We start from the raw sequence: 56,608 nt of genomic DNA, 5'->3' as shown, positions 1-56,608 counted from the left end.
CCGGCCATTTTGGTGGTGCATGCTTGCCCCAGTTTGGTTTTGCCATGTGTTTTTATGGTGGAGTTGGATTCTGGACCACCATGAAGGGTTCTCATTCAAATGAGTGGATTTCTTTAGTCTTACCAGAAAATGTTTGGAATGGTCTTGCATTGTGGTTTTTAATTCTTGCAGTTTAGATGCAAGGAGTCTTTTGTGAATAATTGGTAAAGTGGAATTTTTTAAAATGGCTTGTGGCATTGGGGAGTTCCTAATGAAGCCCCTTGTGGAAAGAGGATGGATGGTTGTAGGAGATAAATGGCAGATCCCTGGAGGAATTAAAGGGGATGTGTTGCTTCTGCTGGTCGAAGCCAATGGTTTTGGGCTGTTGGGATGCTGAGCCATGGGTGTCCCCATAGAACCCCAAACTAGCCCATTGCCCCTTTGTCCTCCAGTGGTCCCCCAGTGGCTGGTGGCTCTTGTCTTGTTGTGATGCTTATGAATATGCAAGATGTTCTTGTGCTTTGAGGGGTTGGTTTTGGTCGTGGAAGACAACTGGTAGTCATAATCAGGTGGTCAGGGGATACTTGGATCACCTCCATTCCCATGGTGATACATCCTCTCAATTCCAGGATGTCGTGTTGGAGATGTCCATTGATTGATTTGCAGTTGTGCAGCTTGGCTATTGTGCAGCTTTAAAATTAATTTGTTGTGTTAAAATCTGTTAATGAGCATGAATGGGTTAAGAAAGTGCATTGGAAACGAGCAGTTTGGTGGTGTTGGACTGCCTTGGGTGCAGTGCCTTGGTGTAGCTGGTGGCAGTGCTGTGGCTGCTGCATTTGAGTTGTTGGGGGAACCACTAGGGAGGCGCTGTGGAGCTGCAGGGCAATCTCAGCTCTGTGGGCTTGGCTTGGGAGCTGCTGATGCTGCTGTCCCCCCCTGCCAGTGCAGCACTGGGGGGCAGAGGGAAGAGCTCTTGTCTGGGGGTTCTGCCTCCAAACTGGGGGGAAGCTGCCCCTTGGGTGGGGTGACCCCCAGGGTTGGGCTGCTGCTGCCTGCATGGCTGTGAGCTCCACTTCCATGCCTTCAAAATGGCTTGTAACAGCACCACTTCCTGTCCAGGGAGGAAGTAATTTTAGCCCAGGCACTGAAATATTTAACAAATCTTTAAAACAAAAGGCACAAATTCCATTTCTTTCTGGCTTCCAAAGGGTGCCTGAGCCACATGGGGTTAAGGTGCCCCTTGAGCTGGGGTAGTTGGAAGGAGCCAGGGCTGTGGGGTAGCAGGCACCCTTTAGGTGGAGGCTCTCTCTTTTTTTGGTAGAAATGAAGGGGTGGGTCTATGGTACATCACCTGAGTTGTGGGGTAAATGTAGAGAGTGTCAATCAAAGGCAGAGCTCAGAGCTGGGAAGGAGCTCTAGATGGCGGCTGTGCCTTAGAGAGAGCGCGCTCAGCTCCGTGCCTTCCCCAACACTTTACGCAACTTTCCCTAACTTTCAGGCAGCCTCAGGGGGCCCCCACAGCCCCTTGCCTCTCCTAGGCACTAATCGGGGGCCGAGCGGACCTTTTTCGGGCAGAAAAGCAGCTTTTGAGGGCTCCCTTTTCGTGCCTTGCTGGAAAGAAGAAGCCGTGGAGAGAGCCCAGGTCGTTGTTTTTCCAGCTTAGAAGCCATGGCGTACCTCCATTTTTGTGCGCTCTCCTAATGAGCTTTTTCCCCCGGACATTTTTGTACTAATTACCGCTTCTTTTGCTTTATCGGCAGCATATTTTTGGGATTAGAATATATATTTTTTTTTCATTTTCTGAAATTTGTATTTTATCGGTATAATTACAAATATTTTGGATCCGATGTTTTTCCACTACCCGAAACTAATATCGACTTGGTCCTGGCGGCGGTGCATGGATCAGGTAGGTGAGCAATTAATAATAATAATTTTTAGATTTCTGCCGTTTTTAATACTTTGATTTTCGACCGATTTGTGCTGTATTGGGATGACGCAATAAGATACAGAGATTATTTGCATCCAGTGTTACTTTGGGAAAGTTTGCAGGATGCTCCTCTCCTGTGTTTATTCTCGGATTTTTCTTGTAAAAATGGTTATTTGTTTTAAATCTCCGGTTTGCCGTGTTGATCAGTGCTGTGTATTGTTATAACAATATCATTGCAGCGTCAGGACTTTGTTCCTGATAATGAAAGCCAGTGAAACGAACTGGGACCTTACCTTTCTTTCAACTTTTGACAGTAAATACCTGGGCACAGGACTTCAAAGCAAACAGACACCCCTGACCCCCTTTTAATATTTAAGAATAAAAAGATGATGAGAAATAAGGACAAAAGCCAAGGAGAGGAGGGTTCAGTCCACAGCAATGCATCGAGGTATGACCTATCAACTTTCTTTTTTTTTTTTTTTTTTGTAAAACCTGTGAATACCCTGTTTACTTTGACAGCCTTGGGTTACTGTCAGTGCTTAATAGAAAACATTTTAGTGATTTTGCTTCCTTTTTAAGGAATGACCTTGAGATTGTTAGCATGCCACACCCTAATTTTTTTTGGTAGCAATTTCTGAAACTTGTGTTGTGACTTAAGGGCCCATGTCCTAGGCAAAAGGTACTGTACCTTTATTCAGGGCAGCCCTTGCCCCTGTATGATGTTTTTCCAGCTTTTGAATTTCAGTTTTTGGGTTTTTTGTGCTGTGAAAAATGACCTTGTCGGTTTAGCCATTGCTGCATTGCACCATTTTACATACAAGGCAAATTTTTCTTTGAAGAATCTCAGAAGTCTAAACTTTAACTGAGGGCCATACAGAAGCCTGGTGTAGTAGTAAATTATAGTAAATAGGCACAAGAAAAAGTTACATGAATGAAAAAAAGCTTATTTTAAAATATAAACTGGAAAGTGCCTGTTTGTCGGATACCTCTTACTTCAAATTTTATTTGGGCTTGTAGAACTTTGATTCTGTGGAGGTATTTTAGAATATTTTTATACAATTTAACCAGACTTTGTCCTGCTGGTGATGGCATTTTGTTTCATAAAATATACACTGGGATTGTTAACAAGAGGCACCAAATGATTTGCTTGTTTTGTTTAACGTATTTTTGCTCAGAGTATTTTTATTTACTTTTGTCAAGTAATGAGATTCTTTACAGATTTTTAGAAACTTAACCTTGATGTGGGAAAAGTATGAAATACTGAAAATGTTTGTTTGCTGGGAATGCAGAAGTACAATTACCAAATCGCTCATTTTATATTTAAAAGGTCGGCTCTTCCAAAAATTGGAAATTAAACTACATGCATTTTTGGTTTTGGTTTGTAAATATCACTGAGTTTTGCATTTTGTTAATTTCAGTTGAATCTTGGTCTGTTTCTTTTTCTCTGGTGTTGTCTTCCTGCATTTTTAACCGACATTAATAAAAAAGAACTCTGAACTGTCTGGTGTATCACATGTGCTCTATGTGATGTTCAGGTGTTTGAATAGTATTCTTGATGTCCAGTATTTAACCTTCCTTAAGCACATGAACTTGAAATAGTGTGGCTATATATATTATTAAATTATTGTAACCTTCTAATATAAACTTGGATGGTATTCTGGGTGTATTAAAAATGCAGTCAAATTTTAAATTCTAAAATAAATGTGGGTAAGATTGTTTAATTTGAAATTATTAATAACTAAATTAGCCTCAGGGATTGTTGAAGCACTTAAACAGAGCTTTTCTAACAATGCAGTTGAAAAACACATCAGATTTTCATACTGAGCTTTTTTTACTGTAAATGCTGCACACAAAATATTATGTAAAAAGTCACCATGTATAAAAATTATTTTGCAGATTATGTATTTTTTTTATGCTTTTTTGAAGTGGATATTATCAACAAGAGCAGCAATTGACATAATTTGTTGAGGAAATTGGAAGTATTTTACCAGTGTTGGAAAGGAATAGGAGCTAAAATCTGAGCCATGTAGCAGGAGTCCCACAGGGGGTTTTGTCCTTAGGGGTATGAGATTTGCATAGTGTCTCGTGTGCTTTTGGGGTTTTCATTGAAAAGTTATTTATCATAATTGATGATTTACATTTAACACCTGTTGTGTCAGGTTCCCCTTCTCCCCCTTCACATCTTTTTTTTCCTCTGAATAAACCTGCTGTGTGTGACACCAGCACACCTGAAGTGTGGGAACAATTGAGCACAGGATATTTGCAAGTGAACCCTGTTGAGCTTATTTGTGAGGTGTGAGTCAGCTCAATGTCATAAAATGGGCTTTACTTCCTGAGGTTGACCTGAAGTAGGGGAAATGATTTCTAGGAAGTAAAGCCACCACTTTGCTGTGTGGTAACCCCAAAATGCACCGGTGTCTGCGCTTCTCATGCTGCTGAGACCAGCTTGGGATCCATGGAAGTACCTGGACATGGAAGCTGCACGGTCCTGGTGGGAACCCTGGGTGGTGGAGGAGGTGGATGTGGCCGGTGCCATTCACCTGGGCTGGAGAAGGGTGTTAGAGTGGAAGAAAATACAATTCTTGCACACCACTGTAGTGCCCTAACTGAGGAATTGACTCCTCCTTTTCCAGTTCTAAGGGAATACAAAGGCCTGTGTGGAATAAACAGAAATGTCTGAGAATTGTCCCAAAGCAGATGATTTATTCTTGGAGAGAGTGATGGTGTTAACTCTTTACAGTTTGTAAGCTGAGGCTTGTACTCCTGCCTCTCCAGGTGCCCAGCAACACCTGTTCTTTGTGCTTGGACAGTAAGTCCAACTTGGAGCTGAGGGATTTTATGCAACTTTGCCCAAGGTAAAAGTTGCTCTGGGTCTGCTGCAGTTCCTGCTGACCCCCACCTGTATGCCTGAGATTTGCATCAGTAATTGAACACAATCTGCTGTATTTTCTAGCATCTTCTGTGCTGCATGTGTGAAAGGCAGGCAGCGTGAAGGTACCTCATCCATGGTCGGCCCCCATGGGAAGTGCCGAGGCCAGGGGCAGGCTGGGGCCCCCCTGAAGCCCAGAGTGAGTTTTGCAGGGATAGCAAGTAACAGGCATGGGATAGATACGTAGTTTTCCTTTCCCTTGGCCTGTATCTGTTGCAGTTGCTCTCCCACCTCAGAAATACCCCGCGTGGGAATGGTTTGAGCTGCAGACCCTGCAAGGCTGGGCCAGCCCTTGTGTCTGTATCCAGCTCTGGGCTTCTCTAGCATTAAAACATCTTTTTTGGGCGGAAAAATTGCTTGTAGTGGATTAGCTCCTGGGCCATTTTCTGTGCAGGGCTGGAGCTCCGAGGTCTGAAATGGCTGTTTTTGCTCAGCAGCCACCTCCCAGCGCAGGGCTTTGCGCAGCACAACACCCTCGCCTGACGTGGCAGCCATTTTATGGAGATGTCGGTGCACACGAACCGGCGTTTGGCCGAGGGGGGGGGAGAGGAGGGAAACGATCGCGTTAGGCACAAACTGCCCCCGGTGTGTGGCGCGGGGAGCAGGGGGCAGCCCGTTGTGGCCGGGGCAGCGGCGGGCCCGGGGCGGGCGGCTGAGGCGGGCGGCGTTGGCTGGCGCTGTCACAAAATGGCTGTTCTTTGTGCCGCACCGCTCGGGCGCCGCGGGAAGCGGCCGCGGGGTTCAAAGGCCGCCCTGCGCCGGCCGCGCCGCCATTGGCTGCGTGCGCCGCGCGGGCCCCCGGGAGCGGAGCGGGCCGGGAGCGGCGGCTGCCGCGGCCTCCCCCCGCTTCCGCTGCTCTGCCGGGCGTGGGCTCGCTCTGCTTCATTTTAACGGGCTTTCATTTTAATACTGCCGGCTATTTTCAGCAGGCACTTGAAAAGAAGCAGGGCTATTTTTTGCTGCGGATTTTTTCTTTTTTTTTTTTTTCTTTTTTTTTTAAACTTCAAAAGGAATTGTAGAATGCCATAGTATTCCCGGAACATCTGTCGTCTTTTTTTTTTTTTTTTTTTTTTTTTTTTTTTTGTCTTTTTTTTCCCTTTTATTTTTTAAAGAGATGTACAGCTTTCAATATCCTTAAATCACCAAAATTCACTGTTTGCTTTCAGTGTGTATTTTGCCACTGATTTTCTCTCAGCTGAGTAGAAACATTGAACGCATTTGTTAAAATGCCTCAAACTGTGGGTTTCAAGGTTTTATCCGGGTGACGAGTTATTTTTTAGCTGTTGTGGCCATTTGCATGTGCCGAGACTTTCAGTTTCATTTGCACCGCCGCATTCTTCAACAAGGATTTTTTTTCCTCTCTCCCTTTTTAAGCTTTAACCCTTTGTGAAACTGTCCAGAGCCTTTTTTGAAAGGGAAAAATGCTTGATCAGTGCGGGACACAAAAGGAATAATGTGCAAGGAATTCATATGAATCATGATGTAATCTGCAGCACAAAGGAGATTGTTCTTGTTTTGCTTTGTTACTTCTGTTTCACATTACCCTCGTGAAGGAAGTGTCTAATCTAATTACGCATGCACAATCCTGAGGCTTTCAACTCCTCTGTTCCCTGTTTTGTGATTGCTGCCAGAGATGGATACAGTATATACAGTGCTATAAAAAGAGCTCACCAACTGCAAGAGGCTACATTTAGCTGTAGTTCATTGTCTTCTGGATTGTTCTTTTTTTTTTTTTTTTAGTTAAACATCTTAAATTGCAGAGATTCTCTAAAATGCATGACTTTTGCTGAATAAAAATTGGAAAATGGGAATGAAGAGCTCACCTGGGTAATTGTGTGACCCAGTTTGTGTGGCACAGCCTGTGCTGGGGCTGGGGCGTTGCCATGGCCGGGTGCACGTGTGTGCAGGCATGTTCCGAACTCCAGCCAAGGCAGGGTGGTTCAGATGGCACACTGGAGCCTGTTCCCCTTTCTCTCGGGTTGATGTTTCACCTGCCGCACTCTGAGGGCAGAAGTTGCCCTTATCTGCACCTTCCCCACTTCCTGCAGCGCTGGTGCCAGCTGTGGCTCGGTGGTGGCGTTTCCCAGAACGCGGATCCTGGCTGTGCCTCGGGAGCAGCGCTGGGGCTGCCATAACCACATTTCTGTGTTCAAACAAACACTGCCACTGGCAGCCTTGACAGGGCTTGGAAGGAGGGCCAGGAAGGCCCCGATGTTTCATTTCAATCTCCCTAACTCGGTATAGGGATAATCCAATTCCTGTCTTGGGGTGTTTCACCCCACAGAGAGTTGCTCATAGCACTGGCAGGTTACTGAGCTGCCAGACTTGTCTCTGAGGAGTTTTTATACTGGGACATCTCTTAATTGAGATTTATCAGTGCTGGTGTTGAGGAGCAGGTGAAGTACCTGAGACAGCAAGCAGGAGTCTTAGGGACTGAACTGAAGCTTCCCATGCCACGGACTGGGTGCTTTTGAACTCGAGACAGCCCAAGTAAACCTGCTTTGGGTGGGTTTGGCAGCTTACATTGTTATTGCATTTCCTGATACATAACCTGGAGGTGTGTGTATCCACTTCATCTTGTTTCAGGTTGCACACGACGGTCCCAGCAGGAATTGCAATGTTAAATTAGGCTGCTAAGTTCTGGAGATGGAAAAGGCTTCTAAATCTCTCCTTGCCCCTAGCTGAAATCCAGCTCAGGAAGGAGCTGATAATGGCTGGAGAAAGCTTGTGTTCTGCTTTATCTCTCCTCTCCTTCAAGGAAAATAAATACAAACAGCACAGCACTGGGGGAGGGGAAGGCCTGGATTACCATAATTAGACAGAAGCAGCCTTCCAGCAAAGGATGTGCTGTTCTACTGACATGGTGTCTTACATCAATCTTTCTGGTGTGCTTTTATTAATAGACATGTGCTAAAATGCCACGTGAAGATGCTCTTTCAGTAGGTGCTGGTGTGTATGTAAAGCCCCTTTCACATCCTGTAGAGGAGAATTGAAATAAAAGAAAAAAAGCCCAGAGAAAAAGTTTACCCCTCGTGACTTGCAGAGAAGCTTTTGTAAGTCTGTCACACTGTTAATGCCTCATTTTCTTAGAGCAGGGAGTATCTTTTGGATATAATGAGACAAATGTTGCTGATTCTTTCCAAATGTGCAGCAGCTCATTTTACATTACAGCTTGTGTAGCACTGCTGCTAAATTACAATTTTCAGTCTTCATCTTCCTTTATATTTACCTGTGGGCTGAGATAACCTACTCTGTACTAGATGTGCTTTTCTTACCTTGACTGATAAGGGTTAAAAATTAAAAAGTTTTTAACAGTGATCTCAGATTCCTTTCTGGTATTGTGCTGGAAGTGCTGGCATGGCGTTTGATCTTGGCAGGGTTCAGTGCAGTGTGTGTGCCAAGCTCCGCAGACGGGATGGGACGCTTAACACTTCATTGCTCACCAACCTTTACCCCAGCTATGAACAAGGGTGTTGCAATGTCAAGAATCCACTGACTCCAGAACACTCGACTCCTTAGGAAAAAGCTGTGTTGCAACTATTTATGTTTCTTGCAAGTGTTATTGTTAGGTATAGATGACTTAATAGAATTGTTAATACGTTAATTATAGGAGTCGTTTGCATCTCTCTCATGGGGAGGAATCTCTGTACTTCACTGCAGAGTTGTCACCAGTAGAGATTTGAACGCAATGTGCTGCCTGTAAAACTTTAGGCTTACATCTCTTGTTTAAAAACAGCTTTTAAGAGTCACTAGGAATAACCCCCTCAGGCCAGGTCAGGCTCCCTTATTCTGAATTGCAGGTCACCTGGAACCATAAAGGAATTTCTGCACCGTCATGGTCCTAAATTTCCATATACACTCCATGTCTTTGATCTGAGAGGTTGTAAAGAAGTTTACAAATGTTAAGGGAGAAAAAGTACCCACTTTTTCAGTGTGCACACTCCTGCCCTCTCACGCATCCACATGTCCTTTGCCAATGGGCTGCACCAGTGTGCAGAGTCCCCCTTTGCTGCCGCTGGGCTCAGCCTGGCTGTCCCTGGCGGCCATGGCGCAGCGGGGCTGGAACGGGAAGGGCGGAGGGCACAGGGACAGCCCTGCCCGCTGTCTGAGGAAGGGCTGCACCCCCGGCTCCTGCTCCTCTCCTTGGCTGGGCGTGAGGAGGAGCTGGGAGCTGCCAGCAGCAGCCCGGGCTCCGCCCGCTGCTGTGGGATGTGGAGCCCGGAAACGCTTCGGAAATGCTTGGCTGCCTCCCGGCGAGGGAGAGATGGGCCCTTTCAAACCCTGGAAACTGCAATTGTTCTCTCCTTTCTGGGCAGGGAAAGGGAAGGATGCTGCCTTGGAGATTATCAATGGTGCTCCTTAATCAACCAGGCAGGTTTTGACTCCTTTTGTCCCTCTGCTGTTTTTTTTTTTTTTTTCTTTCTTTTTTTTCTCTGTCCCCACTAGACATCCCAAGCATTTTTAGCCTCTGGCTTAAAGATCAGAGGGCGAGAGAGCCAGCTCTCCCCGTCATGAATGAATTGCTCTTTTTGCTTGCTTATGCAAACACAGCATAGTGTCTTTCTAGTGGAGGAAAAAACCCCACCAGCTTTTGGAAAGTCTGTATCATTCAGGATAGCCCTTTGCTGAGCTGTTGCAGAGCAATGAGGGATATATTTAGCTCTGCCTTTGGCATTTGGGAGTCCTGTGCTGAGGTAAGTAGCAGTGGCCAGAATAGGCTGGAAGTTTGCAGACACAGGTGGATTCTCCATGAGAGCTTCTCACGTGCCTGTTTAAGGGGAGAAAAAAAAGTTGCTGATCATAAAAGGAGGTTAAGGAAATATTTTTATGCTGCTTTGAAGAACTTGTTGGTAATCTGGAAGGGCCAGCCCTATCACCATGGGAGTTTGTTGTGCCCATTTAAGGCTGGCCCAGATTTATACAAACCGTATTTTGAGTATTCAGAGTTTGAGACTCACTCCTAAACAGTATGAGGAGCCTGGTTGTGTTTAGAATATTCTAGTTTAAGTTCTTGCTTGAAGATCAATGGTTAAAAATACCATTCATAGGTATGGAGAGTAGAGGAGCAGGACTATTTTTCTTCCTTCCCTTCCCCCCATTTCTACTTTTCCCTGCAGGTAATAAACTGGGAAAAGCTCTTTCACCAAATGACCCATCTCAAGGCTTCTCACTCAGAAAATCTTTGCCTTGAGAGACAAGCAAGCACCAATCACTTTTTAGCAGACTTTCAGAATAAAATCAAGGGAACTGAAAAAGCTAGGAATGCATTTATTTATATTCAGTGTCACAATCTGTCCTTTGCTTGGCTCTCCTGCACACTCCATGTGCAGTGTCTGTATGGCTTTGTCTGTGATTACTGTGGTATTTGCTCAGTCCTCTGTGCTGAGCAAATACCACAGTATTATCTTCTCTTTATCTAGTGATCTGTAACTAGAACCCATCTTGTGTTCTTCTCCCTGGCTTGTTTAGCCTAAAGGTTAAATTTAGTTTAGTGCCTTTTTACAGTTACCCTGTGACTTGAGTGCACATATCAACATTGATGGTGCTTGTTTGTATTTGCAATATATGTAGCCATTTCATATATGTTTATATAGAAACATAGAATGGTTTGGGTTGGAAGGGAACTCAAAGATCATCTCATTCCAACCTCCCTGCCATAGGCAGGGACACCTTCCCCTAGACCAGGCTGCTCAACAGCCCCATCCAACCTGCCTCAAATGCTTCCAGGGAATGGGGCATTCACAGCCTGTCTGGGCAACCTACTCCAGTGCCTCAGCAAGCTTACAGCAAGGAATTTTTCCCTAATATTTAATCTAAACCTACTTCCTTTCAGCTTGAAGCCATTCCCATCTGTCCTGTCACTACATGTTCTTTTAAATAGTTTCTTTTCATAATAGGGAACATCACATTTATAGATCAGATATTAAAAGGAAATGTTTAACAGCAGCCAGTCCTCATCTCAGTCGATATGTTTGCCCTTTCTGTGGTTTGTCACCATGCTTCTGTGTCCCACAGTTTGTACAGGTCACTTTAGGAAGACAGATCTGTTTAAATAATTTTAAGTTGGTGGCTTGCACAGGCCTTGCTGCTCTATGCTTTGGAGTAAATCTCAGGTTGGTTCTGCTGGTGGATGGGAATGGCAGCTGGCAGCCTGAGCTGAAGAGCTGTGGGGGCTCAGGAGCCCCTCTTGGGTAGAGTTGGCTCTGCCAGACATCCTTGGGCTGACCCAGCAGCTCCTCCAACCCTGGGCTGCTCACCCTCTTCTCAGGATCGATGAGATTGGAAAAGACCTCTGAGATCACTGAGTCCAAGCTATTGTTACATTGTCCATCTGCAACTCACCTGCACTGCCAAGTGCAGTTTATTTCCACTGTTCCTGTTACTGTAAAGGCCTGGTCCTGCCTGGGCTTAAGCTGGCAGTGAGCTGCTGTTTCTCTGGGCTGTCCAGGTGTGGTATCAGGAAGCCCAGCAGGTCCAGCCAGTGCTGGGAACACGGTGAGCAGGCAGGGGCTGTGTCCCAGCCACGTGCTGGGGCGTTCTGGTGCCAGTGAGCTGCTGGTGTGCACCTGGGTGTCACTTACCCACAGCACTCTGACGCTGTGGCCAGCAATGCACAGGAGTTAAATATAACGGTTCCTGCTGTCATCCAGCCCCTGATGTTATCCAGCCATGGGATAATCTGCCAAGGTCCTTCTCCAGCCTTCACAGGGTGGTTTTGCTGCTGCCGAATCCCTGCAGAGATTGCGAAGCTCAGTGGAATGTTGCTGTTGGGATTCAAACTTGTTTAGATTCAAAACATTCACAACAGTTCTTAAAGCTGGGAGGAGCTTTGCTTGTGGGAGGGTGTTGGGTTATTAATCCTCCTTTATTCCCCTGTCTGAATTCAAGTTCTGTCCCTCAAAAGCCACATTTTAAACTCTGGGGCAGAATGGTCCCAGTTAGAGCCATTCCCCAGTCAGTTCTTGGTTTCACAAATGCATACTGGGGACATTTTTTCAGCTGTCTCACACCTTCTGGAAGCAGATCTACTGTTAGTTCTTGCTGAGAACTTATAAAATGATTTGCTGTTTGCAAAGATGATCCCCTATAAAAGGAAGTCATATGTGAAATATTAAATGCAAAATCTGGAGGGTTCAAGCGTGTGGTAATTGCCTTTTAAACTCAGATACCTCACTGTAAAGGGTCTTATCGCTGCCTTTCAGCTACTTATTTCTTGGAAGGATCATGTTCTTCTTGGTAAGGAATGATTTAGTTTTGCTCCCCTTCAAGTCAGGAGCAAGCTCTTAATTAAAGCAGACTTACAGCCTGAAGTATTTCTTAGAAACCAGAGGAATGTATTTGGCTGAGTCTTTGCAGATCTCAGCTTTTTTTTCAGAGTTTCTTCAAAGAAATTACCAATGGTCCATCTGTTGCTTTCTTTTCATGTTCATGGGTGTTTTTGGAGGAGGGTGGTCTGGCTGAATTGTGATTTTTGTGATAAATAATTACAGCTTATTTCTTACTTTTAGTTCAATTGGAAGTAGGTCTTGTTTGGATGCTAACTCAGGGATATTAAACCAGGACAAATTCCAGAAATAACTTCTGAAAAGAGGACTTGGGTCTCTAGGTATATACAGTGTTAGACCAGATTTGACATCTCATGTTGCTAATATATTCTGTTGGCAGGTAGAAATGCTTCCTGATTGTCCCAGTGACAGTTAGAAAGGATTCTTTTATGAAAACAGGCCTTTCAGTTATTTTTTATCTGATCAACATAGAAAAGAAGATAAACACATATTTCGCCTCAATAACAGGTTGTTCCTTAATAAAAAAAATAAATTATTTGCAACAGCCTTCAAAAGGACATAAACACTTCTCATCTGTGTTTCTTTCCTTAGTAGGGGAAGCAGGTGTGCAGGCAAATATCTGCACATACAGATGTGTATGCCATCAGAGAAGTCTCCCTCTTTTCAGATGGCACAGTTCACAGTCTGAAAAAAAGAATTAGTGTTCAGACAATGTTGTGGATAAAGCACATGAATTATGGCTCTTGATGTGCAGAGAGCCTGTCTCCCTCTGTCCTTGAAATAAAGCTTAAGGCTTTGAGGAACAAAGAGCTCCAGAGCAGGAGGAGGACAGCAATTACTGTTCTGCCTCTAAACAAACACTGTCAGAGCTGTCTGGCCTCAGTCTTGCCTGGGCTGTTAAAATTTCTATTCCAGCTGTTGCTCAGAAATCTGACTGAAGGAAAAACTGTCTTCCTCTTCCATGCGTCCCAGTGGGACACGAGACACTAAAATGCCTCGAGCAGAGCCTGATGCTGCCACTTATGTTGTGACAGCAGAGTTTGGATGCCTCCAGATCCCATTCTTTCGTAGAGGCCCGGTGGGATGGTGTCCTTCTGAGCCCTGCCCATGGACACCATCTGTCCCCAGAGCTGCTGGAGTGCCATTGCCAGGAGCAGTGTGGCATCACCATGGGTTATGGCTGTGGCAGCACCATCGATTGTGGATGTGGTCCCACAGGATATAGCCATGGCCCCATTGCAGGTCATGTGTGTAGCACCACCACTGATCATGGCTGTGGCAATGGAGGGCTATGGTGGACAAGCAGGGGAACTGTTGTAGAGCCCACACAACAAGGGGTGTAGTGGCACACTGTGCCTTTGCTTCTCGTGGATAACCTCCATCCATGGACAGGGGCTGGGTAGCCTGGGATGGCCATGGTTTAACTTGAATTTCCAGCCCTGCTTGTAGGACACAATGTGATAACCCAGCTCCCTCAAACCCAGGCTGGGACGGTGAAACAGCAGCCACGGGTGATGGCTGCCCCCGCTCCTTGTGGAAGGGGCTCTGTTTGTGCCCCCTCAGGCTCGGAGGGCTCCCCACGGTTCCCCTTCTCCGGGGCAGTGCCAGGGACCCATCCCAGGGATCCATCCCCGGGATCGGGCTCAGCCCCGCGGTCGCAAGATGGCGGCGGAGGGGCGGTCACGAAATGGCGGCGGCGGCGGCGCCTGAGGGCGCGCGGGTGCTGCCCCCTGCCCGCCTCCCGGCCCACAGCCGCCATCCCGGGATTTGCCCGGCCGGGAGCGGGACGGGCCGCGCTCCCTCCGGGCATCCCCACGTGGTAACCCCTGCGGAGCCGGATGGAAATGTACATGTGCACATGCGTGCTTTGGGTTGGCTTTTGTTTATGTTGTTCTTTTTTTTTTTTTTTTTTTTTTTTTGTAATTTTTCTTTCTATTGTTTCTCCCTTGAATCATGAAATCTGAGCAAAGCCTTTCATGTGCTTTATCACTTTTGTACAAAAGCAGAAAAAAATAAAAAATCTGTTTAATTCCTCTGCAAACTTTTCCTGACTCTTCTTTCATTAGTGTTATACTTAAGTGAATATTTTAATATCACAAACACATCCGGTTGCCAGTGGAAAGCTGACTGGGAAAGGGGTGCTCCTTGTTCCAAAAGTTTGTGGCATCATCATTGTGTTTTTATTTGTGGCAGTGGGGTTTGAATGCTGCGTTGCAGCCCACATATGGTAAGGTGTCCTGAGATTTCAGTTTGGTTTTTTGGATCTTAAAATAAAAGATATATATGTTGGGGGTGATTGGGCAAAAGTATTTTAATATTTTGGCCACCGAAAATAGTTTGGCCTCTCATTGTTTTGTTGAGGAGCTTTTATTTAAGGGGATACTTTGGGTGTTAGCCCATTTTTATATAAAGATACAAAAAAAAAGAAAAAAAAAAGCAGGGGAACTACACCTACTTAGTGTTCTGCTCTCCCATTATTGGCTTGAGAAATGCAGCCTGCACAGCACTGGTGTAATCCTTTAAAGAGAAGCTGCTCCAGCCACAAGCCCGTATAAGCTTCTTTCTTCTCCCCTGTTGCTGAATTAATCATTTTTGCAAAGAACATAACATTTAGCATCATTCATGGTGTTATGGGCATAGTGTTTTTGATACTGGTCTCTTCCAGAAAGTGGATATCAGTTTTATTTGGAACCACTGGCCACACAGGGATGCAGTGGAGAGCCGTGCTGGAACAACTGCTCATCTTTAATATTAGAGAGTGGTCTGTGGATGCTGCAGCCCCTGCTGTGCCTTTCTCTGCCTCGCTCCAAGACACCCAGACCCTCCCAGGAGAACCTGTGCTGCTGGTACTGCTGATGCTTCTCCTCACCTACCTCCACTGCTTTTGTTCTGGTGATGAGCAGGAGATCCTGGACAGGGATTTTTGGGGCTGCACTCTCACCCGTGTTCACTGCCAGTCTGGGAAGGAATTGCCTCTGCTGCAGAATGCCAGTGAGGGGTGTACACACAGGGTCCACACTTGCATTCAGGCTTTTCCAAACCTGTTGTTGTGGCTCAGGATGTGTCTCAAGTTTGCTCCCTGCGTATTTCACAGCTGTGTCAGTGCAGTTAAAATGTAACCTCTTCTTTCTCTACCATTAGTCACTCGGCATCCGAAGAAGCCTCTGGCTCTGACTCTGCAAGCCAGTCTGAAAGTGAGCAGGGCAGCGAGTCAAACAGCAGCTCCGAGTCCTCTGAGAGTCAGTCTGAATCCGAAAGTGAATCAACGGGTTCCAAATCCCAGCAGACCCCTCCTGAAACCAAAGAAAAACCAGCCTCTAAGAAGGAAAGGATAGCAGATGTTAAAAAGGTATTGCCCCTGCTGCTCTGCACGGACACGTTACTCACGTTATGGAAGGTCAGGCAGCAGGACCTCAGTGAAGCTGTGCCCAGATTCCTGGCCACTTTGCACATGGACCAAACAGCCTGTGACCTCCAGTGTCCCCAGGGGCTGTTTGGGCTGTGTGCTGGAGCCCTGCTGCTGTCACCCTGGAGAGCAGGAGCTGCTGTGTTTGTGGAACAACCCCTGGGGCACCTGGTGCCAATGAGGGGCAGGTGCCTGTCATCGGTACATGATCCTGTCATTTCATCCTCTCCCTCTGTCTTTCCACTCCTCTATTCTGTCTCTCAGAAGCAGTAAAGCCTTCCCCATGTGATAAATACGCAGAAAGAAGGTTTGAGGTTTGTCTAGGGTTTGAAGTTTGAACCACTTTGGGTTTTTACATCACTCTTCCTCTCAAAAAAGCATAGGAAAAAAAAAAAAAGAACTTCCATTCTTTATTAAGTCCGGAACAGAACAGTGCTTCTTTGTTGTGGGTTTTTTCCCCCTGTACCTTCCCAGCTCCTCCCTAGCAATACGCCTCAGATAGTCAGGTTTTCCCTCCACTTGCTGTTCAGCAGGAAAGGGGATTGTGGATGTTACTGCTCATGGTATCCCTCTGCACACCCCAGGGCAGAAGCTGCACCTCAGGTACCTGCTTTACCTGAGGCATGGAGGCACCTGACTAACGCAGGGCAGTGTGAGGTGAGAAAGAGGAGCCCAAATACCATTTGGAGACAGTGAACTGAGTTCACTTGGAAGGAGAAAATTCTGGTTAGGTCAGCTTTGTTTGTTTGTTTTTTTGTGGTGTGTAACCATCCTGTTGTTCTTAGCCGTGGGTTGCACTGGACACAGCTTGCTCCTGAGAGTGAGTTTTATGGAGAAAGGTGCTGTGTGTGTAAAGCATAAGGAGGAAGGGCAGTGCTTCCAGCCTGTGCTCCCCACGGACCTGCCAGGAAGAAATAAGGGATTTTGTTACCACCTTCTCCCTCCCCAAAGCTCCAGGCTGCTGGCTCAGGTAGTGGTTAAATCCTCCAGTGTTTAGACTGACAAGGGAGGATGAGTTTATAAGGCAGTTGTGGTAACACCATATTAAAATCTGTGGTCTGTTGTTGATAAGTGGGCACCAAAGGAAGTCTTCTCTCCCTCTGAAGGATTCTAAGAGTATGTCCTTAACAATAAATGTTAACATTATCCTGTGAGGAAGTGCATCCATACCCAGGGTGATAATTAGCACGGGTGAAACATGAAAAGGTCAGGACACCCTTTAATAAGAAAGCCTCTCCCTTCCTTAATTTCTCTGTTAATGGGTGTCTTCCTTAGCTAGGTCTAACCTAGGCATGTTGATACATCTTCCCCTTGAATAACCAATGCAATTAATTATTATTGTTTATTTGGTATTTGCCTAGATACACCCATAAAGGCGAGGTTAATCTGTGCTATTAAGATTTGTCATGGAAGTTGCTCCCACATTCAAAACCCATGCCATTTAATAGATGAAAAAACAAGTTCTTCAAATGGTTTGGGGAGGGAGCATTAAATTTAAATTTGAGAGTTTATTCTTTCATGAGAATGTACCTCAGTGCTTGCATGCCCAACAGATACACATTGTCACAGTCTGTCCCTTATCCCATTACTCCTTTAACAGAGGCAGAAAAATTGCTGGGCTGCAGCCTTGTATCCATCATACTCTCAATCCCATCACTGCTGCACCTGGCAGTGTAGTTTGATTTCCTTTTCCTGCCAGTGGCATGCAGAGCTATTTGAGGATTGGAGAGAGAGAGAATCAGAAGGAAATTAATCAATGTAGAGAACTATGAGCTCTGCTGAGGGAGAGAGGAGTTGCTGGTGTAGGAATTTGAGGGGCATGGTGGTGGTTTGTGTCTGCCCTGTAACTCTTGTGTCCTGTGTCACCAGCACAGCTCTGCATTCATCCCCCTCAGGGCATCCTTTTTTTGTGTCTCCTTCTCCTGCCCATCCACAAGAACAATTGCATGCTCTTCTACTCAGTGTATTGAACTGGTGAGGGCCTCGTTTTACAGCAGAGAGCACAACCATTGCCAGCAGTCACCTCTGCAACATCCATGTGTCCTGCACTGCCAAACCACATTCCCATCAGTGCATTCAGGAAAGGAACCAGCAGCCACTGCCTTGCCTTGCCAAATGACAGGGTATCTTGCTCCATTTGCCATCCAGGCTGGGCCACAGAATTCACCTTTGAAGATGCAGCTGGCCATGTCTCCAGGCAGCTGGTGGGGCTTTCCACTAGGAAAGGAATTGTGCTGGAAGCTGTTAGTGACAGGGAGTTGCCCTGCTGAGTTGTTAGGTCTGTTCAGTCCACATCCAAGGTATTGCCTCCATTCCTTTGGCACCAGTGCTGCAGAGAGCTGGTTACCTCAACACTCTGTCCTTCAGCCTGAGGGAGCTGGAGAGTGATTTGTGCCTCAGTGGAAAGATGGACCACTGTAAAGATAACACTGAGATAACACATGCCGCTTTAGAAAGGTGTCAAATATCCCAAAATAATAATACTAATCTTTCCAGCCAGTTTTTAAACTGTCCATCTGCTGGTTGCTAATTCCCTAATGGTTTTTTGGTTGATTTTTTTTAAGCCACCATCAAACTTCTCTAAAATGTCAAAAATAATTGGGGTGAAGCAGGCCTTCTGATGGTCTGTTTATTTTGCAGATGTGGGAAGAATATCCTGATGTTTATGGGGTTAGGAGGTCAAACCGAAGCAGACAAGAACCGTCACGATTTAATATAAAAGATGAGGTAAGGAAAAAAAAAAGGATGAGAGATTACTGAACATATAAAACCAACCAAACCCAAAGAGGAAAGGGAGGTCTCAACTGCATTGCCTTGTAAACACTGAGTCCCAGTTTGGTGCATGGATGTTGGATCTCACAGATCCTGCAGCTGGATCCTTGGCCTGAGACCTCTGGAATGAGCTGGACACTGCCTGGGCTGACATCTGCATGCACTGATCTGATTGCTGCAATGGGGCATAATGCAAGTCTGCTCTGCTGTAGGAATATCCTGGAGAGGAGTCTGTGTAATTAAAAAACCAGAATGAGACCAAAATGCAACACAAATCCAACCAGGAATAAAAGAGAGTTCCCAGAAACACCTCATAGCAACAAAACAGTCATTATTGCCCGTCCTGGAATGGATCCCACTAATAAATGCATTTGTGTGTGTGCAGCTTTATGACCCATCACTTTTCTTTGGTTGAACACTGGGGAGTCTTTTATGCTTCAGTTGAAGGTGACAGTGGTCAGAGCTTGGTCAAACCTTCTAATTGTTCCTGTTTCAGAACACTGTTGGGTTTTTTCTGAAGATGCAGAAATCAGGTTCTGCTTCATTTACATCTGACAGGTTTTCTACATGCAGCATTTCACCTGCAGGTCTGCAGGAAGGTCAGGTAGCTATAGCATAGGGGAAGGAGAACCAGAGAGAGGCATCTGTGGGGAGCTTGGGGCTGGGAATCTGGAGATAAGCAGCAGACTTTGAGCAGAGCAGGGGCCCAGTGGTGCTGTCTGACTCAGGCTGTGCTTTGCCACCAAGATGTGTTCGGATGCTCTAGGGGTGACACGTAGGTCTCCAGCTCCTTGCTCTGGTGTGTTATTGCTGAGCCTTGGTGGCACCCCAGTGCCAGCAGCTGCCCCCCAGACTCCTGTGCTGGCTGTCCCACAGAGCAGAGCTCAGGAGGGGGCTTGGGGTGCTCCATTGACGTAGCTTTTGTTTTCCTTTTCACGTTGGCAGAGGCTGGGCCCCTCTGTGCGATGCCCCAGCATGCACTGTGCCAGCAACCTCACACCCACCCCAGAGCTCCACTCACCCCCTCTTAGGGGCCCAGGTAAGTCCCTTCTTTTTTTGTTTTACAATATTAAGTGGTTTTGCAAATGTTGTTTTCTTTTTCAATACCTTTATCTCCTACTACTTAAGGTAAAATTTAAAAAAAAAAAAAAAACAGATCTGAGATGCAAAAACTTTGCTATACCACAAAATATTGTAAAAAACAAAAAATTTCCCAAAGGTCCTTCAAATGACCCTCATCACTGCAACTTCTGTGAAACAGTCAAAATAAAAAAAAATTGGAGCATGCCCTCTCCCCTCTCTCCCCAAAGAAACACTGACTGGTCCCCACAGGGCAGCTCCCATCTGCAGCAGAGTCTGTTGGAGGGTGTGAGCTGTCAGGAGCACAGTGCTGGGGCCTCACAGAGGGCAGGAGGAGATGGAAAGCCTTGCTTTTGGAAGACACCAAGAGAGAGGAGATAGCACAGCTCAAGCCTGTGTGGTGCTGAGAACTCCTTGTTGCTGCTGGAGGGGGCAGAAACCCAAGGCACATCTGAAGATGCTTTTTGCCTTCACAGGGTTAATCCTGTCTCCAGTGACCTGCAACTCTCTCTTGCTGCTTGGGACTTCCAGCACAGTGTGTGGGGGCTTGTAATTGCCTTCTTCTCTAATGCTTCTCAAAGAGCATGGTGCAGGCAGGGTGTGTGGCTCAGAGACCAGAGCAAGGGTGGATGAACAATCTCCTGTGCTGCCCCGTGATTCACCTGCACAGAGGTGGAGGTGATTCAGGTTTTGGGGCCCTGCTCAATCACTGTGTCCTCTGAGAGCAGCACTCTGGGTAGGGTCATTTGTGTTTTAGACATGGTTACCTTCTGAGGATTTCTGGGCTCGTTGTGTCGGTGTCTGAGGTGTGATCAGGGAGGGTGATAACTCATGGTCAATATCCAGGCATGGGCTGAGCCATTGGGGAAGCGAAAGTTCAGCTTTGCATAGGAGCACAGATCTGCTCAGAAGCCCAGAGCTGTCTCCAGGAACAAGAGAAGGTGTGAGGTTTTTAGTAAAAACACTACTTCCCCAGGCATTTTCTTTGCAGTTCATAAATCAGCTTCAGGTTGCAGCCAGGGGATGTGAGGTGTGCAGAACCAGGTGCCTTTCAGAGTATTTAAATTGAAATGGGGGAGATTTCGGTTAGATATATATAGGAAATTCTGCCCTGTGAGGGTGGTGAGACCCTGACACTGGGTGCCCACTTCCACATTTCTGAAAGTGTCCAAGGCCAGGTTGGATGGGGCTCTGAGCAACCTGATCAAGTGGAAGGTGTCCCTGCCCATGGTGGGGGGTTGGAACTGAATGACCTTTAAGATCCCTTCCAACTCAAATCCTTTTATCATTCCATGATTCTATGATTATGGGCTGGTTGAGAAATCAATGTGCCCCAACCAGACACAGTCTTTTTACTATAAAAAGAATAGTTTCAGATTGAAATTGGTGACAAATGTCAGCGTATTTTTTTCTGTCAGAGAGAGGCCAGAAGTCACGCACCAGTGTGTTCTAAAAATACAGCTGGTTTTCTTATTGGAAAAAAATCTGCTCATTTGCATTTTGGTCAATGCTTTGCCTCATGTATTTGCTGAAAATTCAAACACTACTGGTCTCACTGGGAAAGAAGCTCAGCAGGCATAAAACTAACCTGGTTAGCTGAGATTCTCCAGCTTTTCTTCTTCCAGTTTGGCCTCTGTTAAGCCTGCAATGAGCAAATTCTCACTTTTACTTTAGTATAAAATACTTCTGGCTCTGTTTAAGCAAGTCATTATCTTTCCTAGTATGAGCTCCAGAGGCTCACCTGGACCTCCTCTCCAATGGCCTGGAATTTCCATTTCTCCCAGCCTGGGCTAGTGGCAAGGACACTCCTGGATAATTTATAGGAGCAGAACTTTGAATTGCTCTGTGTTGCTCTGCTTGGTGCTACATGCAAACAGCATTATGTTTGTTCAGTGTTGCTCCATGGCAAAATACAGTGCAGTTAATCTGGTAAAAGTGTGTGCACTTTATGTGCTGGGAAAGAATTGATGGGAGGAGTCAGTGAGGCATGGAGAGGGAAGGCTGATCCCTTCAGCTGGAGATGAGGAAATTGTAAGAGGCCAGCTCCTAGTCCAGCAGGAATAAGTTGGGCACATTTTGATAAGGGGGAGCCAGGTTTGTCTTTCCCCTTGGCCACAGCAGCAGCACCCAGCAGGGCAGCACTGGCACTTGGGCTCTGGAGCGAGCAGTGTGACCCCAGCATCTCATGCTGGGCTGACAAAAGCCCGACTGGGACTGGGGATGGACTTTGCCAGTCTAGCTTGTGTCATTCAGGGAGGTGACATTACAAAAATTCAAGTTGCAATGTGATTTCCCAACCAGTGTGTTCTGGTGGTGGTGGTGAGCAGACAGAACCTCAGTGGCATGCTCTGCACCTGGCATAGCCTGGCTCTCTGGCTGTCCTCTGTGCTTTTAAACAAGGAATTTACTCCATTCTGGGATGGGGAGGATGTGGGAACACAAGGCAGGCACATGACTCAAGCTGGGGACTGGCTGTGTCAGAGGAGATAGGACTGGGCTTGACACATCCAAAACAGACAATGCTGTCTTTGAAATATGTAAGAGAAGGTGGCTGAGCTGCAGTCACAAGTTAGATTTTTCAAGGTGGAAGAGGGGAGGAAAAGTCATTTAGAGGTAATCATCAGCTTTGTAGAGACAAGTGACAGAGCAGCGGGAGAGTACAGACATTAGACACGAGGAACTTGGAAAATGGCATTTTGGCACAGAGGTGGAGTTAATTTCAAAGAGCTAAAGGTTGTATTTGGTTTTCTCCCAGTGTGATCTCTGACGCAGAGCAGAAGAGAAATCCACCTCTCTTTACCTCTGGCTTGCCAAAAGACAGCAAAAGTAAACGAGCACTGAGGGGCAGCTGTTAAAATCATGCCCAGTGGCCCAGTGATTTGAGTGGAAAAGCTTCAGAAAGTGGTTAAGAGATTAAAAGGGAAAGGGAAAACTGAGGGCTTTTAAATTTTGTGTGTCAAAACTGAAACCTGTGGAATGCTTGGGTTGTGTTGCAAGGGTGGGTAGGGCTCTCCATGGTGTTTGCCAGGCACTTGCTTCATGGCTGGTAAATGAGACAGGGATTTCATGCAGGGCTGTGAAACAGGTGGATGAACACGTGTTTGTAGTAAGATATTGTGCAAAAGCTGTTATTGTGCCGCATGCAACTCTGACACCACATCCAGGAAAGCTCATGGTCAGACATGGCATCCAGTATTTTAGTGAATACACTGATGCAAGTGAGGCAGAAGTTTCTGTGGGTGGAAGGAAAGCTGGAAAATGGGAATGAAGGGTGCATGTTACAGCTCACACTATTCCTCAATGTGTGCACAGCTGTGTGAGCTCTGTCCAGGAGGGCAGTGGGGATGTCAGGGGATGCAAACGATGCAAACTGTGCTACCCATAGTGATGGACAGACAGTGCCTGAGGCCAAAGCTGAATACTGTGGCAAAAAGCAGCCACAAGTGGAAGATTTCCAGTAAGTGTGTGGAGCAAGTAATCTTGGAGGCTACTTCTGTCATTTTAATACTTCTTTCGAAATCTCATGTGGGTTTCTTCAGTTTTGTCCCTGCCTATTTGTGTTTTCTGGGGGAGGCTAAGGAGAAGTCACGTTATCTGTGTGGTGATCTGTTTCATGGTTGACTAGTTTTTATGAAAATGGGGTTGTGTGCAACCAGCATAAAGAGATTATTTTAGCTATCCTGGTCTGTGGGAATTCGTGATGCCCACTTTTAGAATAGTACAGCAAGCAGTTAGAATAGCTCTAGATATATTTAACTAAAGAGAATTCACTGGTGGAGACTGTAGAACTGGGAGGAAGGAGAGCAGCAGGACACAGCGCTGACCCAGTGAGGCCCTTGGTGACTTGCTGTGGGAGAAAAAACCCAACAGCAAGACAAGGATAATTCTGATGAGATTATTGCCTTTTTACAACATTTTTATTTCAGTCCTTGTAGGAAGTTTGTGCAATGAAGGCAGAGATCTCAATGCAATTGTTGGGGTAAATTCACCCGTGGGTTTGCAATCCCTGGGGTGTTGCACACACTGCCGGTCTGCCTGATGCCATGGTGTCTGCTGGGCACTGGGGGCTGGTGCTGAGGGGTGGATGGCTCCTGAGCTCAGGCACTTCAAGATAGGTGATGTTGTGGAGCTCTCCAGGCTTCCTGCAGGGTTTTCTTCTTCACACTGAGAGCAGAGCAGCAGGGCTGAGCAGCTGAGGTGGCTGTGCTGGGAGGCAGCTGCTCTGCACCAGTGTCCTTCAGGCTGCAGGGAAAGGACCCACCAGCACGTGTTTCACTTGCATCCTTCAGGAGCCAGCCCACACTGAAGGCTACAACTTGATTTTCTTTCTTTTCAATTAAAGGCAAGTAGCGAGTCTGAAAATGAGAGCCCAAAAAGAAGACGCCAGAAGCAGTTGAAAAGAAAGTAAGTTTCTAGGGAAAGGGTTTTGAGTGGTGATGCTTTGGTTTGTTTCTCAGAACAGTAGTGCATTGGATTGTGTGATGGGAGTTGTCAACATGGTAAGCTTGTAAAATAAATATTTTAATAATACTTTGGATTATTAAAATATGAATCTATAGGTGGATGCAATTTCCAACCCTTGTTTGTACGTTCCTACTGTGCCTGTGATGGAATCTGAATGAGTCAGGTTTACTTTCTGTTGTCAGTCTTTCACTTTTCCATCAGATTACTGATTCTCCTTCAGAGACACTTAAAACAGTTTAATGCCTTCTCCTCCCACCTTTTTGATTAACTGAGAATAAAGTACCAAATTATTATCTTCTTTTATCTTTTATAACCCCCTGTTAAAACAAAAGAACTTCCATAAAGAATGCTTTGGATGTCTAAGCACCATAACTTGAGTTCACTTACAGTCATATTCTATTACCATCTAATAGGTACCTTCTAGTTTTTCCATACACTAAAGTGGAGTAGGGAACTATGAGCTGTCTGATGGAGAAAATTTAAACAGAGCCACATCATCCTGCTTGCTTTCTCCTGCATCTTGTCTTTTAACTCTTCATTTAGTTGTTCCCATCAGTGCAGGAAGGAAGGTGATAAAGCACAGGGAGGACTGTGGTAGTATGGACCTGTCCTGGGCAAGGGCAGTGATCCTTGTGGAGCCTCCATGTATTCTTGGAGAGAGGAGAGGCTCCTCCAAAAGGCGTTTTGGAGCTGCAGCTTTGTTCCTAGTTGTCCCCAGAGAATGAGTTTCCTTCCACCGATGCACAGTGTGACTTGGCTTCACACTTGGAAACTTGAATTGGCAGGAGAATTTCCATGGCAGGAGTCTTGTTCCATTTTCTGGGCTCCAAGGAGCTCATGTAACTCTGCATGTTGTGGCTCATGCTCTGTGACAGTGAGCTCTTCAGATCCTTCCAGCCCATCTCAAAAAATGCAGAAGTAGAGGAAAAAATAATCATCAATCAAAGCCCTTGCCCACCCAGGTTTGAGCAGTACAGCTCTGCCACCAGCACGTGTGGTATGAGCTGCTCTCACTCAAGGCAATCCTGCCACTATGTGAGCAAAGCTCCAGGTGACTGAGACCCCCTCCTAAAAGCACAGAATCACAACACAACATGCCCCCTGCATTGCCCTGAACAGCCAAGGATAGAATTTTGAAGGAGGATAGAATCCTGTAATAATGGACCTGATGGTTTGTTCAGCCAAGTATTTGTGTAGAAATTTTGTTGCCCTTCATGACCTACATTTCTGACCACAGAATTAAATGGAAAAGAGAGGTGTCTGCTGGAGAAGAGGATGAAGATGGAGGGGACCAAGGCACCAGTGGAGAGAGTGAGCCTGAGCCGAAGAAAATTAAAGCAAGAAGACCTGTCCAGAGGAGGTAAGGAATGGTTGGTTCAGTCTCTTTCTGCCTGTGCTGTGTGGAGAGGAAATCCCTATTTGTCACTAATGAATTTTCCCTGCAATATTACCTGTGTTTGTGACCTAATAAATCTATGGCCTTGTTATTCCCTCATCTCTCCATCTCATGCTCCAGTGAGCACTGGAGTGGTTTTCATGATAGTTAGCGCAGATTAAATCCCTTAGGAGTCTAATATTTGAGATCCGTGCTTCCTTAAAGACTTATTAAAGTGGATATTTACATAAACCATGCTGTATTATGGCTTTATCAACTCTTATTTTAGAACAGTGGCCAAAACTGGTGTTAAAAAGCCCCACAAAATCCAGCGTGGGAAGAGGAAGAAACCAGACTCATCTGAAGATGACGACGATGATGAAGACGATGAGACCCCCAAGAGACAAACTCGGCGAAGAGCAGCCAAAAATGTCAGGTGTGAACAAGTGTGGGGCTGGTTTGGGGTGAGAGCTGGCTGGGGAAGGGGGCTCTGACTCCTGTGGGGTCCTGCAGGGACCTGTGGCTGAGGTGTGGCTCTTTGGGCAGGTTCCTGCTGGGCACATCCAGGGTTTGTCTCATTTTGCCATCTGTGAAGGAAGGAATGTTTACCAGTCCCTCCTAAGAGAAACATGAGGATGGTTTGCATAATATTTCTAAAGCACTCTCAGATGAGATTGATAATTGCAAATAATAGATGAAAATGAGCAAAAAGGAGCAGCTGTGCTGGACTGGACCAGTTGTCTGAGAGTGGCTGGGGACAGTGTGTTGAGCCAGGGTGGAATAAAGCTTTATCCATTCCCCAGTGTAGCTTCTCACCTTTCAGGCAGTCCCAATAAGGGACTTGCAAAGAGCCATCCAAATGATGTTTGGTGGTGGTTAAACATGCACCAAAGATGAGAAGTGCAGTCCCATGCAGCCTTTTGATGCTCTGCAACCTCCATAGAATAATCTTTCCCTCAGTAGTGGAGACCTTCTCTGTTATGGCCTTGCTTCTGCTGCAGGGATTGTTCCACCTTATGAATCGCCTGATGTTGGCCATGATCAGAAAAGCCATATGGGCAAGATAGAGGATTAGTCTGGTAAAGTGCAGCTATCTGAGTGTCTTGGGGAAAAATATCGAGTGGATGACCTAAGACATGTGCTGAACATGCACTGAACCACAGCATAAATGCTGGAGAAGCTGCTCCAGTCTGAGCCATTCTGTGTGTTGGTGGGCTTGGAAGAGTCAAAGGGTTTATATCAGTTTGGTTTTGATCTTACTCAGCTACAAAGAGGATGATGATTTTGAGACGGATTCTGATGACCTGATAGAGATGACTGGGGAAGGAGCTGATGAACAGCAAGACAACAGTGAAACTATTGAGAAAGTCTTGGACATCAGGCTTGGAAAAAAGGGAGGTGCGTGGCTCTGGAAGAAGCCTTTATTTCTCTTGAACCGGTGCAGTGCTTTTGCAACTTTAAAGTGGGGTCAAGTGCTTCAGTGCTTTTTGTCTTTTCCTCTATGTCTCTTAGTTACATCTTGTAATATGTTATAGCTTCTGTAACATATAATATTTAAAATCCTAAAATCTCTATAGTTTATGTGGTCAGCGGCTTTCATTTAGCCTGCACATTTTTAAAGATGCAGCCATTGTTCTGCAATTCCTGCTTTTCTCTGCTTTGAAATATAAAACAGATCTAAGAGAGTCAGTTTTCATAGTCCCATTGGCTGAGCCATAATGAAAATAAAGCCAATGTTTTCTTCTCAAAGCCTTACAAAAATGTTTTTTGTAAAACTGAATGGTTGTGAACACTTTCAAGAGGCCTTTGAATTATACTTAAAGAAAAGCTGTTTATGACAGATTTAAAAATACTCTGTTGCACGGAGAACTTCTGTGTGCCTGCCTTACAGGTTTGCAGAATCTTTTGGGTGTTCTTTGTGCACCCACAAAAGATGTATTAGACGGGTAATGCAGCTGATGCCCAGTGGTGGGTCAGCAGGGTGCCAAATGCAGGCTGGTGTCTCTTGCAGCCATCGGAGCTTCCACCACCGTGTACGTGACCGAGGCCAACGGGAACCCCAGCGCCGACTTCGACCCCGAGAAGGACGAGGGGGAGGTTCAGTACCTCATCAAGTGGAAGGGCTGGTCATACATCCACAGCACGTGGGAGAGCGAGGAGTCCCTGCAGCAGCAGAAAGTGAAGGGCCTCAAAAAGCTGGAGAACTTCAAGAAAAAAGAGGAGGAGATCAAGCAATGGTAGGCTTCGCTTCAAGCAGTGATTCTGCCTTGGGCGCTTTGTGTTTAGCCTGAGGTTTGAGGAGTCATGACTGAAAATGTTTGATTTCTTCTTAGAAAGTGTGTTTCATGTGCACTCTGGTCTCTTTTCGCCTGCTGAGGAACATCCCCCCACACAGAAATGATATTTGTGGTGTGGATGGCTGGAAAATGGAGAGGACAAGGCATGAAATCCACACTATTGCCACTTCCTAGCCTTAAGAATTGGGGAGGCTGATAACAAATAATTGGTGCACAGACTCACCTGGCCCAGGAGGTGCCATGAGGGCTTACAGCCTTATTAACCCTTGTTAATTATGGGCTTCTCTGTGTGCAAGAATTTGCATCAGTTTATATCCAGCTTCCCCAGGAGCTATAAAGGGAGCTACAGTGCTTTCCAAAGTGCTAAAGCTGGAGTAGCAGCTTCCATCTCCATTTGGTTCCTGTTTTGAGATTGATTTCTTGCATCAGAATAAGGCAGCATTTAACAGGGAGACAATCTGAATAAGGCAGCAATAATTTACAATTTTAGGAAATTTAAGAAACATGTCATATTACAGTAATTTGCCCTTGCGACTTGTCTGAATGACAGAATCATATAGGAAAGTAGATTTTCTATATGCAACATCTATGAGCACTATGACAGAAACATTATAGTGGTTTTTTGTTTTGTTTTGAATTATTTTGCATCTAGGCTGGGCAAGGTATCACCTGAAGATGTAGAATATTTCAACTGCCAACAAGAGCTGGCTTCAGAGCTAAACAAACAGTATCAAATAGTGGAGAGGGTAATAGGTAAGTGGAGCCAAGACTTTGGTAAAGGGTTGAAGTAGGAATGGGAACTTTATTCCACATGAGAGCAGAATGAGTGTGCAGCTCTCTCTTCTTCCCTGTCCTCCAGTATATCTGAAGAAAACCCCATGGTGTTTACTGTAATTCATTGTGTGAAATTTAGGAATTTGGACAGTAGAAATGCAGGTTTACACATTTGTATTTGTGCTTGCAAACAAGCAATACAAATCAGGGACTTTCCTTGCCTGGAGTATGGGATGACACACTAGTTTCCAACAGGTTGCTGAAATTGTTGCTGCTGAATTTCTTTGTCTCCAGCCCTTTGGATGCAGGATGTTTGTTTCCAAAGCAGCAGCATGGGCCTGGCTTTTGTGAAGTCCCTTTTCTGTGGTGTGGTTGAGGATGTGGTTAGGCTGCAAGGCAGCTCAGGGGCGAGATTTTCATGATTAATTAATAAAAATAAAACCAGAACTTACTGAGCACTTTAGTAATATCACAGCAATGTCAGTCAGAGGTGCCAACGCCCAGTTGCTTTGGGAATTGGCTTGGAGAGCTGTGTAAGCTATTTCCAGTACAATTCCTGTAAAACCGTGGGTGTGAGGCAGTGGTGGCCTGCCCTGCTCCCTCTGCTGGCTGCCAGCATTCCAACCCTCCCTTCCCTTCTCTCTCCAAACACAGCTGTGAAGACCAGCAAGTCTGCCACGGGACATTCTGATTTCCCAGGTAAAGGCACATTTTTTTTGGTCTCTCTACACTTTTGCTGTGAGCCAAGACCTGTTTTGTGGCTGTCTGGGCAGTTCAGCCTGTGAACCATGCTTGTGGTTCAGCTGCTCAGCTACAGGTGCTGATGTTTGGGCTTTTTGTTTTTGCATATTTTTCAGCAAACAGTCGCAAAACATCCTCGAATGACCCCGAATACCTGTGCAAGTGGATGGGGCTGCCCTATGCTGAGTGCAGCTGGGAGGATGAGGCTCTGATCAGCAAGAAATTCCAGCACTGCATCGACAGCTTCAACAGCAGGAACAACTCCAAGACCATTCCCACCCGTGACTGCAAGGTTTGCTGGCTTCTCTCCTTTGCTGGGGGAACATGCAAGCAGTGGGAATGTGAAGTTTTGTCAGGATAAATGTCAGGGAACATTTTTCCCATCCTCCCACCTGCCTTTGAAGGGTTGTTTGCTGTTCTTGTATTGCGCTTCAAGCAGAGATGTGAAGCCCTTTGAGTTTCATTTACTCTGTGCACAGTGAGAACGTTATGTCCCCCTGGGGAGTGGGAGGCTTAATTAATCCTTGCAAAGTGCTTCCTCCTCAGAAGGAGCTGCAGCAGTTTTAATATCAGTTGGATGAAAAAACAGCACACCTGGGAAATGAGGAAGCCTGCAAGATGCTGATACAGTGAAGGAGAGGGACAGAAATAATGGGAGAAAAACCAAAAGAGGACAAAGAAGGAAGTGGAGCTTGTTCTGACTCCTGGGTATTTTGTGCCGCTTATTACACTCCTGGGGGACTCAGAGCCCTGATCATAAACCAGAGGGCAGCAGGCAAATCACCAGAAATACAGACACAAGCACTAGCTAGGAAAATGTGGATGGAGGTGAAGTTCTCTTCACTTGAACCAGTGAATAGATACACACTCTTTGCTGAATTCATCAATTTCATTGCTGAATTTTCAGCCTTTCAGCCACTGAGAGTTCTGTCCTTCTCTTCAGTGGACTTCAGGCAGGTTTTCTTCCAGGTGCTGAAGCAGAGGCCGAGGTTTGTTGCCTTGAAGAAGCAGCCCTCGTACATCGGTGGGGAGAACCTGGAGCTGCGCGATTACCAGCTGGAGGGCCTCAACTGGCTGGCTCACTCCTGGTGCAAGTATGTGCACAGTCTGGCATGTTCATTCTGTGCCTTTTTGTCCCTGAAGGATTTAGCACACCTCCCTTTCAAGTGAGGTTTTTACCCACCTTCCTTCTGCAGCTTGGAGAATTTCAAATGTTGTCATACCCAGCTGCATTGCAGACACTGCAAGCAGGAACTACCTAAAGCATGAACTTAAGAAACCTTGTGTGAAAACAAAAAGCATTTTCCCTGTCTGGGCCTGTTCACATGATGGATTTGGCTGAGCCTGGTACATATAAGCTCTAGATTTCCATTGACTTAATGGGAAAAAGTGGTTTCTGGCTCAGTGTGCTTATACACTCATTGAAGTCTTTGAGAGATGTCCTTCTAAAATTAGGCCACTGATTCCCCTCTGCCTGTTTTCCTCCAGTTTGGAGTAATCATAGTTAATTTTTGCACATTATTGTGCCATGTTCAGTCTGGCTGTCCCTGAGATCCACTTAGAAGTGTTCAAATTACTGTTTTTGCACTGCCCCTCTCTGTCCTTGTTGTGGATTGTTGTTCATGTGGAGCACAGTAAATTAGTAGTTATAGCTGTGCTGTGAGACCCAGCTAGGGGAGAGAGAAATGATTGCATCTGACTCCATCTTATCAGAAGGCTAATTAATTACTTTATTATACTATATTATTCTATAGTTTATTACATTACATCTAAACTGAATCTGCCAAGCACTCAGCTCTGCACACACTGCTCTGAATCTCATGACTGTCAGCCCACAGTCCTGACACACACACATACACACTTGGCCCTGATAGGGCAAGGAAACAAAATACCATCATTCTAGGTAAACAATCTCCATATTGCATTCTACTTTTGCACAAACACAGGCACAGCAAATGATAAGAATTATTTTTCCTTTCTCTGAGGTTCAGAGAGCATGAATCCCAGAAATATTCTTGGGAAGAATTGTGCCTTGCTTTTCTCTGTGAAGAGAAACGTGGGGCTACAAGCAGTGGCAGAAACATGCACTCAGACAGCATTTCTGTTTGTTCTCCTCTTCCTCAGGAACAACAGCGTGATCCTGGCTGATGAAATGGGACTGGGCAAGACCATTCAGACAATATCATTCCTGTCATACCTGTTCCATCAGCACCAGCTCTATGGCCCTTTCCTGGTGGTGGTGCCCCTGTCCACCCTCACCTCCTGGCAGAGGGAGTTTGAAGTGTGGGCACCCGAGATAAACGTGGTGGTTTACATTGGAGACCTCATGAGCAGGAACATGGTGTGTAATCAGAGAGCAAAGGGTGAGGGCTCAGGGAGAAGCACTGGGTGCACAGCAGCAGCTCGTGTGTGGTGTGTGTGACACACAGTCAGCTGGAGAGGCTGGTGGATAGTGCTGGCAGCGTGCAGGCAGCTGGAGCTGGTGTGGCTGAGTGTGTGGGTGTAGCTCCCTGCTACAGGGGATTTTGTGCTTTATTTTGCCTCTTGGAGTGAGTGCAGGAGCACTGGCTTCTCTCAGAGCCAGCACTGATCTGGAGTGAAACATGCAGTGAGAAGTCCAGCAGTGTAAAATGCTTTTCTTCAATATTTGGGATTATTCAGACAATGGAGCACACAAGTGTGGGGACTCCAGTGGTGTCTGCAGTATGGTGATGTGTTCATTAATGTCACAACAGCAAGGTAACCTCATTTTGTTACCTGTGCAAGCTGAACTATGTGTGCACTAAAACGAATTTTTCCTTAGGCACTTGAGCTCATGAAATGGCACCTTAGAACAACAGGGGTTTGGACTTGGTTGGAGTCTCTGGCTTACAGTTACACTAAAATAACAACTGTTAACTCTTTCCTTCTGATAAGGTGTTCAAGTTAAATTTGTTTCCCTTCACAGATACGTGAATATGAGTGGATCCATTCTCAGTCTAAAAGATTGAAATTCAATGCACTTATCACAACCTACGAGATCCTCCTGAAGGATAAGGTGAGTCATTACTCCAAGAATGTTTTTATTTAGACTTACTCTCATTTTCAAAGGAGAAAGCCAGTTCTCAGCTAGTGGGTTTCACCTCTTCCCTCTGTGGTGCTGGATAACTACAGCCACTATTTGCTTTTCCTTCCCCATTTTCATTTCCTTCTACATTTGCAAGCGAATGTGGGAATGTGGGACACATTTTTCAGTGTCTTCACTCTTGTACTGCACAGTTGTGCTATTTTTTTTTACATGTAAGACATCTGGCAGGATCCAGCAGTACCTGGGTTTTTACCTGGTTTAATTTAGGCTTGTTAAGAGGACAAAACATTAGACTGAACTGCTGGACACAGTGTTAACAGTATTTACATTTTTACATCTACAAGAAATCTGTCTGTTTAGGAAATATGCATCAGCCCTGTCAGTGTATCACTGAGTCCTACAAAAAACTGAAAGCTTAAAAAAAAAAGAAAAATAATTTAAATCAGAATCCTTGGATTATTTGAACTTTTTAGGTTTGTTCATCTGCTCTCCTGTTCTTGCTCCAGTGGGACCAGTGCTACCCAGGGCCCCAAGGGCATGGAGAAAGGGGGGAATAAGGAGCTGGGGAAGGACTGTGCTTCCCCAGGATAGGTGTACTTGCTGCAGAGCTATTGAGATACAGCAGGAGTGTTGTACAGCATGGCTGATTTTCACCTTTTCCTTTCTTGGAAGACACCCTGGTCCCCAAATTTTGTTAGCAAGAAGATCCTGTGAGGGTGCAGCCACAGGGACACACACAGTGCAGGGTTTCCTGCCTTGGAGAGAGACACATGTGCAAGGTGGTGGGGCCTGTCTGACCCAGCATATCCTCAGCATCTGTGTTTTTTCCTTCTTTTCCTCCAGACTGTCTTGGGAAGCATTAACTGGGCCTTTCTGGGCGTGGACGAAGCCCATCGGCTGAAAAACGATGACTCCTTGCTGTACAAAACCTTGATTGATTTCAAGTCCAACCACAGGCTGCTGATCACTGGCACCCCCCTTCAGAACTCACTCAAGGAGCTCTGGTCCCTGCTGCACTTCATCATGCCAGAGAAGTCAGTCTCCTTCCAGGCCATCCAAGAAGTGTCTCTGTTCCATTCTTGTCTGTTAAGTAGGCTCAAGGGAGTGCAGGATGGCAGAAATCCCTGAATGAAACTCAGTGGTGTGACAGCAATGATAGGAGAACAGACATTAGAGGGGAAAATCAAAGGTTAAATAACTAACATGAGGAGTATTTCTGGCAGCAAACTGAATGGGGAAACCTGATACATGCCTTTCAAATCTGTCTGCTGTCTTCCAGCCTTCTCTAAAAAGCTAAAGTTGTTTGAAGCAATTGTTTCAGCCATTTCTGAGCTTTCCAGTACACTGTGGTTCAGGCACCTCTGCCAACCATTTCATGGCAGCTCTGGGGGTGCTGTCTGGCTGATTGTGTGTCCACAGTGTAACAAATGTTTTGTTTCCTTTAAAATAAAGTGAGCTATGGGCATCTCTAAGGCTAAGGCAGGCATGCCTCAAAGCTCACTGAAATTATGTTTGACTGCAAGGAGAGCTGTGCCGCAAAATCTTGTTTTTTGGATGAAATAAAGAGTGAAGGAGAGGCTTGAGGTCTCCCAAGTGGAGGAGAGCAGATCTCCACGTTTCAAAGGAGCTGTCAGAGGAAGCAACAATCCCAAAAGAGCCTTCAGAGCAGGGTAAATCAGTCCAGTTGTCAAAGCTGTGCCTGGGGGAGGCACCGTGGAAAATTCAGAAACTGCTGCCAGGTAAATGCCAGCAGAGTGAAATAGTGGGAAACTTGGGATTTTGGGTCCTGGGAATCAGTGTGGAGCTCAAATATAAGATGTTAGGAAGGTGTCTAAGCCCAGACATCTTCTAGCTTTGCCAGCAATCTGCTCAGTTAACCAGAGCAGAGTGAATCTGTTATCTTCCACTGTGTTTCCATTAAAGTGCTGCTCTCCTGTCTGTGGTGCAGCAGGAGTGCATCCAACAGCTGCTGTTTGGTGCCATAGGACAAGAGGCATTCTGACACCTCCCTTCTCCTGCTTTCTGTTGCCAGGTTTGAGTTCTGGGAGGATTTTGAGGAGGATCACGGGAAAGGAAGGGAGAATGGCTACCAGAGCCTTCACAAAGTCCTGGAGCCGTTCCTGCTGCGCAGGGTGAAGAAGGATGTGGAGAAATCCCTGCCAGCCAAAGTGGAGCAGATCCTGCGGGTGGAAATGTCTGCTCTGCAGAAGCAGTACTACAAGTGAGTCACTGAATGGGCTACTGGCAGTGCCAGTGGAAATGGGCACATCTCTCTGAGGGCATTGGACGAGTGTTCCAGTGTTCTGTGCATCCTGTGGCCTTCAGAGTGCAGTGAGACACCATCACCTGTAGTACTGGGAGCTCCCCAGCAGGAATATGAGGTAGAGGAGCTGATATCTTTCCTTCTGGAGGATGGTTTTGTAGAGTGATCCAGTTCAACTGGCCAGTTTTGCAAGACAAAATGTTATGTCTTTCCTGGGGGAGTGACAATATGCACAAAGTTGGGATTCAAAAAATATTAAACAGTGATAATATCAATAGGAAAGTCAGGTCAGGGTTTTTAGAGAGGAAAGAGGATCCTGTAAGAGAAATGAGAAGAAATGGAGGCAGGCAAGTAGACTGGTGCCTGAATGAGCTGTTCCTGAAGGTTTTGTTCCTCCAAGGCTCTGCTCTGCAATGAGTAATGATGACGACTTTAATTTTCCTGCCTGCAGGTGGATTTTGACAAGAAACTACAAAGCTCTTTCAAAGGGAACAAGGGGAAGCACATCTGGTTTCCTGAATATTGTGATGGAATTGAAAAAGTGCTGCAACCATTGCTACCTTATCAAACCTCCTGAGGAAAATGAGAGAGAGAATGGCATTGAGACCCTGCAGGTGAGTGGTGTCCTTGGTCACCACGTTTTTCCTTAAATTTCATTATTTTGTCCTCCCAACAAAATTACATCTGGTGAAGCTTTATATTCTGTGGCTTCTTCTTCAAAAATAGTTCTCTCAGCTAAGCCATTTGAACCCCCAGCCCTCCACTGCTACTGCAGGCAACATTTTATGGCCTTCTAGAGCAGGAGCTGTGGGCAGTGTACAATGAATCACAATGGTGTGATTCATTGTGAGTGTGGGCTCTGCTGTGTAAATCCAGATGATTAGATTAGAGATGTACAAGAGATGAATGACCCCAAAAGGAGCAGGTCTGTGCAGGTCTCTGTGTGATGTACGTAAGGGTAAGATTGGAAATGATGGTTATTTCTTCAGTCTTTGATCAGGAGCAGTGGAAAGCTGATTCTCTTGGACAAGCTGCTGACCAGGCTGCGCGAGAGAGGCAACAGAGTGCTGATCTTCTCCCAGATGGTGAGGATGCTGGACATCTTGGCAGAGTACCTGACTATCAAACACTACCCTTTTCAGGTGAGAAACATCAGCATGGAAAACAGTGGGGTCCCCTTGAAAATGTGGGAAAAAGTGGAGGGAGCTTGAGCAGTGGGATTCACTGAGTTCCCCCGAGGCTGGTGGCTGGGATTACAGGTGGCACTTACTGGAAGGAGCTGGGATGTCCCTTCCTTTCAGCGTGGCCCCATCTCTGCAGAACTCCTCTGACAGGCCCTGTTTGGGCTGTGTCATGTGATAAACCCCGAGGACAGTGAGCACAGGGAGCCTGGCTGGCAGCCTGTAACGGGAGCTGCGGTGTCACCCGCCCTGTGCCTGCTCCCCGAGCATCCCCCAGCCCTTGTGACACAGCACAGATATTTTTAATTGGTGGCTATTTTTAACAATTAAACGCTGCAGGCAGCACAGGGGGCTGCAGGGCTGGCAGCACTCGGCTGCAGCAGTGCCTCAGGGCTCCTTTACCTTCTCTCTTTTCTCACTGTTGTTGGTTTTTGCAGCGCTTGGACGGCTCGATCAAGGGGGAGATCCGAAAGCAGGCGCTGGATCACTTCAACGCCGACGGCTCCGAGGTACCACAGGCTGGGCAGAGGGTTTGTGGCTGAGCCACAGCTTGGCACTGACTCCAGGGGCTTAGCTCAGAACAGTTCTTTCCACAGGAGCCCAGGTGCTTTTAAAGACACGGATATGGCAGGCTTTTCATATTTCATATTACTTGAAATATCTCACATCCAAGGAGCAGGGCAGCAAGTCACATTTCCAGAAAGTTCTGAAGAGGCTGGGAACAGCCAAAATTTAGTCATTCTCTCCCAATTGGTCTGGAGAATGAGATGGTTGCTGAGTGATTCCAGTCTGAAGCTGTTTTGAATATGAAATGACAGAGGCAAAAGAAGGATTTTAAGTGTTGGCAAGCAATGGATTCCAGTGCTGGAGGTGAAAGTCTCCAGTGTAATAGGAGAGGGCATCTGAAACCTCTCATCTGGGCTTGCTGACTCACAGTGACTGGTGCAGGACACTTGTTTTTGTGTCAGTCAGCCCAGCTGTGAGAAATACCTTTCCTCACTCCAGGAGCCTGGGCTGGAGCAGGATTCTTGGCTCACACAGGGATTCTGAGGAATTGTGGTCGTAGGAAAGTTAACAAAAGGAAGTGTGAGGGGCAAAGAGAAAGAAAGGCCACAGAACCTGCCCTTTTCCCTGTCCTGAGGACATCTATGGGGGCTCAGGCATCTTGGCACTAAGATGGAACAGTCTGTTCATTGCTGATCTCACTCCTAACAGGATTCAGGCAGCAAAAAGCAGGTGTTTGCCTGCTGCCTTTGTAGGAGCCTGGTGAGCAACAGGGTGTGACCTTCAGAAGTAACAATAAGGTGCTCCTGCCTTGAGCTGCTTGTGTTGCTCTCCCAAATTGATTCATCCCTTCAGCTGGGCCAGCACTGCCTCACCCTGGGTCTGGGCTTAAAGACTGGTGCTGCTCAGCCTGCATGAACAGGAAAGGGAAGGAAATATGAGAAGGAAATCCTTTTTCTGCTTTAAGAAGCATGAGTGCAACAGAGCCTTCCCTTTTACAGCTTTTGAGTCACCACTGCTATTTTATGCCCACAGTTACAAGCTGGTTAACTCATGTTTTTTATTTATTCCTTCTCAGGACTTCTGTTTCTTGTTGTCTACAAGAGCTGGAGGGCTGGGAATTAATTTGGCCTCTGCTGATACTGTTGTTATCTTTGACTCGGACTGGAACCCCCAGAATGATCTTCAGGCTCAGGCCCGAGCCCATCGGATCGGACAGAAGAAGCAGGTCAGGAGAGCTGCTGGGTTATTTCACTCTGGCTTCAGTGTGTGCACCTAAACACCCTCTCACCTCACCAAAGCTTCTGAAAACATGGGCTTGTTGTCCCAGTCCTTGCTCCAGGGAATCTCATTTAGAAAGTAGGAGACAAAAAGCAGCCCGGATTTGCCAGGTGCCAAGTCTTTCTCTTGGTTTTGAGCATACCCAGAACCCAACCCATGGCATTGCACTTCTCAGCCTAGTCCTAGTGGACTCTGTTCTTTCTTGCCCTGAAAAACTTAAAAAGTAGAACATCCACCTTTTCTAGGGGTTATTGGATATGTGAAAAGCTAGTTTGGTGCTAGTTTGAATTTAGAGTGATTGTTTCAGAAGATTTTTGCTCTGTGCTTAGGCACACTACAGGATCTGTGTTAACCATCCTGATTTTAACTGGATTTCCTGAGATACAGAGTGAATGTATTTTTTTTTCTTCTGAAAAAGCACATCTGTACATGAAGAGACAATGTCAGCAGCCCAGTGAAAGCAGCTGAGGGATGCATTGCTGTATCAGCAGAGCCTGTTCAGGAAATAGCTGTGGTCTCTTTTTGCCTCTCAGGTGAACATTTACCGCCTGGTCACCAAGGGGACAGTGGAGGAGGAGATCATTGAGAGAGCCAAGAAGAAAATGGTGCTGGATCATTTGGTTATCCAGCGTATGGACACCACTGGCAGGACTGTTCTGGACAACAACTCTGGGAGATCCAAGTACGTGGCTGTGTCAGGAGGCAGAAATGTCTGGAGTACGTGGCATAACCAGCCTTCCCTGTTGGCATTTCCCAGGATTTATTTGATAGGGTTCAGGGCAGAAGGCTAATAAATCATGGCAGCTTCCACTGATTTGGCTTCTGCAGCCATTTATTTGGATACATAGGATAAAGATAATCAGAAATTCAAGATAGTTTTAGGGCACAACTTGTTTTTGCTTCTTTCTCTCACCCAGAGATCATCCTGGTCTGAGGGAACCTGGCTGTGGAACGGCTGCATTTTGGCAGTGACCTCAGATTCTCTTCATTTTCCCCAGTAGATGGAGGTGGTTCCCATTGCAGACTTTGTCTGTGCTGGAGCAGGAAAGAGAATAATAACAAAGCTTTTTATAGCGCTGGGTAGAAAACTTACTCCTTGCTTCAATTGGGAAAAACTTTGGTATGGTTTTGTGCTGTAGGAGTTCTGACTGAACAGCTCAAAACACCTTTTCCTTCTTTTCCTCTTGCAGCTCAAATCCCTTCAACAAAGAGGAGCTGACAGCTATTTTGAAGTTTGGAGCTGAAGATCTTTTCAAGGAGCTTGAAGGGGAAGAGTCAGAGCCTCAGGTAGTTTGAAATTGAAATCACATAGCAGTTTGTAGTGCTCTCCAGGTCTGCAAGAAGGACTGTGTGTGGTTGCTCCTGCTTTGTTCTTGCCCTGTGCATGAGAGGAGGTTGGTGAATAGGACATGTGGGAGTCTGGAGAAGCTGGAAGCAGAGTCTGGGATTGTGGGATCAGGGTTTGAGGAGAGCCTTGTTGTTGGGAATTAAATGGTAATGGTCACCCAGGGAGTCCCTTGCCTTCTGAGGATTATTAGCTAGTGACAGCACAGCCTGCTGAAGGCTCCTCTCCCTGCCTCTTCTGAGCACTTGCTCAGCACCTTTTTTGGTGGTTCTGAGCGAGGCAGGAGTCAGCACAGTGCAGTGAACAGGTCGCTCTCTCCTGCCTCAGTGCAACATCGCTTGACAGTTTAGCATTGAGTGTTTTGACCAATTCTCTTAATGGTCCAAGCAGCAGAGCTTCTCCCCAGGGAGACGGTCTACAGTTCATACATCTCACTGCCTGGAAATTTTCCCCACTGTTCAGCCCTGATGGTCCTTTCCTTCTGTTCTGTCACCTTATTTGTACTTTGCTGTCCCACTTGAGACAGTTCATCCCTGCCCTCTGGGATGACACCCTGCAGACATTTGCACTTTATTTAGCTCATATCAGCACACCAGCCTGTTCTCAAAGCCTCTTACATCCTGCTGTGCCTGGCACCCTCTGCTTTATCCCTCCTTCTTCTCCCTGACTGGCAGGAGATGGACATCGACGAGATTCTGCGTCTGGCTGAAACCCGGGAGAATGAGGTGTCCACCAGTGCCACCGACGAGCTGCTCTCACAGTTCAAGGTATGGACACCCCCAGGCTCTGTGCTGGGTTTGGGAATGTGGCTCCCCACGCCCTGAGGCCAGTAACAGGCAGGAACACCTCGCACAGATCCCAGAATCACAGAACGGTTTGGGTTGGAAGGGAACTTAGAGATAATCCAGTTCCAACCCCCCCCAAGGTAGGTATTAATTTAATTTCAGGAAAGTGGTTTTGAAGGCTGTGAATAAAATGCAGAATTTACCAAATTTGGAAACAAACCCAATAATTTACAAATACTCAGCAGTACTCCTTAAACTGCACGTACTTCCTCAAAAGCTGTTAGTCCAAAGAAGGGCAAGGAGCCAGGAATGCAGTGGCATAGGGATCAATTATGGAGTAGTTATGGAAGTGTTGGCAGAATTCCTGTGGAGAAGGAGTTGAGGCTTAGCAGACAGCTCTGGGGTGTTCCTGCCAGGGGAGGGAATTGCTAAAACTTCTCCTTTGCTGGTAAAAGGTTGCCAACTTTGCAACCATGGAGGAGGAAGAGACAGAGCTGGATGAGCGGTCCCAGAAGGACTGGGATGATATCATTCCAGAAGAGCAGAGGAAAAAGGTGGAGGAGGAAGAAAGGCAGAAAGAATTGGAGGAAATCTACATGCTGCCTCGAATCCGGAGCTCAACGAAAAAGGTACAACCCATCATGAGGCTGAAGGAGAGAGCTGCCAAAGAGAATGCTCAGGGGAGGCCTCCCTGCCATCTGAGCATCTTTCTTTCTCCAAAGTTGGTTGGGATAAAGCACAGAGGTAGCACAGTGACCTCTTGTTGGCACTGTGCATTGCACCAATGGTTTGGGATGCAGCCTGAGGGCCCAGACCGGACTTGGTGTGACTCATCTCACCTTAGCAGACAAAATCAAAAGAATCTGCAGTGACCACAAAGCAAAGCACCCAATTGTATTGGATTTTGCTGCAGATTTTGCCATTTTTTGGCTGTCTCTTTTCCTTGGGCTCTCTAGCTCCCTGGGTGGCTCTTGCCTAAATCTGGATCCTGAGGAGCAAAAGAGATGGTGTCTTCCCAAGTTCTTCTTTATGTAATGGGATCTATCCCAATCCAAAAGAAAGCTGACTGTGCAAGGATGCTCTGCTGGGATGTGAGACTTGAAGGGGTTAGAACTGTTCTGTGGGCTGAGCTGGAGAAAAACATTGATGTGAAAAACACAGAGAAGGATAATTCATGTTGGATGAATCCAGATTAATTTCTGAGGTGTCCTGGCTTTCAAAATAGTCTAAGGGATCGTGGCATAAACTCATGGAAATCAATATTTTAACATCTCTTAGTAGATCAAAATTCAATTGTGAAACTGGTGGCTGTAAAAGGAGGATGACCACCACTGTGCAGCCTCTCTGGGCTGGCCACAGGGGCTCCTGCATCTTCAGGAACGGATGCTCACGTGGTTTACAGTCCATTAAATAGTGCCAGTGCACTGGGGACAGAAAAGGTTGCTAGCTGATGAGATGAGCAGTTGATAACTGTCCTGCTGTTTCTCTGGTACCTGCAGGCTCAGACAAATGACAGTGAATCTGATGCAGAGACCAAGAGGAGGCTTCAGAGATCATCTGGGTCAGAAAGCGAGACCGACGACACCGACGACGAGAAGAGACCCAAGCGCCGGGGACGCCCTCGGAGTGTCAGGAAAGACACTGTGGAAGGATTTACTGATGCTGAAATCAGGAGGTCAGTGCTGGGCACAAGGGACGGTTCAGAAAACAAATATAGAAACCCCATGCAGGTGGGGAAAATCCCAGATTAATCCAGGATGTGTTCACCTGTAAGCACGTCAGTGGTCGGGCAGAGCTGGTTCACTGGCACAGCTTCTGCACCTTTATATAGCTCAGTTTGATCCCAGCTGATGGCCTTTGCATTCAGGTCAGTGCAGAATGGACTGGATTGTCTTTGGCCAGGCTACAGTGAAGCTGGTGCCTTCCTAAAATTAATCCATGCTGTAAGTGCCCCTTGTGGGCCAAGTGGATGGAGCTCATGCTGTATAACATGTGAAGAGGTCTTAGGTGCCATGAACTGCAGAGCTGGAGAAGCCAAGGTCTCTGGCCTTCCTGACATTTTTCTGGCAGTCATCCTGCTGATTTAAGCTCTCAGTGAAAGGCAGGCTCTGGCAAAATGACCTCATGAGAAGCACTGGTCCTGTTGATCTGAATGTGTCAGTGTCTGATGTCAGCTGGAGACTGCATTTCAGAACATTGTTTTCTTCTCCTATCTTCTGATTCTTGAGTCTTTCCCAGAGATCTTTGTCTTAACAGCTCTACCCAGATGTTCGGCCAAAGATGGAAGAGAGGGAGTTATGAGTTTTCCTTAACTCTCTATCTCTGAGCTGGTATATTTTTAAGCAGGAGATAACAGAATTTTTGGGCTGTGATAGCTGCCTCATAACTATCTTGAAACCATGGAGCAGGAGGACATGTTACAATATGCAATATAACAGCCATTTAGGTTATTGTGATGTAGCAGAAAGGGGCTGAAAGAATACAAAATGAAAATAAGAAGGCAGAAAATTAATTCATTTAAAAAATAACCTGTAGTTGTAGCCATTGTGTCTATTCCAGCTCAAGGCAATGTTTGATTGCAGCAACTCTTGCTCTAAAGATGTGTTAGCCACAGCAGGGATTTTCACAATAAAAATAAGACATGAAAATAAATAGCAAACCTCATCTGCAAACCTCTGTGATGGATGGAGCCACATTTGGCTCTTCTGTGATGAGTTGCTGCATTTACAGCCCAAGCTTTAAAATTACTAATGACATTGATTTAATGCCTCTTTTCTTCCTGGAAAAATGAAGTTAATAATTACCAACATGGTGTGAGCCAATGCTTTCTTCTATTTTTTTTTTTTTTTTTTTGCCCTACAGTAACCACTCTCCTTTTCTTTTTTACCCCTCATCTGTCAAACTCTCAACATTCATAACAATGTTGTGTTCTTCTCCAGCCAAGGTCACAAAACTCTCTGTGGGGGCTAATGGATGAGGCTTCCCAGTGCTGAGCTGCTCAGTGGGGAATGCAAGGGTGATAATGTGACAGGCTGTAATTAATATATTCAAGCACATTTGTGATATAGGACCTACTTTTTATGGCAGCTAGTTTAGTTTGTTATTTTTTTTTTTCTCCTTAGGTTTATCAAGGCTTACAAGAAGTTTGGATTGCCTCTTGAAAGGTGAGTCCCGACCTGGCCCTGCTCCAGAGGTGACCATGGAGGCACATTGTGCTCCTGGGCACTGCAGGCACTCATTGCTCTGGGTGTGTGACACAGCCTGCACAGACAGCACAAGCCTTGCTGCCCTGCCACAGACCCCAGGCACTGCTGGGCACTCCCTGGTGCCTCTGTTGATGGGCACTGATGAATGCTGGCTGAAAACCAGCTGGAGCAGTGGTGGTGCCAGGCTGTGACACAGCAGGGTCCTGCTGGCACAGTCCTGCCCTTGGGGCATTCCCACTCTGCCCAGAGAGGAGAGGGAGCAGCTGTCAGGACAACAAATGCTGCCCAAAACACTTGCCAAGCTCCTCTGTGCACGTTAGCCTCAGGATTGAATTTGGAGTGTCTTTCCATGCTCTGTCCCTCCTGAAGGGAAACAAAGAGAGGCACCATCCTCAAACATGGATCTGCAGGGCCCTGGCTTTAGAAAGGTCTCAGGGCTGAGGCAGAGTTCCCTGAATGTATTATAGGAGAAATTCAGTGCATTTTTAGCTGGTTCTGCTCTCCTGGTATGAAACACAAGGCTTGCGTGTGAGTCTTGATGTTACTGACTTCAGGCAGGCAAAAGGGACAGCAGATGGCAGCTTTGGACCATCAAATTGAGTTAATGTGGAACTGGGAAAGCCTGAGGGAATACTGGACAGTCACAGAGGGTCCCTGTTGTCCCCAAGAGAGACAGTTCTCACCTTTGCTTTGGTACTAAAAAATCCACATGATTGGATCAGTTTTACTACATCTGCACTGCAGCTGTTAGACCCAAAAAAAAGACAAAACCTGGATTGTTTCCTGCACAAACCCAACTCATGCATGTTTTATACATTCACATGTGTACAGCACTGAGCTGTGAAACAATGGAATAGGAAATGATTGAGAGAGGAACTGCTGTATCTCACACAAAGCTGTCCCTGTTCCCCAGGCTGGAGTGCATTGCCCGGGATGCTGAGCTGGTGGACAAGTCTGTGGCTGACCTGAAGCGTTTGGGGGAGCTCATCCACAACAGCTGTGTGTCAGCAATGCAGGAATATGAGGAGCAGCTGAAGGAAAATCCAGCAGAAGGTAGGCAAGGGTGTTGTTAGGGTGGTTTTGGGAGTGTTCCATGGAGCTTGTGCGGAAACCATTCCAGTGCTGGACAGGGAGGCCACATTGTGACTTGGAAGCAAAGAACAAGAACACACTTAAACCACCCCAGCTCTGCCAGGCAGCTCTCACCCTCAGAGAGGAGCCCCTGAGCTTTCTGCTCAGACTGGACAGTGCCTCTTGGGTCTGTTGGCTTCTGCTGGACATGAGTTTTTGTGGGGAGAGGCTGAAGTGACCAACTCATGGAATGCTGGGCCACAAAGCAAGGCAGATCTTATTTTTAACTGGAAATCAAACTGGTGCTGTGTACTCCACAGTAAAGCTGGGTGCACAGCAATTCCCAGAGCTGGAATCACCACCCACTCTCTGTCTGGCTGCTCTTTGCTGTTTGTTTGGACATACAGAGTCAGGGATGGATTTCCTGCTGGGTCTCTGCCTGCTGCAGCTGACCAAGACTGCAGAATCAACAGCTCCAGTGTACTTAGAAGTATTTTTAAGAAAATGGTACTGGGAGGTGTTTAAATTGCAGATCTAAGCGAGTTAGTGGAAGAAAACTTATATTTTGGGCCTTATGTTTAAATAAGAGGTTGCAGGCAAGGTCTTGATCACTGTCTGTGGAGCCATTTTACAGAGACACTTCCTTCTGTAAGAGTTCCCTTAATTAATGCTGTGTTTTATTGCTGAGCAGGGAAAGGACCTGGAAAGAGACGAGGTCCTACCATCAAGATTTCTGGTGTCCAAGTCAATGTGAAATCCATCATCCAGCACGAGGAGGAGTTTGAAATGCTGCACAAATCCATTCCCTCGGACCCAGAGGAAAGGAAGAAGTGAGTTTGGCTAAGTAGGCAACGCAGAAAGAGGCTGAGGGAGTTTGGGTTTTGTAGTGGGAAGAGAACAGCCTGGATGTGTGGATTTGCTTTGTCCTCCACAGCACTAAAAGCAGTGTTTGCAATGCCTTTAGGTACCGCCTGACGTGCCGTGTCAAAGCTGCTCATTTTGATGTAGACTGGGGAGTGGAGGAGGATTCTCGCTTGTTGGTGGGAATTTACGAGCATGGCTATGGAAACTGGGAGCTGATTAAAACAGACCCAGAGCTGAAGCTGTCTGATAAGGTAGGTGGCTTTGCTTGCTGCTTCCACTGGGTCCATTGCTCATAGCAAACACACCTCATGTACTCCAAAACCAGATGTTTATGTTTGTAACTACTCCAAAAACCATGATCAATGATAATGAGGAAGACAGTGGCCTTCATGGAATGTTGCATGCTGGGTGGAAGGCAGAGTTGTGTTGTTTGGTGGGCAGTACCAGGTGAACCACACTCAATTGATGCAGTGCTGACATGTGTGCTTCCATGCACAGGATGGAAGAGGCTGTGACTTGATGTTTCCTTGAGCATCTCACAAGAAGCTGAGTGTGAATTTCTGAGTGGAAATAATTTCTCACAGATTTGACACTGCTTATGTTAAGGCTGGTCTGTGTTAGCTTCGAGGGTATGGTTACACGACTGGGACTGGGAATGGCAGCACAGCCAGCTGGAAAGCCTACATCTAGTTCCTCTGTTCCTCAGTCATCCCCACAAGAACAGTTTACAGGCACCATGTTGAAATGATCTGGGTTAAAAATAATCCACCATCCGTTGTGTCAGTGTGGTGCAAAGAGTGTGGAAACTGCAGCACAGGGCTGAGGAGCACTGGGAGTCTGCACACCAGCTTTGCTGCCAGCCTGCAGCATTCCCCTGACATCCCTGCTGGTGCTTTTAGCTGAGATCAGGCTCTGCCTGAGAGCCCTCCATGTGTGGAGCTCAGAAAGGCATTTTGCAATGGAAACAGCTGCCTGAAACACGCCACCCATTTTCCAGTGAAGTATGAAGCAAACCTAGCTGGCAAGCTGAGCTATTTCCTCCACAAAGTGTCACCTTTCAGCCTTGTTTTCCACTAAAAATTGTGCATCTGTGCCCCTGCTGTAGCAGTGTCTCAGGTTACCAGAGTGACTGGGCTGCTGTGACCAAGCTGCCACAAACAAATCCGAGGTGTCAAGGCCAGTGGACTCAGTTTTGCAACTCAAAGTCCCAAATATAGCTTGTAAAGGATTTTTTCCTTCAAGAGACCTTAGCAAGCTTGCAAGGCTTAGCAAGCCTTGGGATCCTTTAACTTGTGCAGGATTCCAAGGGGAGGGATGCTTGCTGGGTAGGAGCTTTGCCTTTGGCCACACAGGGACAGTCTGAGAGGGGAAGGAAGGCTTGAGCCTTCTTGTTCCCCCAGAAGGTGCAGCATCTTCTGCTCTTTGCTGGGCCTGGAAGGGCTGCTGCTAATGTGTAAATCTTTTGTCAAGCTTTGTGCATATGGGTGTATATATATATATTTTTTTTTTTCTGCTTTATCAAAGATCCTACCAGTTGAGACAGATAAGAAACCTCAGGGAAAACAGCTCCAGACCCGAGTTGATTATCTACTGAAACTGCTGAAAAAAGATCTGGACAAGAAAGAAAACATGAAAGATGGGGAAGAGGTGAGATGTGGCCTCTTGATTCTGGGGTTTTCAGCGGGAGTGGTTGGCTGATGGCAGGAGACACTAATAATAATAAGGGGCAGGTTATTTCTGCTCTTACTGAAGGATTTGGGCTCATGAGGCTTCCTGCCAGCCTGCAGGACCTGCAGCTGTTTGCAAAATGTTCAGGAGATGGGAAATGTCCCCAGGAAGCAGCTACAGCTATTTGCTTTCCCTGACTTGTTCTGTTTTTACCAGGGCAAGCTAAAGAAGAGGAAACCCCGAGTGAAGAAGGAGAACAAGGCTCCCAAAGTCAAAGATGAGCATGGGAATGAGCTCTCCTCTCCTCGGCACTCAGACAACCAGTCAGAAGAGGGTGAAGTGAAGGTGAGTCAGCCTTGGTGGCTTTTCCAGGTTTCCTTGGGCTCTGCTGTGACTGCCCAACCTCACCTTGGAAAGCATTCCCAGCAAAGCCCCCAGGAATCAGAGGCACTAAAAGTGAATTCTCACAGGATTGGCAAACTCACTAAACCACCCATACAGCTGTTGGTGTGAAAGAAGGACCTTTTCCACCTATTCTTTCAGCTCAGTGCTTTAAGGGATTTGGGGCATCCCAGAATGGCCACAAACATCCACACATTGACTTGGGGGAAAGGTTGTCTCAGGACAAAGCCTGTTGCCCTTATAAAGGAGAGAAAGAAGAATTGTTTCCCTCTCCTTTTGGGCACGTCAGCCCGTGGTGAAGCTGGAGTTTACCAAGGTCATGCTGTTGCTTAGAAAATGTTCAGACTTTGAGTGGTTTGGCTTGCAGTCTGAGGCTTTTTGTTCGTGTGCTGATCAGTATCTACCTCAGGGGCTGATCGTTCTGGAGTGCAGCTGGCACAGGAGAGCAGGGCTGCTCTGCAGCTTGCCAGCTTGTCACAGAGTGGGGCTGCTCTGCTTTTCATACCCTTTTGTCACCTCTGGGGGGATGGCAGCTGCGTGAGCAGGGCTCGATGTCTGCCCAAAGAGGTGTGAGGGTAAATCTGGATGGACCTCAAAAGTTGCCTGTGTTTTAAGGATGTTTTATGGAAGAAAATGTACATGAGGTGAGGGACTCCAGCTTTGTGCTGTGACTGATATTCTAGGAGGATGGCTTGGACAAGAGCCCAGTGAAAAAGAAACAGAAGAAGAAAGAGAACAAAGAGAACAAGGAAAAACAGACATCCTCTAAGAAAGAAAAGGAAAGCGATAAGGAGAAAAAGAAGACAAAAGACAAGAAGGAGAAGGTATGTGATACTTTCAGGAGCAGCATGATAGGGAAGGCCCTGAGCTGGACAAACTGTGAGACTTAGGATTAAAGGCCTTGTGGGATGAGGGGTATCCCTATTTCAGCCCTTCTGAATCGCCATAAAAAGTAGAAAAGGCACTATGTCCTAAAGCTTCATGGAATGTGACCAAAACGGAAGAGATTTTGTCAGGCTGCCTTTAAAGTACAGCTGTCCCCGTGACATGGATGTGGCCACAGAGCTGATGCTAAGGAAAGAGCCTGGAGCACTCAGATCAAAGTTCTGTCCAGCTGTGATTTATCACAGGGCTGGCAGGTCCTCGTATGTATTCCCCTTTAATTTAAACTCACCCAAATGACCCAAGTGTCCACACCATCAAGACTGTAAGTTGTCATTGTCACTGTTCAGGACTCAACAGAATGAGTGTTTCAACATCACTGGTATGCTGGAGACTCAAATATCTCCTGAATTTTGGGTACAACTGCCCTGAGGCTGGGTGCAAATTGGAAGGGGGGTAAAAGCTTCCATAATAATGACCTGAAGTACCTGTCCAAGGAACAGGTATGTACTACATGCCCAGTGTGTTTTGACACTGAGGTCATAAGTGCAAACTAAGAAGTTTTGTTGCCTATGTAGGGGAAAGTTTGCTTTCCAGAGATTTTGGGTGTGGCTTTGATTGCAAGTAAGTCATAGAAGTAAAAATATACATGAACAGGCCATGATTTGAGAACTAGTGATATCACATAAAGTTGCAGATGCTGGTAGAGATGAGACTACCCTGAGCTCTGTCCTTTGCAAGGGAGAGATACTCTTTATTTTAACCTCTCTTCCAAGTCTTCAACTTTGGTTTCTTCCCATGAGTGTGAATATCGTGTTCATGTCCAAATTGTTGGCTCTGACTTCTCCCTTTTCCCTCATGGATGACATAAAGTTAAACAGAGCCATTGCAGCTCAACAGTTGGAGATTTTGGGAGGAAAGTTGTAGGAACAGTGCCCAGGTTTAGTAGCTGCCAGTAACAATAGTGTGGAGGTTGTTAGCTGGGTCACTGGGGATCCTCCATCCTGGCTCATTGTGTGATGTTTGTAATTTGTCCTTGTAAAGCCTAAAGGTGCAGAGGCCAAATCTGGAAGTAAAGGGAAGAGATCACAGGGTCCTGTCCACATCACTGCAGGGAGCGAGCCAATCCCCATTGGAGAAGATGAGGATGATGATCTGGACCAAGAAACATTCAGCATAGTGAGTATTTTGTATTTTCCTTGGGAAATGGGAGGGCAGTGCTGAGAGCCCAGTGAAGTTACAGAACACCCTGCAGCCTTACATTCCCTCTCTTGTAGAAGCCAAGGAGCCACAGAAGTTCTTTCAGGCAAGGAAATGCAGGGGAGTTTTGAGGGTGACCTTGTTGGAGGTGCAGAGCTGTGTAAATGCTCTCACAGCAAACATGCCCACAAGGCTCATTGTAAAAATTGCCTTTTAGTAAAATTATCATGGCAGATTCTCCTTGGCTGAAATACCACTTAAAAGCAGTTCTCTCAATGCAAATCTCTGTATTGTTGAAAGTCCTGTGGGGTTTTTGTCTTTTTCTTTAACTTTCCTTCTGTGATGTACAAAAGATCCAGGCAGGCAGTCAAAAAACCTGTCTGATTCCTTATCTGTGCATAGCGTTGATGAGCCCAGTCCGAAAAATGCAGTGCTTTCATCTCATGTCTGCTAGTTTTGGTAAAAGCAAGCATTAAAGTGACCAAAGATGGGATTGGACAGGATTGAATTGAGCAGTTTTTCAGCTGGGGTGGCTGGTTCAGTGTGTGGAGGCTTGGATACACTTCCCTGCGTGCCATGGGATCCATGCAGGGGCAGACCATGTGTGGTTACTGCTTGCAAAGCAAATTGTTCCCTCCTAAAAGGCAGGGGCAGTGGAGGTGGGGAAAATCTTGTCTTTTATTGATGATTGTCTGCAGCTTGTCTAACAATTTGCTATTTTATAGCTGATTTCTCCTTGCCTAATGGCCAGATAAAGCTAAACGAGGTTCTTTTCGATTAGCAGGGCAATGATGTAGAGCCCTCTGCCAAATTAATCACTGTCTCCTCTCTGTTGTTCTTTCAAGTGCAAGGAAAGGATGAGACCAGTCAAAAAAGCACTGAAGCAACTTGATAAGCCTGATAAGGGATTGACAGTCCAAGAACAGCTGGAGCACACACGAAACTGTCTCCTGAAAATCGGTGATCGCATCTCTGAGTGCCTTAAAGCCTACACTGACCAGGATCACATCAAGCTGTGGAGAAGGTGAGGGATCATTTTGTTTTCCTTAGCTGATCTAGGATATTTTGAAATAATAGTCAGAGGCTGCTGGGGTTTTTTTGTGGATGGATGTGCCATTTGCCTCTTACTTAACCTGTGAAGTGTTGTGTTTTCTGGTCCACTCAGTCTACAGAATCACAGAGTCATGGAATGGTTTATGTTGGGAGGGACCTTAAAAATCACCCAGTTCCAACCCTGTGCCATGGGCAGGGACACAGTTCACTAGACCAGGTTGTTCAGAGCTCCATTTAGCCTGAACCTTGAACAGGGATGGTCTTCCATCACCAGTCCCGGGCAAATGTTTTGTCTTCAAGTTGTCCTGGTTTCATTAAAACTGATTTCAAAGCTAAATCATACAAACCACTCCAAACCTCTTTATTTTACTTTGAAGAATACGGTTCCAGCCCTCCTGATCATCCTGTTCTGAGATGAGACTGTTTTCCAGAAAGAGTAGAAGGAATTTGATGTTGGTTTGGAAGTCATTGGCAGTTAAACTGCTGCTGTAGCACTTAACAGAAAATGTTTGTGTCCTTCTAGGAACCTATGGATATTTGTGTCAAAATTCACAGAATTTGATGCCAGAAAACTACACAAACTCTACAAGATGGCTCATAAGAAAAGATCACAGGAAGAGGAGGTGAGACCTGAAGTGCTTTTCCTTTAATTTCTGTCCTTAAAAGTTGCTGCACTGGAAGTGCCAATTCTTTCTGCCTCTTACCGTGGGTGTTCTTTGTTATTGGCCCTGTGATTTTCTCAACATCTGAACAGTCTGATTGCATTTGCCTTCTTTTCTATGTGGTATTTCTGGTCACTTTGTCCTGGCTGTCCTGACCAAGCAAAAGCATTGTTTGGTGTGGCATGTGATGTTCAGTTGCTCTGTGGAGTGAAAAGCCGGGGCATGCTGCCCTGTAGAGATCAGGTGTAGAAGCAGAACTGCGAAATTCTGCCTGTCCTCCACCACGTTTGTGCCGTTCTTGAGTACAGATTTGGCTCACCTCAAAGAGGCAGGAAAATCCAAAGCCTGGCAGACAAGCTTGGCTCACAGTCCTGCTCTTCTGGTGGGAGAGCAGCTGAGCTGTATCCATCCCTCTGTTCCCCCTTGCAGGAGCAGAAGAAGAAGGAGGACATGTCCAGCATGAAGAAGCCGTTCCGCCCAGAGCCGTCAGGCTCCAGCCGCGATTCCGTGATGTCCCAGTCCCACGTGCCTCACAATCCCCACTCCCAGAAGATCCACATGCCCCCTTCCCACACCCAGCAGCAGATGCACGGCCACCCCCGGGACAACTACAGCCACCCAAACAAGAGACATTTCAGCAACACAGGTGAGCCAGGCTGGCAGGCCGGGAGAAACCTTCCCTTCTGACCTAATGCTCCTGGACACAAATCCTTCTGGGACTTGTGGCTGCTCAGGTTTAAAGGGGATGGGATAGAACATCTGTACTTACTGCTGGGCTAGAAAACATGGTGATGTAGTGAGGAAAAGAATGTGAGTAAGATTTGTGAGGATGATAAAAAAATAGTGATAAAGAAATTTGTGACCGTGTTCACTGGGGTCTTAGGATGAGGGAAGAGACAAGAATCTGACTTCATGTTTCAGAAGGCTTGATTTATTATTTTATGATATATTAAAACTATACTAAAAGAATAGAAGAAAAGATTTCATCAGAAGGCTAGCTAAGAATAGAAAAAGAAGGAATCATAACAAAGGCTTGTGGTTCGGACTCTGTCTGAGCCAGCTGACTGTGATTGGCCATTAATTAGAAATAACCAAGATTGGCCAATCACAGATCCACCTGTAGCATTCCACAGCAGCAGATAACCATTGTTTACATTTTGTTCCTGAGGCCTCTCAGCTTCTCAGGAGGAAAAATCTGAAGGAAAGGATTTTTCATAAAAGATGTCTGTGACAGAAATTCAAAGAATAAAATGGGCCCACGTTGTTTAGGGAGGAGAAAGTTAGAGTGTCAATAGCTATTATTTCTTGGAGAATTCAGGGAAGCAAATGGGCTTAAAACCAAATCACAACAGAGACTCAGAGGTGCTTTTTGCCCACGGCAGACCGAGGAGACTGGCAGAGGGATCGAAAGTTCAACTACGGTGGCAACAGCAACCAGATGTGGGGCGGGGAGCGGCACCACCAGTACGAGCAGCACTGGTACAAGGACCACCACTACGGGGAGCGGCGCTCGCGGGGGGACCCCCACCGCAGCTCCGGCAACTACCGACCAAACAACCTGTCCCGCAAGAGGCCCTACGAGCAGTACAACAGCGACCGCGACCACCGCGGCCACCGCGACTACTACGACAGGTGAGCGATGGTCTGACTGCGTCTGGACACACAGGGGTCTGCTGAGCAAGGCAGAGCCTCCCCTGAAGTGGAAAATGTAAACACCCTCCCTCTGAATTGGTGTAATTTTGGAATTACGGCAAAGATACGGGAGCAGGAACTAACAGTTTTTTGTTAGGGAAGAAAATATAAAATAAAATAAACAGTGCAGTAATACAAAATAACACTGACAGAGTCAGAATAGAGCTGACACGCTGTGGATGTCAGCAGTCCCATTAAATGGTGGCTGCAGCCCTCCTGCAGTGCCAGGTGTGGTTCTGTTGGAGAAGTGGTCCTGTAGAACAGTGTAGTCTTCCTCTGAAGGAAGGTAGTAGTACCTCCAGTGTAGTGTAAATGAGCCTGATCTTCCTCTGGGAATCCAGTGGAAAAGGCTGCTCCTCTGGGAATCCAGTGGAAAAGGCTGCTCCTCTGGGAATCCAGTGGGAAAAGGCTGCCTGTGGTCTTCCAAACCTCTGAGTAGATCCAGGTAGGAATGCTTGGCTCCTCCCTCTGGGCGGAGCTTCTCCCAATGGGATTATGTAATTTTATCAGTCATACAGTGACACTTATTGGCCATTAACAGAAGGGTATTTCCCAGAGGGAGGATTGGTTGTGGAAGAGATAAAGGAAAAGTAAGAAGGTAACTAAGAAGGTAACTGCTTCACAGATAGGAATAGAATACACACACCCATTTCCAACCTAAGACATTGCCCTCACCTCAGTGGGCTTGGGGAGCTGATCTCCATCCATTTCTCTCTGCACAGGCACCACCATGATTCCAAACGCCGGCGGTCCGAGGACTTCAGGCCTCAGAACTACCACCAGCAGGATTTCAGGAGGATGTCTGACCACAGGCCACCCATGGGCTACCACGGGCAAGGACCCTCGGACCACTACCGGTCCTTCCACACAGACAAACTGGGCGATTACAAACAGCCCCTCCCTCCATCCCACCCTCCCGTGTCGGACCCTCGCTCGCCCCCCTCGCAGAAATCCCCCCACGATTCCAAGTCACCTCTCGATCACAGGTCACCTCTGGATAGGTCATTGGAACAGAAAAACAATCCAGATTATAACTGGAACATTCGGAAAGCGTAGAGCGACGGAGAGGGCGAAGGGCACGTCCGAGATCCTGGGATTGGTGCGACGGTGGCTGCTTTCTCCAAGCCAGCAACCAGAAACTCTGAACATGCTGCTATCATCTGGCTGGGTCAAGGAGGAATTTGGGGGAGTGGGTGGAGGAAGATTTTCCCTATTTCTTGATTCTGGTTTAGATTCCCATTTCCTTTCCCCTTTTTTACCATTGAACTGTTCTGTCATGGAACCAGCCTTGCTGCCTCGTTTGTTGTTTTGTTTTTGTTTTCCTCAGTCCAATGGACCCAAGGGAGTTTTTCCCCAGCCAGTGTTTCCTCAGAAGGAGAAGGCAGATTGATGCTGCTTAGGATGGTGCAGAAGGCTGTGTGCCTGCTCTGAACTTGATGTTACGTGACAGATGCTGCTTTGGGGTTGGCGATAAACTGGTTGGGCTGGGATTTGTGTGTCACCAGCATGGGGCAATATATTCAAGGAAGGACAGGGAAGTCCCTCAGCAGCCAAACTTGGTTGAAAGAGGGCCTTGATGTCCCTGCAGAATGACTCCAAACGAGCTGGAGCCATGCTGGTGACAATTCATCACTTTCCTGGCCATGTTATCATTTTCATGTCTTTATCCATTTCAAGAAACTGGCTCTGCTTTGATTGCTGTTGTGTCACCTGCAACAGAAGAGGTGGGGGGGATCTTCCTCCCTTCTCCAGAGCTGGAACTGGCAAATCTTGACTCTGGGGGTAAGTGTGAGCTGGGAAAAAAAGGCCAACAAAAGACTTAGTTCACTTCTAACCATCAGGAAAGAAATTGGGGTGAGAACAGTATTTCCCAGTGGACAGGGCTCAGGAGTTCATAACAAAACTCTTCTCTTCTGGCATGGGCAGCTTGGGTGGTCCAGGAACTAACAGATGCTGGCTGGGAGGTGCAAGATCAAAAGATGGCTCTGGGGATACTGGAGCTCCTAATCTTCCTGCCTCTGGTCTTTGGGCAAATCATTTCTCTCTGTGCTTCACAAAGCAGTGATCACAAACCTTTACTGTGACTGAAGGATAGGGGATGGTAGAGCAAAGTGAAATAGGAATCCAGTGGAGTGATCACTGCTCAGGGAATGGTCACCTTCCAGCAGTCAGCAGTGACTCTGAATTGCTAAAAGTACCTGCACTTCTAGACCTTTTGTTTGTCTAAATTGGAAATGAACCTGAGGACTTGGCACCTCAGTGAGCAGGGACAGAATGAGGAATTCCTTGGAGCAAATGTCTTAGAGCCCAGCGTAGCAGAGGGAAAAGAGGAATGTGCAGCCCAGCTCAGTGAACTTCAGGGCAAACACTCCAAGTATTCAAACCACAGTATTTGATGCAGACCAGCATCCATCCTGGACACTGGTGTGGTGAGGGGTTGGTTGTGCACATCCTGCTGGCCAGAAGCACCTTGGGTGATCATTTTTCAGGTTGGAGTTCCCTGGAGACCACAAAGGCTGCCCTGAGCGTGGTGTCTGGGGCTGCATCACCATCACCACCCAGAGCTCAGTATTAAAGACCAGGCTGTTCCAGACTCCTGTTTGGCAGGGCACAGAAGCTGGGCCTCCTATTAAGATGCCAGTATTTGACTCTAATAAGCTGTGATGTCCCTTCCCCAAAGGACTGAGGGCAGATGAGTGTTCAGGGCTGGCTTCCTGACTCCAGGCAGTGCCTTGGAAGGTGCATGCAAACTGACACTAAAACTCCTCCATGCAGTGTATCCCTGGAAATCTGCTGCCATCACTCCTCCCCATCCCGCTGCTCCACGGGGACACACGGGAAGTGTTTTGTTCCCCTTTTGTTTTTATGTTGCAAGATTTCCACCGAATTCAGGGCAGTTTTGTTTCCTTAGGGGCACCTGCTGCCCTGATAAAGTGTTACACTTGTGTTTACCTGTGCAGCGTGAGGTGAAGGCAAGTCTTCCACAGTCCCCCTCGAGGGGTGGGAGGTGTGGAGAGAGCACCTTTCCGTGGTGTTTCCCACTAAGCTGTGATTGCAGGCTGTGGTATTCAACAAAGAGGTCCTTTCTTTTCAGAGGTATTAGCTTTTAATGTGAAAATGGAGGTGGCCTCAGAGGGGCAAAGAGAATTGCTGTTTTTGTCACGGTGGGAAGTTTGTGCCATACTCGTGTAGCAAAGGCAGTACTGGCAACCAGTGTGAGGGCTGGTGCAGGAGAGCTTTGGATCCCAGCAAGAGGCATTTTCTGTGTTGAGATGTGGGGGTTTCTGCTAATCTGAGGTTGGTTGGGATTTCCTTCTTGTGCAACAGCAAAAGCTTTACCCATATCCACTGGAGAGCTGTCCCCACTGTCACTTTAGCCTGATGTTGGAGTCACATCATGTCCACTCATGATGGGTGAATGTTTGCTGGGTTTGGCTTTAGTGAAGCTGGAGAAGGAGATTTGGGAGAAAGTCTTCCCTGAGCACACACACACACTTATGCATTTTATGTCCCCTCAGCATAGGGACCACAACCAAACACAGTCACGGGGACAGGAGTGGGATCAGAGGGGACACATCCACAGCCATAAACTTCCCTGTGGTGTTTGTGACAGCTTTGGTACAGCTCTTCCTTCCTAACCAGCTGTGGGATTCCCTCCAACCTCTTTGCAGAAAATAGCAGTAACTTGCTGGGGTTCAATTTAAATTAAAAAAAAAAAAAAAGAGTTTTTCAGCCTGCCCTCTTTGGAAATGGTGTAAAGTTACGAGTTCACATGGTGGAAATCCTGCAGACCAAAACTTGCTGTGGGGACAGGCGATGTGGTCCCAACCAAAATGGACACGGAACCGAGTGCTGAAGTCCTTGTGTGAATGGTTTGTGATCCACACAAAGATATTTTTCTGCTTTCACCCGTTTCCTCCCCACCTCTGCCTCCCTTCTGGGGAGAGAAGGACTCTTACTGTAAAAATACGGACTTTTAAACCTGTTGACTAAAAACAGTAATTAATATTAATTTATATTTGTGAAAGAAATGCCACTGTCCTAGTGATTTCTGATGTAAATATGTTGTTTATATAGTATGTATGAAATTTTCCTACATTGTAAAACTGCTGTACTTTTGATTCTTGTATATTAAAAAGTGTTACTGAGATTTTCAGAAGGGCCCCAGTGTGGTGTCTCTGGGGGCTGGTTTGGGATCACAGGGCCCTTTCCTGCCAGCCACAGCCAAGCCACCATGGATATTTTCACTGTGCAGGAATAAGCATGTTCTGCTTGGCTGTTTTTACATAGTTTCACAGTCTGTGCTGATAGAGACTTGGAAGCTTCTTCAGATGGGAATTTCCACCTCATCAGAAGGAGCTGTACATTCTCTAACCCAGATCCACCAGGATTTCACTGGGATGATACTGGTGATTATGTTTATCCCACCTCCAGGTTTTATGGATTTCTGAA

At 46.4% G+C, this 56,608-nt stretch overlaps 1 protein-coding gene across 4 annotated transcripts; it reads left to right on the top strand.

Moving 5' to 3' along the window:
* Positions 1 to 1,129: 1,129 nt before the first annotated feature.
* CHD2 (chromodomain helicase DNA binding protein 2) lies at positions 1,130 to 56,315 on the top strand. Of its 4 annotated transcripts, none has more exons than XM_059482541.1 (39): positions 1,139 to 1,889; positions 2,221 to 2,354; positions 15,263 to 15,470; positions 18,168 to 18,254; positions 23,722 to 23,783; positions 25,081 to 25,203; positions 25,508 to 25,654; positions 26,483 to 26,616; positions 27,230 to 27,455; positions 28,168 to 28,268; positions 28,944 to 28,988; positions 29,147 to 29,322; positions 30,000 to 30,124; positions 31,155 to 31,371; positions 31,978 to 32,067; positions 32,941 to 33,131; positions 34,130 to 34,318; positions 34,812 to 34,974; positions 35,350 to 35,502; positions 35,979 to 36,050; positions 37,124 to 37,273; positions 37,860 to 38,008; positions 38,517 to 38,613; positions 39,346 to 39,438; positions 39,912 to 40,085; positions 40,956 to 41,131; positions 42,579 to 42,620; positions 43,576 to 43,715; positions 44,425 to 44,563; positions 44,698 to 44,848; positions 46,122 to 46,244; positions 46,482 to 46,610; positions 47,351 to 47,491; positions 48,594 to 48,728; positions 49,595 to 49,773; positions 50,326 to 50,425; positions 50,894 to 51,110; positions 51,847 to 52,096; positions 52,879 to 56,315. In XM_059482541.1, the coding sequence occupies exons 2-39, from the start codon at positions 2,293 to 2,295 to the stop codon at positions 53,210 to 53,212; spliced, it is 5,490 nt and encodes a 1,829-aa protein (XP_059338524.1). In that variant the 5' UTR covers positions 1,139 to 1,889; positions 2,221 to 2,292; the 3' UTR covers positions 53,213 to 56,315. The 4 variants fall into 4 exon arrangements, with proteins under 4 accessions (XP_059338527.1, XP_059338524.1, XP_059338523.1 ...); XM_059482540.1 differs by having other exon boundaries at positions 1,140 to 1,885; XM_059482543.1 differs by lacking the exons at positions 1,139 to 1,889; positions 15,263 to 15,470; positions 18,168 to 18,254 and having other exon boundaries at positions 1,943 to 2,354.
* The last annotated feature ends 293 nt before the right edge of the window (positions 56,316 to 56,608 follow it).

The sequence above is a fragment of the Ammospiza nelsoni genome, chromosome 14, assembly GCF_027579445.1.
Source record: "Ammospiza nelsoni isolate bAmmNel1 chromosome 14, bAmmNel1.pri, whole genome shotgun sequence".
Classification (NCBI taxonomy): domain Eukaryota; kingdom Metazoa; phylum Chordata; class Aves; order Passeriformes; family Passerellidae; genus Ammospiza; species Ammospiza nelsoni.
Note: the sequence above shows the minus strand (reverse complement) of the source record. Positions and strands in the feature narration are given on the sequence as shown.

Coding starts and splice junctions, on each gene's coding strand:
- CHD2 (XM_059482541.1), top strand. CDS start 2,293: ATGATGAGAAATAAGGACAAAAGCCAAGGAGAGGAGGGTTCAGTCCAC. Junction 36,051..37,123: donor TCAACGCCGACGGCTCCGAG/GTACCACAGGCT, acceptor ATTCCTTCTCAG/GACTTCTGTTTCTTGTTGTC. Junction 40,086..40,955: donor TCCGGAGCTCAACGAAAAAG/GTACAACCCATC, acceptor TGGTACCTGCAG/GCTCAGACAAATGACAGTGA.